This window comes from Jaculus jaculus, chromosome 1 (genome assembly GCF_020740685.1).
Source record: "Jaculus jaculus isolate mJacJac1 chromosome 1, mJacJac1.mat.Y.cur, whole genome shotgun sequence".
NCBI lineage: Eukaryota > Metazoa > Chordata > Mammalia > Rodentia > Dipodidae > Jaculus > Jaculus jaculus.
In genome coordinates this window covers 80,909,436-80,981,524 of record NC_059102.1, presented here as the reverse complement: position 1 = coordinate 80,981,524, position 72,089 = coordinate 80,909,436, and the positions used below count along the sequence as shown (strand labels likewise).

The 72,089-nt window shown below is 38.1% G+C and overlaps 1 protein-coding gene across 2 annotated transcripts; it reads right to left on the bottom strand.

Moving 5' to 3' along the window:
• Positions 1–20,917: 20,917 nt before the first annotated feature.
• Lurap1l (leucine rich adaptor protein 1 like) lies at positions 20,918–70,644 on the bottom strand. 2 transcript variants are annotated; one of them, XM_045131501.1, is made up of 3 exons: positions 70,314–70,644; positions 69,610–70,179; positions 20,918–21,658 (listed from the first exon to the last, which is right to left on the bottom strand). In XM_045131501.1, the coding sequence occupies exons 2-3, from the start codon at positions 69,895–69,897 to the stop codon at positions 21,284–21,286; spliced, it is 663 nt and encodes a 220-aa protein (XP_044987436.1). In that variant the 5' UTR covers positions 69,898–70,179; positions 70,314–70,644; the 3' UTR covers positions 20,918–21,283. The 2 variants fall into 2 exon arrangements, with proteins under 2 accessions (XP_044987436.1, XP_004658506.1); XM_004658449.3 differs by having other exon boundaries at positions 69,610–70,644.
• Between the last annotated feature and the right edge of the window lie 1,445 nt (positions 70,645–72,089).

Sequence of the window (72,089 nt, the reverse complement as noted above, 5' to 3'; positions counted from 1 at the left end):
TCTCTACATCCAATACAAAACAGTGAGTACTATTACAAAGGAGAGGACTATTTGAAGGTCACCAATAAACTACCTTAATCCAATGCTCCCCTCTGAAGGGCTATAGCCATTCACTGCACAATGTACATGGACCATTCACTAAGAGAAAACAGCTTCAGGCTGTTAGAACAATGCTGTTCAATCTGAGGCCCTCAGGCCACCTTCAGCTCAGGATAGGTATGGATGTGGCCCAGCATAAAATCATAGGCTTAAAAGAGAATTGTATTTTGTAACTCATTTGTATGGTTCTTCAGCATGAACTTTGTAGATATCACCTTGTAATATCATGCAAAGTGAATGTCCTCACTATTTGTATGCATCCAAAGGCTCACAAAAGGCAGAATGGTCTGGGAACTAAGGGTGGCTGCTTCCATGCTTTCTGATACAGGGTGGGGTAAGTCTAAAGTACACAAGTTGTTACCTCATATAGTGGAGAACATTGATGTTACAATGTCTCCATTTTGTACTTCAGATAATTAGAGCTGATATGACCAGCTCCAGGAAAAGATGCTTCATAGCTGAATAAGCTATTCATTTTTTTTTACTAATAGCACCTATGGTAGTTTTAATAGATGGCCCCCAATACATTCAGTGTTTTACTAGTTTGTAGCACCTAATAATATCATTCTGAATGTAAGCATACTAATATCATAGAAAATTGGCCCAGAGGTCCAGTTCTAAGGTTCTCAGATGGGTTGCATAGTCAGCCCATCTTCCTTAGTTAAAGAGAATGAACAGATGAGAGGCTCCATGCTTTAATGACTTCTATTCAATAGTAGAACTTCCTCACTTTTGTCAAAGAATTTTCTGAAAAACCCAAGGTAATATGACTAACCATGGTGAAAGACTGGATGCTACTTTTTAAGTTCAATAAAAAAGCAAGGATATTAGCTTTCATTATTTCTACTCAATATTGCACTTAAAATAGTAGTAATTATATTAAAGAGCAAGAAAAATAATAAACTCATATGGAAATAGAAGATGTATAACTAACAACAGAAGTCTAAATGTAGGAAATACAGAGTTCTATAAATGCCACCAAAACTAATATGCAAATTAAATAAAGTCACCCAATACATGTTCAATGTGCATAAATTAGTAAACATAAAGAAAATAAATTGTACCTGTCTACTTACAATAGCATCTAAAACATTAAACATTTAAAGATATGTTTTCCAAATTGTATCCAAGACCTTGTAAGATGGAACTAATATAAAGAGATGTATTATGTCATGATAATATAAATCATAACAGAATTTCTTTAGAGGACATGATAAAATAATTTTATAGTTTAAAAAGTTGTGTGAATATTGAAAAAGCCAAATCATTTAATAAAAACAAGTTGGGATAATTTATACTCCCCGATTACATTAAAGCTAAGTTATTTAATATACTGAGATAATAATAAAAAGATAACAATAGGTCAAACAAACATAATTTAGACTCAGAATTACTATATTTATTGTTATTTGGCTGATTTTCCGTAGTTGCCAATGTAGTTCAATGGCAAAGGAAAGATGCTGAAATTTTGGATATTTTGGGAATAGAAAATAGCCCTGACACTAACCTCATACCATACACAAAGGAGCTCAAAATAGACATAGACCTAAATGAAAAAGAAAAAATATAAAATATAAGAAAACCATTGATAGAGAAAAATAATAGGTGAAAACATAAAATAAAATACTTCAATAATCTATAGCAAAACCAGACAAATTTCAAAAAGTTAAAGCCAAAAAAGTGAAAAATTGATAAATTAGAATTTTTCAGAATTATCAAATTTTGTTCTCTGGATAATATTATCATGAAAATTAAAGGCCAATCCATGTAATTCATAAGTGGCATCAGCAATGGGATGGGCTGTGACTCAGAATAAAGAATTATTTAGATGGAGGTGATGGACGTGAACTGTGTGACGGTGGTGGCAGCTGCACAGAGCAGGCATTTGTTAGCACTCAGTATGCTGTGCACTGTGGCCGTTGTGTATGTACATTATCTTGCAAAGGCACTGGAATCTATGGTGATAGGCACAAGTCCCTAGGATGGGTGACTAGTACCCAGAGATCTTGCAGCTTTGTCGATTGGATCCAAAGGGTCCCAAAGTGAAAAGCCAGATGGTGTAGTATTAATGGTATGAGAGCAACTTTATGGAAGCCACTAGACTACTGAGAAGCAGCTATGTTTCTCTAGACACTTAACTGTAAAGGCAATTACCTCAAAGTTATAACTGTTGCAGTCAGGTTCACATTGCTGGCAGGAATCACCCAACCAAGAGCAACCTGTGGGAGAAAAGGTTTATTTTGGCTTACGGACTCGAGGGGAAGTTCCACAATGGCAGGGAAAGCAACGGCATAACCAGAGGGTGGACATCACCTCCTGGCCAACATCAGGTGGACAACAAGAACAGGAGAGTATGCCCAACACTGGCATGAGGAAACTGGCTATAAGACCCATGGGCCCACCCCCAACAATGCACTGCGTCCAGGAGGCTTTAATTTCTAATTGCTATCAGCTAGGGAACCTGCCATTCAGAATACCGATGTTGATGGGGGACACCTGAATCAAACCACCATAATAACTTAGATGGAAGACAGAAAAATAGGGAGATGATACTCCTCTTCAGAATGCCAATTTTGCAAAACACACAAGTTTCACTACGTGCTTTTTTAGACATCCTTTTATTTTTTTTTTTTATTTATTTTTCTTTTCTTTTTTTTTTTTTTATTTGAGAGTGACAGACGCAGAGAGAAAGACAGATAGAGGGAGAGAGAGAGAATGGGCGCGCCAGGGCTTCCAGCCTCTGCAAACGAACTCCAGACGCATGCGCCCCCTTGTGCATCTGGCTAACGTGGGACCTGGGGAATCAAGCCTCGAACCGGGGTCCTTAGGCTTCACAGGCAAGTGCTTAACCGCTAAGCCATCTCTCCAGCCCACATCCTTTTATTTTTGTACATAAAGATGAGACAAGTTACTTGCTATGTGGCAGTAGCTCACTAATGGTAAGGTTTTTGTTTTTCAGATACAGAGTTAAGAAAGTAGCAGGATCAATGGGTAAAGGCAATGTGCACTTTGCATTACAACAGGAGTATGTTATCCAACAGGATAATGTTAAAGTAGAATATGCTGGAAAGCACCACAACAGCATCTCAAGATGTATCAGTCTTTCTTGCTAAGCTTTCTTGAATCTCTTTCCAGCTCTATTGCCTACTGGCTGTGTCATTTTGGCTAATATTAGTATACCTTTTTTCCTTAATATTATCTCACTTGTAGAAATAGACCATGATACCTAACATGCATACACATGACAAGAATTAAATGAAATGGATGCAGTGGGTTTCATTAAGGCATAATTAGAATTATCTCAATAATGCTAGCTACTGAAAATATTTACAGTTATTTTCTTGGTAGAACATCAGGCTTAATACCACACGAGGCCCTATATTAGAAAATGTGCAGCAAGCACTTATCAACAATGAATGCTGTCCCAGGTCTGTACTTATTATATGTCAGTTTGTATCATACCTGCAGATAATACATATTCTATGCCTTAATAACTCATTTTAAAAATTATATTTAATTTTTATATGAACCATCCACTTTTAATTTTAAAGTTGCATGTTAATGTTTGTCCTAAGGAAGGGATAGCATTTTTTCCCCTTCTAACCATTTGTAGTATGTCTGTTTGTTTGGAGGAGACTGTTTGCTGTACACTGTTGCTATAGCAAATCCCAAACTATCTTAAGAAAGCCATACTTGTCATGTGTCAGAAACATTTTGTTTTATTTTTAAAATGGGCAAAACTTTTAAAAGTTGGCAAGTAATTCTGCTCCTCACTATTGACAGGTCCAATGTGTTAGAGGTATATTTTTGCTTTGTTTACTTAAAATAAAAGCATGCATCATGGAGCAAGACCTGATGGGTTGTCTTCAAGATTTCACTGATTTACATTTGCACATAAATTTCACTGTTTCTATATTATGGAAAACTATATTACATAATGTTTTGGCTTCTGCAGACCTTCCCTCAATTGCCTCTCATTTTCATATGAGTAGAGGGTAATGCTGAAGTCATTTCCTGTTTTTCTCAGCAAGAAAAAAGGCAAGTATCTGTGTGTTAGATTATGGCTCAGTGGTTAAAGGCAGTTTCTTGCAAAAGCCTGTCAACTCAGGTTCAATTTCCAAGCCACCTATGTAAGACAGACTTGAAAAGTACTGTAAGCATCTGATGTTCATAGGCAGTGACAAGGCTGTGGGGCCTTATGTGCGACACACACACACACACACACACACACACAGATGAAAAAAATCATTAAAAAAGAAAATATCAGACAGATTCTTTTGAAATGAAACTTGAACTACTCTCTAGCACTGTGATCCACTAGTTCATGTATTTATTAGTCCAGTGTAGGGGTTGAATTATTATTTATATAGCATTTTAGTATCAATACCTTCTCTATAAAAAGAGAAATTTTCAGTACATTTTTGTTCTTTTAATGTCTATTAGTCCTCATTGCAATGTTATTGTCATTTATTTTTAATCAATATATTAGTGTTTATTTTTTTTACTTTTCAATATTTTATTGCCTTACCATTTGTTTTCTTTGAGCTTACATATGAGTATATAAGTGTATGTTTTGTGATATGCTGAACAAAGATTCAACCAAAACCATCCTTCCTATGGATAACAATAAATTTGAGGTAAAAATAATTAAAATCACATGAAACTTTGTACATTAAATAAAAATAGGCAGGTGATAGAGATAATTTGACAATTAGAAAGAGGAAATAAAGCATGGTGATTCTGGTTTTTCATGACATTTAATCTCAAAGCACATTGAAGTATATTCTTAATTAGTGACTACAATTTTATCATTAAATTCAGACAAGAATACATATAAAAGACATTTGTGGTCATTAATGAGCGAGCTGTGATCCTAGGAAGGAGAGTTAGAGAGATCATCCAAATGTTGAGTACAGTATTGCCTGCTTCTTTGAACAAATCTCAGCCAAGAAAAATAAAACCACTGAAACAATATTTGAGCAGTCCAAAGGAAGATGTTTACCTTTAGAATCCAAACATATTTAGAGTCTGCCAAAACTAACAAACCAGTATTCTTCAAAGGAATATAACTGAATCTAGAATCTTTACTACATGAAAACATTGCTGAGGCTCGGTATTGGTTCCACCATTATTGAAATACAAAGAACTGGAATGCACATCATTCTCAACAGAAAAACAGCATCCTGGAATGCAACTCTGAGAAATAACAATAATGAGTAAATAAAATTCTAGAACTGTGATTTCTGAAAAGAAATAAGGGGCCTTTGATGTCTTCAATTTTCAGTTATTTCAAAAATTTAAAACAGCACAAAGGAAGAAAACATATGAGATCCATTTCTCCACTTCAAAAAAAGTGTCAATATTGACTAAAAATTTTCCACACATTTTCTGCCTTCAACATTTTTAAGTGAAGGAACTTGGAAATTGTAGGCAGATCCACACTGCTGGAATGCACCTCCAAATCAGACACAATTTATGGGAGGTATGGGATGTATTTTAGGCTTATACATCCAAGGGAAGTTCCATATGGAAGGAAAAGCTGGCCCCTTTGCAGAGATCCATGAGGAAAACTACCACCAGTATCACAAGCAAGAACATGAAACTGGCAGCAAAACAGCCAGGAATCCAGGTAGAATTCATTCTGCATACCTTAGCCTAGAATTCAAATCCACCCCCTAGTAGCAAGAATCTGCCTGCTAGGGGCAGAAGCTGCAAACTCAACTTTAATACTACCTGAGTCTATTGGAGGACATAGATTTCAACTACCACAGAAATAAATTGAAATCATATCATTTCACCCATTAGTAAATAGACCAGCATTATTCCAATAAGAACTTTAAAATATATCTATATTTATATTTAAAGAATTACCATCAATTTTCTAATATTTATCAATACCTATGATACACATATAGTCTCTTTAGATTTCCTTAATGTTGTCAAAGAAAATTCTCAGTTTTCCATTTGATTTTCTTCTATTATCACTAACAAAATCATGGTATTGTATTTATCTGTGGTGTCTTAACAGACTCTCTCTCTCTCTCTCTCTCTCTCTCTCTCTCTGTGTGTGTGTGTGTGTGTGTGTGTGTGTGTGTGTGTTAATCTCTTATAGTCTGTCTGTCTTTCTCTCTAGTTTTCCCTCTTCCTATTGTTTGGGGAAATCTGGCCATTTTTCTATCTTGATCTGAACGATTGCATTTTCATTCACGTAAATTTATCCATTTAGCCCATATTTTAAAAAATACAATAGTTTTTCCTAGTATAGAAATCTCATGAGAACACAATATCTCTTACTTTCATAGATACCAAAATTTAGATAATTATAAAAGTTAGATGTTACTTCCTATTATTGCATGCTGTCATCACACTTAGGATATCTAATTCTCCCAAATGTCTGACGCTTTGAAAAGAAACTTTTTAGTCTGCCTTTGGACTTGTGCTTCTCTTTTCTTAGCATCTTTAAATCATTGATTAGATGTGATATCATCCCCATAGTCTAGTAACTCATTTACAGAATAAGCATCTCTGTTCTATCTTTTCACATCACATCACACACAATTGGTAAGCAACTATTGTGGGTCATCTTGAGTCATTTAGCAAAGCCCAACCCCATATGTACATGAATTTGGAAGACACACTAATCCAGCTTAAAAGATAAGTGAAGAGCAGCCTTTATCTTTATTGAAGGGGTTCCAGCATTGTAATCTTGTACCACATGCAACCCAATGACTTCTAAATTGGAATTAGATTTCCTTTCTTCACAAGGATCTATCAGTTCCTCTTTATAATGTCTTCTCTCATAGTCTTTCAACTTTGCACTGAAAATTAACTATTCTTTGCTAACTCTTCGCTTTTGGTGATTGTCTTCAATCCTCAAATGTTTTCACTGGTTCTTAACCATTCTCTATAGGTACTTCTATCTTAACCTCAAAGCTACCCAGTCTCTTCTGGCTCACAGTTTCTGAAGGTCCAACCATGACTTTTCCAAGGAAAGAGTAACTGTTTAATCAGGATTTGAGTACAAATACACTCTGAAGAAGGTTGATAGAAAAACAAACTCATGAGTAATTTTTATTACTAATGTGACTTCTGTCATGGCCATTTTGATCAGTGAATTTACTTCCATGACTGAGTTATTTAAAATCAGGTTCAGCCTGTTCTGGTAATTTTAAGAAAGCAGCCACCTTAGTTAATAGCATAAATTTATTTTTTGACTAAATGAGCATGTAAACGCTGTGATTTATTTTTATAAAAATACTATTTGTCTTTTCATACACCCTATCAACTATTTCTTGTTTCTGGAACAAAATACCCAACCAGAAGCAGCTTATGGAAAGAAACAGTTTATTTTTTGGGTCACAGTTGAGAGGGGAAGTCCAACATGGCAGGGAGAGCATAGTGTGAGCAGGAAACCAATTCAAATCATCACATCACAGGGAGGAAATAGAGAGCAATGAATGTGGGTTCTCAGCTGGGGTTTCCTTTTTATACAATTCCAGAGGGAGTCATGCCACCTTAATTAATCTTACTTAGCAAATCCCTGACATGCCAAGAGGTTCGTTTCCATAGTGATTCTAATTTCTGTCAATTTGACAACTAATTAACTGTCAAACACACTATTCTTTCTAAGCTAGAAATGTGAATACAGAATACAGTAGCTATGTATTTGATATTTTCTCATGGGAAGATTAAAATAATGTAACACTTTAATTCATAAACAACCAGCTTCCTAGAGTTTCTTTTATCTGAATATAAATGCATTTTCTTCACAAATTCAAGACATTCTACTGGATTCTTATCATTAAAGTGATTTTTCTTGAGCATTTAACTCAGATTAAATCCAATCTTAAGTATACTTAAGTGGTAAATAATTTACACAGTTAAGCTAATAGAAGACAGTACCCTTGAATAATACTCAGACAAGAACATTCTCAAAACTGTGTTTGATAGTTATTGCACACAGATTCATTATGAAATCAGGCTGGGCCACATGTGCAATGTTTGAATAAAAAATCATTGTACATGTTTGAGATATTAAAAATACTACTCTAATACCAAGTGATGCCAATTAAAATGATACATTTTCATTGGAAACTAACCAAAAACACATTGAAGAATTTCTCAGATATTTTTCTGGTATTAGTCATAAAACATCTTTGTCCTATCTACAAGGTATTCAGGATTAGAATGAACAAATCCAATTATTCTTCATGCTGACAGCATTGAACTAATTTATATATTAAAAATAAACCTTTTCATGCATATTTATCAGGTATTCCTTATTGTCAAGTTCAGAATCTGAAACCAAAACACAACATGCTAATTTTCAACTACAGATATCAATCTTATCTGGAATTTTCACTGGAGTATTGCTTTATAGAATATTTCACTTGAAAGCCTTGTCAGTTACTTATGACTAAACATCACACTAAGTAAACAGTGATAAGTAATTACCAGGACCTTTCCTGTCGAGCAGCCTTCTGTGGAGGGTTGCAAACTAAGACATAAGAAAAGCAGGAGTTACCCTCTGAACATTCCTGCAGGGTTTTGCAGTTTAACAATGCTGTCTAATTTATTCCTCCCACAGTCTTCAAAGATATTCTGTCAGTTTTATCCTTGAGAAAACATGTTTACAGATGGTTATCAGGTTATAAGTAGAATCATCATATTTATTCCCAGGACTGTTAATTTTGAGGATAGAGAATTTCTCATCAGTTTGTATAAATCTTAAAATACATTTGGCTAGTGAGATGGCTTAATAGATTTGATCACTTGCAATGAAAACATGAGGAACTGGATTCAATCCCAGCATCCATACAAAATGCTGGGAATATGCTTATAACCTCAACAATGGAGAAGGAGGAAACAGGAGTATCATTAGGCTAGCCAGTCTAACAGAAAAATGGGAAAAGTTTCCTGTTCAGTAAGGCTGTTTCTGGGGAATAAAGCATAAGAACAATAAAGAAGGACATATGGTCTTCTGCTGCCCTTTGCACACATGTGTATGGGGTACCTACCTCAGCAAACACATGTGCATAAACTCCACACACACGTATACACCATGCATCCTGTGCATACACACACCCAAAAAGATACATTGGGAATTCCCAATAATAACTAAATGAAAATTTAATCAATTAAAAATTCACTATACAAAAATAAATTTAAATATTATAAGTAAAAAATGACTCTAAAGCAGTAGAGATATTCGTTTATATTCTTGAATCAGTGGTCAACATATTGACAGATAGTACTGAGTTATGATATTAACAATTAAAACAACATTTTAATGATACATGCTATTTTTGCCTGTTATACATAAATTTCTCTACATAGTCATAAGAAAAACAGCCACCAGACATAGCAAAAGATAAACAATATAGTCGTAGAAGAATGCTGACATATGGTATAAGGTGGTCCATTGTTCAATCTCACCAATTAGGCAAGAAAATATAAATGCAACCATAGTAATTATATTTAAATCCAACTAGTAAAGTTTAAAACAATACGTTTAGAAATTAGCATGCTAATAGGATCTTTGCTGAACATTGATAAATTGGAAAACAATACAATATGCATGCAGTTTCTTATTTTTATCGTACTTTCAAATATACTCTATACCTATCATTTTCTTAGTTATATCAATAAAATTTATTCCGATGCATGTTGTATAGTTAGGATTTTCCCCATTAGTAGATATTTTGGTTATTTCTGACTTGGTAATTTAATGTTATGATAAATATCTTTGCATATAGGGATTTTCATCACGTGGACTATTTCCAGTAGCTTTTGTTCTCAAAATTAAAAAAAAAAATGTCCTGTGACAATTTCATAGCATTTGATAATATAACACCCACCCTTATTGTCTCTTTAAACCTTCTCACACTCCCGCTGGATTGGTTCTCCTTACTGCCACTTACCAGTACCTATACTACTGAAGAGAATGACCCCTCCTCCCCCAGACTCCATTAACTGCCATTAGCACCTCAGGGAGGACCCCTCCCTATTGAAGATGGAATCCCGACATTCTATGCAGGTAACCAGAGCTGCCGTGAGCTCAAGTGTGCAATAGCCATGTGGTGTCCAGATGAGAGACTTCCACAGTACTCCTTCTCACTATTTAGTTTTTATGCTCTTTCCATCTCATCTCTACATTTTGCATATGTCTCAGAGGAGGATGATGTAGAGGTGCTGTATAGGGCTGAACATTCAACAGTCACTAATTTTCAACACTTTGACCAATTATGAGTCTTGGTATTAACTACTGCCCACGGATGAATAAAAAGAAAGCTTTCCTAACCAAGCCTGAGACTAGCATTAACCTATTTGACAACATCGTTTCAGTAAAACAAAAGTAATAGTTTCCACCCTAGGGCAACTTCCCCAGCCATGCGCTTTTGAATTCCATTTCTGGAGTAGACTTAAAATCCACATAGAAGTTGGTTACCCCCATAATAGCTATGCCACTATCCCACCAATGGGCACACAGTGGGCACCTTTTTCCTGGAAAGTCATTAGCATAGGATGCAGGGCCCAACACTGGCTGAGACTGTTGATAATTGTTCTCCCGCAGCAGCCTGCATGATACCTTCTAGCACTATGCAAGCTAGCCAACAGGCGGAATGCTTTCAGCCCAGCTCCAGCTTGATTTCTTTATGTCCTGCAGTTATAGAGTATGGTGTTTTCAGTAATATGGTCTTGCCAATCAGCTCTGGTGGGGAAACCAAAAGCAATGACTTAGCCGTATTGTTTTTGCAACCTCTGAGCTTCCCTAACAACTCATAGGGAGACATTCCACACCTGGCGCTAGTATAATTGTTTAAAGTCATCTGTATTCTGGAAGCAGGAGTACCTATACAGCATGACTCCATTCTCTTATGGCTTTTTAAATTATATTTTTACTTGGTGGTATGTCCCTGTACTTTTTTAAAGTCATATCTCTCAAGTTTGGTTAAACCTTACCTTACTCTCTCCTCTCCCATGCTCACCATCATCTCTCATTTCTGCTTAACTCTTTCCAGCTCTAATATCCCCCACACCACTATTCTTATATTTCTTGTGTTCTACTACTCTCTAATTTAAGGCCTCTTTTCCTTACCCCTTGTCCCTTTTATAACTTGCATACCTCTATCAACTCCAAGTTCAACATACAATTTCAAATATTTGAAGCTAGGATCTACATATGAGTAAGATTATGTAGCAGTTGACATTTTGAGCCCGAGTTACTTTAGTTAGCATAATATTTTCCAGTTCCATACATTTTCCTGAAAAGCACATCATTCTATTTTTCTTTAAAATTGAATAAAATGCCATTGTATAGATGTATATATTGTCTATATTTTCCTTATCAATTCATCATTTGTTAGGCATGCTGGTCGTTTCCTAGCTATTGTGAATACAGCAGCAATGGGATGTGTAAATATCCTTATATAAGGATATTGAATTATTTTGGCATAATCCCAGGAGTGGCATAGCTGAGTCATAAAGGGGAGTTCAAGTTTTAGTTTTTGAGAAACCCCCACACTGATTTTCATAGTGGCTCCACCAGTTTACGCTCTCACCATCAACAGATAAGTTCCACTTTTCCAACTACCTGGCCAGTACTGTTTTCTTGTCTTATTTTGATGATAGCCATTCTGACTTGGCTGTGATAAAATCTCGAAGTGGTTTTAATTTGCGCTTACCTTATGATTAAAGATGCTGAACACCTTTAAGAATATTTATTGACCATTTGTAATATTTCTTTGAGAACTCTTTGTCTGTTCCACAGCCCATTTTTTATTGAATTATTTGTTTTCTTGCTTTTTAATTTTTGGGCACTTTTTTATAGTGTTCATCGCTAGCCCTAATTGAGTTTTATGGGACAAAAAAGAATGGAAACATTTACATATGTATAGTAACAATGTGTCAAAGTTTGTTTAACATGTGTCTAAAATGCTTATAGTTTATTTAAAGGTTAAGTATGTTCATTTCTTAGTAATTACATGTTTTTTATTTGTTCTTGAGGCAGAGTCTTGCTGTTTTCCAAACTGGTCATAAACTAGTCATCTTCCTGCCTCAGCCTCCCAGTACCTGGGATTTCAGGGATGTTGCAACATACCATGCTTTATTATTGAGACTTTCCACAGTTCTACTTCTTGTGAAGTATCTCCTGTTTCATAGAATATTAGGATACTGTATCTAAAGAATACTGATTATTCATTCATTTAAACAATACTTTAATTAGTTTAACATTTATTAAATTTTTTACTAATATTTTTTAATATTAGTTAAACAAGTTTTTATTTAATTACCTCATGTTTATTTGATATTTTAATTCTGTTTTTATATTTTGCCATATTAGAAAAATTTTCCTTTAATCCCAGCACTTTGGAGGCAGAGGTAAGAGGATTGCCATGAGTTCGAGGCCAGCCTGAGAATAGAGTGAATTCCTGGTCAGCTTGTGCTAGAGTGAGACCCTACCTCAAAAAAAGACAAAAAATATTTTATTTTTTATTTATTTATTTGAGAGAGAGAAAGAGGAAGATATATATATAGAGAGAGAATGGTCATGCCAGGACCTCCAGTCACTGCAAACTAACTCCAGTGGCATGTGCCACCTTATGTTTTTGGTTACATGGGTCCTAGAGAATCAAACCTCAGTCCTTAGGTTTCATAGGCAAATGGCTTAACCACTAAGCCATCTCTCCATTCCCACTTGTGCTACATTAAATAATAGAAATATTTGTCTATGCTCCTCATCAAAATAAGAAAATCTTGGGCTGGAGAAATGCCTTAGTGGTTAAAGGCGCTTGTTTGCGAAGCCTGACAGCCTGGGTTCAGTTCTCCAGTGCCCACATACAGCCAGATACAAAGAGGCACATATATCTGGAGTTCTTTGCAATGGAAAGAGGCCATCGTGTACCCATTTTCTCTCTTTCTCTGCTTATGAATATAAATAAATACAAAATTGAAAGAATACCTAGTAGAAAAAATGATATTTTTGTCATGTTATTTTCATTTTTTCAAGATAGCACTTAATAGACCCAACTTTACAGATTCTGCAAATTCTCTGAGACTCGGTATTTAGCATTGCCTATTCAGTCAGCCATGTAGCATATACTTCATAAGAGCTTGGCCATTTTCCAGGTGCACTGGTATTTTGGAATGTGTAGGTATGCACATGACATCTGTCATGAACTCGTTCTAGTATTCAGTCTCTGAAGGCCCACACATAACTACTGGAAAGTATTGAGGTCCAGAATCATGTCAGTGAAATACATCAGGTTTTAATATTCCAGATTTCAGTGAGTTGTAAAAAGTTGGAAAGATGGCAGTCATGATAGATCTTGGTGAACTCATTTGGTGAACTTCTAAGACATAGTATGACTGTAAGAAATAGAATACTCTCACCATCACTTCACCTATTATTTTTTCACTGATTCATTGACAGTACTAGTAGAACAGAAAACAAACTCAATTCTTATTTTTATTAACTATATTTTGATTCTATAAGTCTTCAACATTTATCAGGTGTTATACCTATGAAATCTAAAAAATTGACATATGTAAATGTTTCTAAACATAAATCAGAATAAAATTTGATATAGAAAGCTGATTATACTTTAAAAACTCTGAATTATGTACTATAAGTGTAAATATTTGTTTGGTTATTTTTAAAAATATCATATATTTTATCCACATTATGGTGATCTCAAGGGTTGAAGAAAAACTACTGTGTTTAAGTTGTTATCACTATTATTCACCAGCACTGTCTCTAAAAGTTTTATAACTGCCACAGGGAATAAGGATGTGAAAATCTCAAAGTATTGAATTCAAGAACAGTTTATGTAAACAGTTCAAAGTCTGTGGAAGGTTTTCCAGAAGGCTCTGTCAGATTTCTGCCTACAACTTGCTGGCCAAGACTCGCTACAAGTGAAACTAACTTTGGTTTCTGCTAGGGTCATGGTCAGGAGAGAAGTTGGCTGGAAACAACTACTGGGTTGGGCAAATCTCAAGACATACTCCAAGTTCTATGCGTTATTATGAGCCAGTCACTCTTTGCTTCATTTTTCTTAAGTACAAATCAGATTATTTTATTTATTTATTTATTTATTTATTTATTTATTTATTTATTTATTTATTATAATGATAGTAACAACATTTATTAAGCATTTATGTATGCTAAAAGGTAGTATAAGTCATTAGTAAATATTAATTGTCCAGTCGTTCTATGAGCCAGGTCTTATTAGGATCATTTTACCAATAACAAACTTGACATGCCAAGAAGTGAAATTCCTTTCTCTGATATTCACAACGTATTGCTTAGAAGAACAGTCACATTTTGAATTTGAAGCCTTTATACCAACAACCTTCATTGTAAATTAATTCCTCTACCATTTAACCTCTTATATGTTTTCCTTTCCCCTGTCTATATTGCAATATTTGAATTTTAAATTGATTTAATTAGTTTTACTTGCTTGTTCTGTGTTAAAATACCTCAAGCCTATGTGGTAATATAGATGACACAATTTTCTCCAAGTGTAATTTAGAAAGATGACTTGGTCATAGTTTCCATCATATGCTACCAGTTATTCCTAAATGTGTCATTGTTCTTTGTTTGCAAAATGAAGTATTATTTCATATGTCCTCTAGCCACCTTTCTAGACTTATAGCATAATCTCAGAAAAATTATAAGGATCTAAGCATAGTATAGACAAACACTCTGTCCAACATTTTGTTATAGAAAGATATTTTTCAGACAATGAGGAAAGCATTGGTCATAATATTCATACAATCTTCAATAGAAATCACAACGAAAAGAAATTGAAGAAAAGACAAAGGGTCAAGACCCTGTAATGCACTTGGACTAAAGAAGAAAGATGTCTTTAGACTCCTCACACATATTCTTTTTCATCAGCAGGGAAAATGCAAAGCTATAGGTAGAAGTACATTTGATTTATAAATGGATTTGGCTGTTGTAAAAGTAATTATAGCAAATTTCTCTGAGAATGACCTGAAAATATCAAAGATTCATGCATTGCCCCATTGATACAGTATCTCTCATTAGTAAACTATGAAAAAAAAACCACAATCTCTGACAAATCTTCCTCTTGCACTGAATAAATGTGCCTTGTACATGATATTGAAGACTTGAAGGAATGGCAACTTTGGGAAATGTTTGGAATTTAGCAAGCAGTCAAATAAAGGTAGAGATGATTCCAGGACTGACTCTGGCTTGGCTCAGCCAGATGCTGGGTTAAGCATGCTACACAAAATAATTCACAGTGACAGGTAGGAATATTGGAATGTTGGTTAGTGTTTAATGGAAATGGCCTGCTAAATATTTAAACAATGATAACAGGGATTGCATGGAAATAGTGTATAAGTGTGAGATTAATGCATCAATCAACAAACTCCAGAAATACAAAATACTCTGTTATGCATTACTTGATTTGTTGCTACACAGCCAGCAGTATACCATTTAAAATCTCTATCTATCATCTATCTACTATCTACTATCTATCTATCTATCTATCTATCTATCTATCTATCTATCTATCTATCTATCTATCATCTATCATTCATTCATTCTCTCCCTCCCACCCTTCCTCCCAGATACCCAGCATCATTTTCTCAGCTTTTCATCTCAAAGTCCTTAGTTTCACAGTGTCTGCAATGTTACTTATCATGCAAGGGAACTCATTTTGAAGTTTTGCTGGTTAAGGATAGAACTGAGGGAATTATCTTTTATAACAAAGAAATATATTAGACAATTGAGCCTATTGAGAGCAGATTCATATATTCCTCATCTTTGTGTTACTGAAACATTACGTGTGTGTGTGTGTGTGTGTGTGTGTTGTATGTGTTACTTTCAGAAGATTCTTAGCAAATGTTTAATAATCACATAGTCCAAAATATTCATTTAAGCCAGTCATGGTGGTTCATAACTGTAATTCCAGTACCAGTAAAACTGAGGAAGGAGGATTGCTGTTTGAGTCCAGTCTGGATTACATGGTGAGACCTGTCTCAAAGAAATATTTATCTCATTCCTACTGTGTAAAAGATACTTTAGTAGGTGGTAGGAGAGATGACAGAGAGAAAACTTATTCCCATAGCCCTTACCTTTTAGCCTAACGCATCTGAAGAGTAACAAAACAGAGTAATGGATTTAGAGTGCCAGAGGTACCATGGAAGAATTCCTTTTAGAAAAGGTGTCACCTGGTTGGAGACCACAAAGAAAGATGAAACCATAAGAAAATTCATAAGAACATTTATGTGAGAAGAAATAAGAAGTATGAAGATTCTTAGGTTGAAAGAGACTTGGGATTTGAGAGTTTTTTAGAGAAGCATAGGGATGCAGATGAAATGAGAAAGGCGGGCCACAATATAGATATGGTTGGAGAGCAGAAGAATGTTAGATTGCACAGGATTTTGGATTATCTTTAAAGAGAAATAAAATAAAAAAATTGCTTTAATTTGCATTTCCCTAATGATCAGGGATGATGAACATTTTCTTCAGTGTGTGTTTTCCATTTGTATTTCTTCTTCTGAGAACTGCCTGTACAGCTCTTTGCCACATTTTTTGTTGTTGTTGTTTATTTTATTTATTTATTTATTTATTTATTTATTTATTTATTTATTTGAGAGATACAGACAGAGAAAGAAAAAGAGAGAGAGAGAGAGAGAGAGAGAGAGAGAGAGAGAGAGAGAGAGAGAGAGAGAGAGATTGAGAATGGGTGCTCCAGGGCTTCCAGCCCTGCAAACAAACTCCACACACATGCTCCCCCTTGTGCATCTGGCTAACGTGGGTCCTGGGGAATCAAGCCTCGAACCAGAGTCCTTAGGATTCACAGGCATGTGCTTAACCACTAAGCCATCTCTCTAGCCCCTTTGCCACATTATGTGAGTGGGTTGTTAAACTTCTTATTGTTTAGGTTTTTGAGTTCTTTGTAGATTCTAGAAATTAGGCCTATGTCCGTTGGAGAGCCAGCTAAAATTTTCTCCCATTCTGTGGATAATCTATTGCTTTTGCTTAATTATATCTTTTTCTGTGATGAAACTTTTCAGCTTCATAAGATCCCAATGGTTGGGTGATTGTTTAAGCTCCTGAGTTACTGGTGTTTTGTTCAGGATGTCTTTTCCCATTCCTATGTCATGGAAAGTTTCTACTATTCATTCTTCCAGGAGTAGCTGAGTTTCCAGTCTTATATTGAAGTCTTTGATCCATTTGGACTTGATTTTTGTGCATGGTGAGATGTGTGGATCACGTTTCATTTTCCTGCATATGATTGTCCAGTTTGCTCATCTAGTGCCAGAAAGTAATACATGAGCAACTACAGGAAAATGACCAACATCTGTCCAAGCAAGTCATGGTTTAAGCTACTCAGCAGCAACCAACCAGATGTGATGCTCACAAGTGCAATATTGTCACACAACCATGGTGGGAAACCAAGGTTTTGATTTGGCTAATTGATCCACTCAGTGGAACAGAACCCATAGCTGAGGCTATGAAACAAGTCAGAACTATGTCCAATAAACGAGCATGCTCTCTACTATTAAGCTCTCATCAATTATGGGCTACAAGAGGGCCTAGACCTACTAAATTCTCCCTAAAACAATAATGGTTATCCCATTCATCTGGTGTTGACTTCACTCTCTGTTGGAGAATGTGCTTCTCTTTTTCAGATGGATTCAGATCCTGAGGAGAGATTCAGCCCATCACACCTCAACAGGACTCCAGCTGAAACCAAGAGTAACTGGGTAAATGAGCAAGAGTGCTGCTTTCTTGGTGAACTGGTACCAACACAAGGGTGAAGGAGATAGACACAGAGAACACTTAGCTCCTACCAAACCAGAGACCCAGAGAGACCTCATCACTGAAGTAGACCCAAGACGAATTCAACATGGCTCAGGAAAATTTGTGGAAGAGGTTGCCAGAAAGATTATTAGAGCCATATGTTGGGTCATTATTCACAGAGACATTGCTTCTTCCTCATAACTGATGGATAACTCCCCAATGCATGACCCATATTCCCCCAAAAGGAGGGTTCCTGTGGAGGGTGGAGGACAGGGAGGGAGGCTAACAATGGTGCTTACATGACTGTATACACACTATGTACATAACTAATAAAAAATTAAAATTAAAAAATCCTAGGACGCTGTATTTGAAAAACAGAAAGCATGTATATCACACCTTAAACATGTAATAGGCAAAACTTAGCAATAGTACTGTTTTATTAATAATCCCAAATTAATTATTTGTTAAAGGCTTGAGTCTTAAAATAATAAATATTTAGAAAAAAACTTGGACTAAAGGCTGGCAAAATTTGACTTGTGTTTTGCACAATTATTCTTGCTGTGCTAAACACTTATTGTGAGAAGGTGTGGGAAAAGCAGGACAACAAGAAAAGCTATTACAGCAGTTCCAGGGAGAAGTGATGGTAACTGAGTGTGGTGGCAGTCATGATGAGAATTAGTAGCATCATGGATTTATTTCTAAGATGTTGCTAATATGATTTGGATACTGTGTTATTCAAAGAAAGTAATTAAAGATGACTCCAAGGATTGAAGTGAAGAATTTGATGAGAAAAGAGGCACTACTCAATAAAGTAGGAAGATTGTTAACAGCTTGAATATGCTCAGAATGAGTTGCTCAACAGATGTTGCATAGACATGCTACATGGGCAAATGGAATTGGGAGATCCAAGATCAAGATAGAGATCATGGCACACCGTGTTCATTTAGAAATCACAGCACACAGAAATCATGTAAAACTGTAACACTGGATGGGTTCCTATGTGGGAGCATTTAGAAGAGAATTGAATCTAGCATCTCCAAGAGCTTATAGGTCAAGAAATGAAGAAGAGACACCTAGAAAGGAGTTTGAAAAGCAGGCAGGGGAGAATGAGGAAATCTGAAATGACTTTCTGGATCCACACAAAAGTAGGCTTTTCCAGAGGAGTGATCACATGTCTACTGATGGCATCAGTAGGATGAGAATCCTAAACAACCATTATTTTATCACCATAGGTATAATTGTGTTTTGATGGAGTAGGGGAAACAAGTGATTGAAGTTTTCTACTGTCGTCTAAGTACCATTACAATCTCATCAAAAGGAAAAACCTCTGCTGCATTTCTAAGGGCTGAGAAATACTTAGAACCTTATGCACTGTAACTTGGAGCTGATTGCCATCTTCTTGAAGTAACTTTAAGTTGATTGGTCATTTAAAGTTCCTTTATTTTCAGAATACCAAAAGTGCAATAGCTTTCCTTGCCTGAATTCCTTTACTTCAATTATTTCCCTTCAATTGGAAGTCCAACAGGCCGGTAAAATAGATTAATGTAACCCAGGTACATTCCAATTTCTCTTAGAACCATAGTCTGTGCAGACAAAGAGTTTTAAAAACATTTTTGCTTTAACTTTTTTTGCCCTATTTCCTCATGGTGCTAATAAATATCAAATATAAAATGCTCTAGGTCAGAGAGTACTTCCAGGGATTTTTCATCAAAAATGAGGCAGTTCAGTGCCTTCTTCCCCTTGAGACCACTGGCTGTGCTAGCATTTGTCTTGCTTAACTGCACGTTCTCTTCTTCTTAGTAACTATGTAACTTAGTAACTATAAAAATATTGTTGTAGTATATGTGATATTAAGTCTAAATCATACAAACTTTACTTGCTATATTTTACAAAAATAATGGATAAGTATAAAATGCATACTCTTATTATTAACAGAGGGCCAAAAATCTCAAGCATTCTCCCTCAAGTAGTACTAACAGGCTTCTTAAAGCACATTCTTTAAATGTAAACTATCTCACATATTTCTCTCATATTATGCTTTTATGATTATTTTCATTTCTTTTCTAAAGAGGTGATATTTGTAGGCACTGGACAAATAGTGTAGACGCTGGTTGGGTGTAAAAGACATTTGCTAGATTGAGTTCATGTTCAGAAGCTGTGATCTGAGAACAGAAATGTTCTTGTGGTAGGGCATGGTGGTGCACCACACCTTTAATCCCAGCACTCGGGAGGCAGAAGTAGGAGGATCGTCGTGAGTTCAAAGCCACCCTGAGACTATCAAGTGAATTCCAGGTCAGCCTGGGCTAGAGTGAGGAGACCCTAACTTGAAAAACAAAACAAAAAAACCCAAAAAACAAAACAAAACAAACAAACAAAAAACAAAAATAAGGGAAAGAAATGTTCTTGTGCATTTTGCATTTTGTTCTAGGCAAACACTGGGTTCCAAAGGTGTTAGAATTTGTTCTTGTTGCCTCTTAAATTGCTACTTGCCCACTTACCTATTGGTAAAGATATTATCCTAAGAGTGTTATAGACATGTGGTTGTATATTGTATTACCTTCTCTTTGAAATTCACTGGTCTTGACTCTAAGATGTTTTCTCCATTGGGTCACAGTGTGTGCTGTTAAAATTTAATTTAACAAGCAATTTATGTGAAAAGTTACTTGATTTGATTCCCCATTAAAACTAAAGAAAACTACCAACCAATCATCATTTAGTAAGTTGAACATAAAGGTATACAAACAATGAGGAATATACTAAAAAAAATTGGTGTGTGATTAACTTTCAGAACACCTGACTCTGGGTTCATGATTTCAAGAAAGGTCTTAGTAGGCTCTGAATTGGGATACATGGATATACTCATTATAGTGAAAATAGTTGGTCACATTGCTTTTTTATTGTAGGCTAAAATTTGCTTGCTCATCTATCTTTTGTTACTAATGTGAAGTATTTTGTTCAACTGGATATACAGACCATAATACATCTCAATTACTTATGAAATATAACAGTAGAATCATTTAAAAACACAGGCAACATAAATAACTGTTACCAGACTTTGGTTTATTGTAAAATTTAGCGAAGTTTTTTTTTATAATCCCTGACCCCTTGCTCTGAAAACAAAAGCAAAAACAATTATTGCTTATTCTTTCCCCCTGCTTTGTCTGTGCTACTGTAAGAGAAGGGAGAAAGCTCATTATAATAAATAAAAATACAGATGTAACAGAGAAAAATAAATCAGTCTAGATGAGAAATATTAGGATCAACAGAAATATCATTAAGCAGTTTAAAAATAAGTTTCTTTAAAAAGGTTGCTGTATTAAAATAAATCACACCACAAATATAGCAGCAGAGAGGAAGGATGCATACATGTGAATTGCACACCAGTCCCATGCAAACAACAGGTCATTAGCCAAAGCAGTAGTATTCAGAATCCAACTTTGAATGCTTGTGTGGTGCCTGTGAGTCCTCTATAATGGAGCTGTCACTGAATTGGTCCAAATCTGATGGAGTCTGATGGCCTGGAACATCGTCTGCCAAAGTGTCCAGGTAGCTCCCCACAGAGATGCCATCCAGCCCATCACTGCTATCATGGAGGCTGTTATAACTGCCACGTAGGGAGGTACTCTGACTCTCCAGTAAACTGCACAGGCTGCCACTCAGACTGCTGCCTCGGCTGGTGATGGTGGCTTTCTCCTCAATCATCCACTTGATGGACTCAATGCTCTCGTTGATAACCAGCAACTGGCGCATGAGCCTCACGTCAGTGGCTCTGAGGTTAACCTAAGGCAGACAGGGAGAGGAAACATATGCAGTTTACTCTATCTTCTTGAAAAGATCTCAATTTCATTTTGATCTTATCTACTACAGTGCATACTTGTAAATTTATTAAAAAAATAAACAAACAATAAAATCTCTTAATTTCACAATTTCTTTAGTAACTGCTGGATCTTGGTAGGAGACCTAATCAAAGAACTCACTTCCTGCCAGATGCATCAGGCTCCGGAAAGGTCAAACTCCCTTGGCATTTCTAACTCTAATCAAGTTACTTGAACACATCACATCAAACAGTAGGAAGTTCTCTGTTCATAAATGTACTCTCTTTTTAGTTAGGTTAACAGTTTCTCTATGTTTATGCAGTACTATATGTGTGGATCTAGGAAGATAAGAATAGGAAGATGTAAAGCCGGGTGTGGTGGTGCATGCTTTTCATCCCAGCACTCGGGAGGTAGAGGTAGGGGGATCACCATGAGACTGAGGCCACCCTGAGATTAAAGAGTGAGTTCCAGGTCAGCCTGGGCTAGAGTGAGACCCTACCTCAGAAAACAAACAGAAAAAGAATATGAAGATGTAGAAAGGAGGGAGTCATCATCAGCTTCATAGACACTTCTATTAAGAAATGATAATATACCAGGGAACATTGTGAGCACACAACTTTCATTAGAATAGTCTGACAATGCTGAGCTACAAGCACTATTTTGCTTTACAAAGAACTGAAGTCTACAGAACGAAGTACAGAAAAGATATACATGCAATACTGTAAGACTGCATGAAGAATTCTGAGTAACACTTCTGCTTTACAGAAGAACCAAACTGCCTGTTTCCTGATCTGAAAGCATACTTATGTACTAGGACAACCCGATGTACAGAAGAAGTGTACAACAACTTCTGATTATTTGTTTCAGATGTATCAGGGACATCTTTCATGACTGTGAAATTAGATGGCTTTCCCTAAAAGTCACCTAAGTGTGTGGTACTTCTGATAATTCTTATTTACTTCAGCGAAATCTGTCACTAATGCCACCAGGAAGAATATGTTGTGAAAGTTTAATGGGAGCATTTGCGAACATCACAGGTGTAATGTCTTAGGGAAACAGGTTGTAAGAACTCTCACAATTACCTCTTTCTCGGAATTGAAGAGACCTCAAGAGCTCCGATTAAGAATAAGGATACGTGCAGAAGGACACGGGCTAAAGACACTTGCAGAAGGATACATACAGAAAGACATATGCAGAAGGACACTTGTAGAAGGACACTTGCAGAAGGACACGTGAAGAAGGACACATGCAGAAGGACACATGCAGGAGAACATGTGCAGAAGAACACATGCATAAGCATTTGTCATCAGTAGCCTGGGATATGCACATCTTGTTTCAGAGTTGACTCGGAGCATTTGGACTTTGAAGAGCTGAGGATTTTGCCTACACTTTTAAGGGTACTGACACTAAGACAGCTCTTACTACCAAGAGAATCTCAGCCAAATGTGAGTGATAATGGCCTGGGAACATGGGTTCAGATTACCCCAACAGCATGTTTCAATGTGGAAGATCTTATACAAACATTTTATACAAAGCCATGGGATAGAAGCAAAGTCTGAGTCAAGGCATTTACTAATGCATTGGTAAGTCAGGCTGGCAAATTGTTCATGGTGGGGAAAACTTTATTGGTTTTGCATGCTCTCTGATGACATTCTTAGTCTTGGAATTGCTAGAAGTCAGTGGTATGCTAAGCTAATACATTTCCAAGGTTTACCTGATAACCAAAAGGATGTTAGGTCAGAAACAGAAGTGGGCCACGAATGGCCATTAAAGGCAGCCCCAGATAATTTTTTTCTGGCTCTGCAACATTTCCAGTCTCTGCAATCATGAAGTTCTAATCTTTGATGTGTTTTCATAGTGTTCAACGCAGGTGTCACATTTTCGGGTACCTTCTGCCTACAGGGGACAACTGTAAGCTTGCACAGCGTTGTCAAACACTACACATGTGACTATATTTATGATTAAGAAAGGGAAGGATGATGCCTTCTTTCTTCTCTTCTTCCCTGTGGTGGTTTGAATTAGGTGTCCCCCCATAAACTTATGTGTTCTGAATGCTTAGTCTCCAGCTGAGGGCAGTTGGGAAGGTAAAGTCTTGCTGGAGGATGTATGTTGTTGTGGGTATGTTTAGGGGCATGATAGCCAGCACCCCCTTGCTAGAGTTCAATTCACTTTCTTGCTGCTGTTGTCCACCTGCTGTGGCAGAGGTGATGTCTAGCCTCTGCATGTGCCATGCATTTGCCATCATGGCTCTTCCCCTGGAAACTGTAATAATAAATAAAAATTTTCCTTCCATCAGCAAAAAAATAGAATAAGTGACTGGACTGTAAGGCAGGGCCATGTCTGGCCACTAGAGGTCCTACTCACATTCATTATGGCTGGAAAATGGATTTACCCTTCCTCCACGTGGGATAGTAACGCACAAGGTTGGGCCATGTTAATTCTATCTTTAAGACCTAGGGATAATGCAGATATGGACATGTGGGTTTCTAGAATTATCAAAGTCATTCATTCTTCAGTGACTCAAGCCATAAGAGAAAAAAGAGCCCATTGTTTTCAGAAGTATGTATTATATAAAACTATTTCCTGATGAGGAGTTAACCCATAACTAAGGTGAACTTTGGATGGAGTAACATGATGAACAAATAAATATAAGGACAGATAAAATTTACGCTAAAGAGGAGGCTGGGAATGTCGCTTGGGGACTGAGCACTTGCCTTGTGCTCCAGTACTGCAGTAGTAGAGAGAGAGAGAGGGAGGGATTCCAGAGTCTAATACATGTAAGAATACAGGCTTCAAAAAGACTTAAAATATAGGCATAACTACAAGAACAAAGTACTCATAAAAGTCTTGAACATGTTTGGATATTAAAGTGACTTCTTCATCTTAGAGAAAAACATAAAAGAAAAATTACAGATAGTACCAGTTAAAATTATTTCTCTGAAGTGCTCTTGAATGGAAGGATTTGAACACAGTAAATCTTGATCTGCTTACTTATGTACTAAGGTGTTCCAGTGACCTGGGAATGACTGTGCTAGGGAAGGAGATGTCCTAAAAGTCTTTGTATTCAAATTCACTCCAGAGATGCACTTCAAAAGTTCCCAAGATACAGTTCAAATGACAAATAAGTATTTACAAATAGTAGAAATGCATCTTTGTCCACTGAGGTGCACAGATAATCAATATGACTCAAAATCTTACAAAATTCTTAAGAGGTACTCTGCAGTTGCTAACACCTACTTTGCCTGTGATGGACATAGGGTATTAAGAATCTGACCATTTCCCAGCATTACTCTAAAAGTATAACAGATGCTGGATTAATTATATTTTCATTGCTGGGACAAAATACCAGACAAGAGACAGCTTACAGATGAAAAAAGTTTTACTTCAGTATACATTTCAAGGGGAAGTTGTTATCACAGCAGAGAAAGCATGTTGGGAGGAGACAGCAGGCATCCTATCTTCACATCAGCATAGAGGAAGCAAAAACACAAAAGCACACCAAGTGAGGCTGAACTACAGCACCTCACGGTCAGAAAGCACTTCCTCCAGCAAGATTCCACCTCCCAAAGGCTCCACAAACTTCCCAAACACCACCAAAACTAGGGACCAAGTATTCAAACACAGTTTATATGGGAGTTTACAGGGGAGATATTCCACCATAAATGCTTGTTTTTACAACCTCACCTTGTCTCATAGAACATGCCAGCTGGGTCCAGCTCAAAGCACGCAGCACTGTTAGTCTCCTTACTTACAGTACTTCACCCTCCTTCCATCCAAATCACACACAGTTTTCCTGGGTCCTGGAACAAGCACTGCTTGCTGGGCCCAACCTCCTCTAACAACTCCCATGGCCTCTATAGTCCTTTAACTCACATCACTGAATGTTGTCCTGTCAGATACTGATACTAATAATGGTGTCTGTCAGCCTTTTCACCCAAGTAATATGTCCCTACATCCTATATTTCTTCCAGTCTTATGGTTGTTGCCAAGCATTGCTTCAATTTAGAAACATTTCTACCTTCTAGAAAAAGATCATCTATTAAGACAATAACCAATTCACTTTCCTAACAAACTGTCACTTAAGGGTTAGCATGTACTAAGAATAAATTTTCTGTCAGCATTTTCTGTCTTCTACAGTGGTTACATCTAATACACATTTTAAAAAAATTATTGAGCAATAGTAATAGAAGAGGAGTAGACTATAAAGAAAAAAAAGCTTCTTCAGGCCATGGAATGATTTATTTAAACAAGAAAATCTTTGGTATTTGAAGGCAAAGCACTACCAGGCAATTGAAACAGTATTAGGGGAAAATAATGCAACTAAATTGGTTGGAATGTGTTGACCTGGCTGGCAATTATTAGATATTCAGCGTGGGACCTTGTGTCCTTGAGGACAGTCAAGAGCTTCACTCCGTGGATCTGCTGGATGCACTGAATCATGGCTGGCAGTGTGCTATTCCAGATCCCTGCGGGCAGAGGTCTCACCTGTTGCACAGAGCTTTCTCTAAGGACTGAGGTTAGTTACAGGACTGATGAAGCTTAAAATTATGAGTAAGTCACCAAAAAACAGAATCACAATGTTGCCTGTCTCCTGTGCTGCCCCACCTTTCTACACTGTGATTCACTCATCTTTGCGGTATCTACCCATCAACTAAGAACAGAGTAGCTTTGTTGTGATATCATGCAACCTTGGGGTTTGTTTACCTTGGGTCTTATAAGGTCCTGTCACTTTACTCTGAGGATACTGAGAAATGGGGTCCTCTATTGTGTCTGAACTTGAATGTCATTTCCTTGGGGAGCCCATTCCTGATTCAATCTTCAGGCCCAGCTGCAGATTTTGCCTAATGTCTGCTGTTTGTTGCCTAACATTTATGATGAAATCAACTTACTTCTTGCTCGTTTACTTGTGAATGAAGGAGTTATAGAGTGCAGGGGCCTTGATCTACCTTGTCATATGTGCCAAGATCTAGACACATAGTAGCTACTCAATCAGGAACTGTCCAATAGATGAAGTTCCAACATTTCTGATTGGATCACCTGTCGGGAACTTGGGGGTTTGCTGTGGGTCAGTACTATGTGACTCAAAGGGAAAGACAGTGGTAGTTCCAGAATAAACAGTCTCAAGCACACAATTCTAGTTCTATTCATTCTTGGGAGTTAGACAATAACCAGTATAGATTCTTCCCAGCTTAAATTAACAAAGTATAAGATAATATCTTTAAAAGGAAGTGGACTTTAAGGTCTGAGTCATACTCTAAACAATGTTCTGTTTGCTCAGGGATGACTGGTCTAGCACAGTAAAGGTGTTCTGTCAACACATCAGGGATGAACTGAACAAAAAGAACAAACAGGATGTGTCTCCTCTCCCAATAAAATGTTTGGGCTCATTGATTCAAAGTGATGTCCTCTCCTCTTCCTCTTCCCATCCCCGTCCTTAACCTGATCTCCACAATCTCTGTAGCATCCCTCATCTTTATATTGCCAAGAATGCTTTAGGATTATGACAAACAGATCTTTTTACTACAGGGAAAATGTTAAAATTGGATGTCATTTACTGACAAATGCTGGGTGGGGCTTACAGAATATTTTGAAATGAAGCATCTTTGAAGAAAAAGTATTTTTCTCCAAATTATCCTTCTCATATGGAAAGTCAGTAAGAATTACAAACCTGCGGGGATAGATTCCAAGGAATCCAAGGAAGCATGTGGTTAAATTTTCAATTAAGCCAAGATTTGTTAATCAGGATTTTTATTTTATTTTATTATATTGGTGGGGGTGTTGTACAAGGACTATGGTACAAGGTCCAAGTCTGCCTCTGAGTACCAGTGTCTTGTGTGGCCTTGGATCAAAGAAGCTTGTTGGTGTATAAGAAGTCAGTTTCTCCAAGTCAAAGAAAATCATGGAGTTCTGTTCTGTGTTCTATGAACTACAGGGTTTAATAAATCAATAAGGAAAGTCCTGCAAACAATGATACATTCTGCTCAGTGAAAGCTGAATTTAGCTCAATAACTCCCTAATATTTTTGGCTCGGTTTTATATTAAGGTTTCATTTCAGACATGACTTTACAAGAAAATTCTATAGATCAGATAATCTCAGGGTTTTCTTCCATTCTGACATAGTCTTCCTTGTAACATTTTTATTACTATATCTTTCTTGCTATGAGACAATAATACAGGCTGGAGAGGAGACAGTTTTGCTGTGCAATAGTTTCAACATAAAATACAGCAGGCAGAGAAGTTTGAGTTCTATGAGAATTTTAATTACCTAGTCAGAAACTGTGTGGTAATAATAATGCTAATTTAAATAAAAATCACATTTGTATTCCCAGACAAGCACATATACCTTCCTTTTTAATGTCTATAAAATAACTGAAATGTGCACACGAGCTGCTGAATGTATCTTCCAAATAGGGAGCGTCTCACTCATCATGCCATGCTGGAGGAACGTGTAATCATAAATCTCATAAAGTCCTCCCTACCTCCCTATTTTAACTTTTACTTACTAACATCAAGTTGAGTAAACAAATACAAGTAGCTAGCTCTTAACTTAATATTTCCAGTGTAAAATTTGCATTTTACATTTATATTAATTTATATCCATGACATAAATCCCTAATGTTCTTAAGCTATAACATGAAATAGAATGAGGGAAGATTTCTTTGCAAGGTCATAATTAAGTTCATGGAGAAGGAATAAAACAAAGATCAGACTTGCCTTTTAATGTTATGTTCTAAGCATAGTTTCCAATTAGGAGAAACCAATGGCCATTTTACTTTCCAGTTTGTACTTGAAGGACAAGTATCTGATTCTGAGAAAGCCTCTATTATAACCACATTTATTTCTAACTTTACTTGCCACACCTTGTTGTGAATATACTTAAATGCATCTGTATGAAGCCAAGGGCTATTATAAATGCTTGGAATATTGCTTTACTACTGCAACTCAACTCAGTTTATGCACATTCTCTTTGTGAACCTTCTCCCTTCTAAATCTGCTCCCTGTCTGAATTCACTATACATCCATTTGCACAACACATATTTTCAGCCTCCTTTTCCATAAATTTTCCAGCAGTTTATTGTGATGCTGAGAAAGCACTCCTCTGTTTCCTGAGAGGGTCCACAAGGATATTATGGTTTCTGAACAGTCTGGGAAGACACTGTGTAACAATTCTACCTGTTGGATTTGATTTTGAATCTTTAGGAGAAAACCCCACAACCATATACAAATCAATGTTGAACCTTTGGCAACCTTTCCTTTGCTTCGAGTCAGTTCAAAATTAGTTTCTAACTGGGCAATGGAGGATAATATTTTTATATCAGACAACTTTATTCATGTCATTGGTGGAATTGAACAATCACTAAAACTATTCACTCTTTATAGAATGTTAATTTCCCCAAAGATCAAATTACAGATATAAAAATACTATCATCAGTACAGCTCATTCATGGAAGATTTTTGATTACAGAGAAAGCCTTACCTGGTTATTTGAAATGAGCACATGAATTTCCCATGTTAAACATAGATCCTACCACCAGGCCAGCTCATGGGAAGCATTCAGTTCCTCCTGGTGAGCCCTCCAATTACTAAAGTAAATGCCACAGTTTCTCTTCTGAGCATAAAAATCTTTTGCCTTCTATCAATTACAAACAGTAAAAATACAGTTGTTTAATTTTATTCCATCAGATTCCAGATCAAACTGATGTAAAAACCTTATGATGTCAACTACTTTTCCATATACTAATAGACTGAAAATTCATCCCCTGAATATAAAGCATAATTATGGCCCAAACAGGTTAAAAATGACTTGAACCAAGATTATTTAGAATGATTTAATAAAGCATGCCCTACATTCATAGCAGAACAGCCGAGACAGATAGAATATAGACTGGAGAAGTGCATCCATTACTATATAATAGTCCACATAACTAATTTTCCAGTTTAGATCTGAAAGTAGTAGTTCTACGTGGTAGCCTGGGCCACTGTATTAAGCTTCTGTGTGACCTGTAGTGGGCATGCTTCCACCATAAGGTAAGAATGCAGGATAGGCTAGCGTTAAGTGTTCAGTATTCACCTCCCTAGGAAAATATGCATGTGCATACATACTTATGCACTGTGACAAAATACCTGAGATAATCAATTTATAAGGAGGAAAGATTGATTTTGGCTCCTGTTTCACACACCACACTTTGGGCATGCAGTAGAGCAATAACATCATGATGGAAGTACATTGTAGCAGAGGCCTGCTTACTTTATAGTATCTAAGAAACAAAGAGAAAGGGTTAGGATATCCCCAATGACCTAACTTACTTCCCAAAGTCCCCAGGTCTTAAATGGCCCACCACTTCTCAATAGTGTCATAGGTTAGGTATCCAGCCTTTAATACATGGACCTTTAGGGATCAGTGAACATTTCAAACTCTACATACATAAATGTAATACACAGTGTGCTGATATCAAATATGTGATAGATTTTATAAGTAAAATATAAAACATTTATTATAAATTCCTTATGACCAATGATTCTCAAAGTGTCTTTGGTTCATTCTTACTGAACTCTTACATGTCTGACAACCTATGCTTTCAGTTTGTTTTAATTTCAGAAACAGGAGTGGTTCCACTTTATGAATTCTTTCTCTGTAAGGTTTTATCTTGATTATGACCTGCTAGCCACCATTCATCTATCTACTTTTCACCATGTACAAATTATATTCATTAAAGTGAAACCCGTTTCAGCCTTACCACTAGTTACATTGGAACTTTTCTGGTTCCTTAATGATGTCAGTAACTTCTTTGATGAATTGGATAATAGGTTTCAAATACAGGGAGATTACCATTTTCACTATTACCCAAATAACAGGGCCATTTAAAAATTTTAATATTTAGTATTAAAATTTTTACCATTACGTTTTAATTTTTTTAATATATTTATTTGTTTGTAAGCAGAGAGAAGAGTGAATAGGTATGCCTGGGTCTCCAGCTGCTACAAGAAAACTGCAGATGCTTGCCCCACTGTGCTTTACATGGGTACTGAGGAATTGAACTTGGATTGTGAGGAGTTGAGGCTTTACATGTGTACTGGGGAATTGAACTTGGATTGTGTGGTGTTAAGACTTTACATGGGTACTGGGGAATGGAAATTGGATTGTGAGGTGTTGAGGCTTTGCATGTGTACTGGAGAATCAAATTTGGATTGTGAGGCTTTGAGGCAAACACCTTAGCCCCTCAGCTACCTCTCCAGCTCTTCTTTACATCTTAGGTCTAGAGTAATTGAAACAAACTCAAGCCTTTATTTATGTTATTTCCTAACTACTGTGGCATAAATACTCTTTGTGTTGCCATTTTCAACTAGCAATGTGATTTTGCCAAACATGAGGTTGATAGGATGCTCAGTTCTTCAGCACATATAATATTTTCACCCCATATACAACATAAATTATTAATTACTTTGAAAATAATTGACAGGAAAAGGTAAAATAATTAGGAAATGATTTGAACATGTGTTATCTTTGCTTTAAATATAACATTAAGTTATAGGTTAGTACATAGGCATCTGAAGTTTTAGTGATGACCCTGATTAACAACTAGTTCTCAAAGCCCATGGAAATTTGAGATAAACAGCTCACTCATCCCTGATGGTACTTGTTCCAGAGTTACTGAGATGATATGCAGGAAGGAAGGCTTTACCTGCTGTACTGTGTGGTATGTGACAAGGACATTTAAGGACTTTCACTTTACACCTTAAGGCTTTTACTTTTTGTTACATATAATTAAAAATAGAATACAAATTTATTTTTTCCACTAAATAAAATTCGAGATAAATTTAAAACACTTATGGGAAAATTATTAATGTCAAGCTGAGTATGGTGGTATGCAATCCTAGCCTTTGGGGGGCTGAGTCAGGAGGTTGGAGACTGCCTGGGTTACATAGCAAGACGTTGTCTCAAAAGATTGTGTTTTCTGGAAAAAATTTGAATTCCACATCTAGATTATTCTTTCAGTAACAGTAAGACACAAAAGGTATTGAGAAAGGGAGGATGTAAGGAGCCACATCTGGAACTTGGTTGAGCATTTACATTTTTGTACTTCTATAATGATAATGAATATATATACTTTTATTTTTAAAATATTGTATTTCTTTTTATTGGAAATAGAGGGAGAGAGAAGAAGAGGCATATTTAAGTGTGGAGGAAATAAGACTATAATCCACATTTTTTATAGTTATTCTCTGTAATTTCTCGAGGCTATCTATCATTACATAGTGGTCTTAGTCCTCACATACCTACATCTTCCTTATTCCATCAATACTGCATTCAATCTGATATCTGCAGCCCAGTTGAGGTAGGCAGCCTTGACACTCCATGTCTTGGGCAATATACACACTGTTCTCATAACAATGCACCTAGCAACCTGTTGGCAGCCTGCCCCCGCCCAGATCAACTTAGTGTACAACCTGCTCTAAACATGTGCAGTAGAGAAAAGGTGATATAGCTCAAGCCTGTCAAAGACCTGTCCAGATACACCCCTAGTAGCAAACTCCTTCCTCTTTTAGACGCCAGGGAAAGAAACCTGACATCACTTACTGCTCTTGAGTGATCTAACTCAAGGCACCGGCTGGTCCCTTTCAGTGTCCCACAACCCATGCCTGTTTGCACTATGGATTTACTTGCTAATAGAATTTCATTTGCATTTCTATTCATTGACAATTTTTATACATGCATATAATGTATTTTACTCATAATCTTCTCCCATTGCCTTTTGCACTTCTTTAATTCCTTGATTATAATGATGCAACCTAGAAACACCCAGAGACCACAGGTGACAGTTCTGCTTTAGGAACCTGAAATTTTTACCTTATTTAAACAGAGCAAAAGGAAACAGCAAGAAAACTGATCTTCACATGTAATAGAAAAATAACCAATAAATGTGTTAAAGTAATTAAGGAAGCACTTTCACAGCAGGATAAAATGCTGCATGGGTCTGCTCATAGCATTTGCACTCTCCCACCATGGATGTCCATAAGGATGGCCTGAGAATCTTGCTGAAATACAGCTTACTTACTACTTCCATTATTTTTCATTTCTAACTAATTCTCAGCTTATAGCCTTGAGTAGGAAGCCAATTAGATATCCCTGCTATCCCTTCTCATGGGATTTATGTCCTTTGCTAGTTTGGTCTTCAGCATTCACTGTAGACGAGGCCTGCTGACTGGTTTCAAGAGAACATAACAGAGAAGATGTGAGACACTCCTGAAGAAAGATGGCAGAATGTAGTTTCTGGTAAATAAAGTCTCCTCCAAGCTGTGACCTGCCTTCTTGTGAGATCCATGTGGTAAGTAGTTCTGACCCTCCAGGCACCAGCTAGCACAGAGATGACTTCCCATTGCCCCCAGAAACCTCAGTGAGCCCAGAATAGTCTGTCCTCAAAGCAAGCCTTGAGATAACTGAAGTCTCATTGGCACCTGCTTATCTGTTTTTTTTTTTTTTTTTTTTTGTTAGTTTGTTTTGTTTTGTTTTTTAAGGTAGGGTCTCACTCTAGCCCAGGCTGACCTGGAATTCACTATGTAGTCTCTGGCTGCCCTTGAACTCACAGTAAATCTCCTACCTCTGCCTCCCTTGAATGCCAGGATTAAAGGCATGCCATGCCCACCTCCTATTGGTACCTTGATGACAGTCTAGTGAGAATTCCCAATCCCCAGACAGTTAATCTGTGCCCAGACTCCTGACTCACAGAATCTGTGAAATAACATGTTTGCTATTTGAAGTTGCTGAGTTTGGGGCATTTTCTCTGGGCAAGGAATCACTAGTACACCAGTGGTGTATTATACTGGCCACGTTTTGATAAGATATGGCCTGCCTGGAAGCCTTTCTACCTATGGACAATTTAGAAAGGTGAATGCTAATCCACCATGTCCATGGAATACTATTCTTCTAGAATCGTATGTTGTTTGAAAAAGAGTATTTAAATATTTATTGGTGGAAACAAAGAAGTTTCAGGATAAGTCATAGTTGATGTTAAAAGGCCACATGGATCTCCCACAAGGCAAACCTTCCTCCAGGACAGAAGGTTGTTTCTTATAGTGAAGGAGAAATGATAGATAATATGACTGGTAATTAGTAATACAACAGATGCTTTCACTTATAAATTATATCCTTTATAATTTGTGGGTGAGTAAAAAGTAATTATACTGATTAGCCAAGTTAACCTTATCTAACATTCAGATAAATTTGAAGTGATTAGGATACCGTAATATTGAAATGTCAATATTTAAAACTTTCTTCAAAGGTTAATTTTCTTTTCATAATTGCCCCCTTGAAGCTGAAAATTCACCATAACTTGTCCTCCATAGGGGAAAAATGAGCGGAAGCTAGGAAGTGGATAAGAGTTGCATATTGAATGCATTACCATGAACCAGAATTGAATTACACATTAACTGTCTTTTCTTAGAATGGTATTTTTTTCATAGGAAATAGAACTGAAGCATTGGCATCATGCTCCACTGATTTTACCCATCGTTCATAATCTAGTTAGTTTTGAAATCCTTCACTTTGTGATGTCCTGCATCAGTCTTGTCTTGTTTTTCATCTGATTCCTAAATTCTGACGAAGCGCATGTATTTGGGAACTTCAGGTGGGATCCTCCAGATGGGAGCCATGGCCTCATTCTCATTATCTGGAAGCTGTGGTCCAAAGAGCAGCCAACAAGGAGCACCTACAACATTCCAGTACTCACTCACCACACAGGGGTTTCTAGTCCAGTAATTCACTTAGTCGCAGCTTTTATATCAGGCTGTGGAAATATTAAAAACTTATCTTTATTTATCACATGCCTCTTATGAGTCATATTGTAACTATGCTGGCAGGAGCAAAGATTTTCTAAGGAGACACTTGCACATCTCCCTTAGGTTATCAGACTATTGAAAGAATGGTGCTAAGGAATTGGAATTCCCCAAGGGATCTCATGCCAGAAGGAAAAGGCTAACGCCTGGTGGCAGCCAGATGGGAAACTTGCCTCCCAGGAAGACAGTTAATACAGTTCTGACAGCTTGTCAGACCACTCTGCAGGAGAGAGTGGTGCTGTGGTAATGAAGATGGGTGGAACCCCACCTTGACCGGGACTGCTTAGCTCTGCACACCTCTTGCCCTCTGCTTAAACCTCAGCCTCATATCAGGACTCTGGATTCTGATGATGGACTGGAGGTGTCAGTGCACTTCTTTGTTTCTTTGCCCAATGTGGCCACATTGAATAAATCTCTTTTCTGTGTGTAGTGGTTTGATTCAGGTGTCCCCCATAAACTTAGGTAGTCTGAATGCTAGGTAGTCAGCTGATGGCAATTTGGGAATTAAATCCTCCTGGAGGAAGTGTATTGTTGGGGGTAGGACTATGAGTGTTATAACTAACTTCCTCTTGCCAGTGTTTGGCACACTCTCCTGTTGCTGTTGTCCACCTGATGTTGTCCAGGTGATGTCCACCCTCTGCTCATGCCATCATTTTCTCCTGTCATCATGGAGCTTCCCCTCAAGTCTATAATCCCAAATAAACTCTTTTTTCCCCACAAGCTGATCTTGGTCATGTGTTTACTGCCTGTAATGCAAACCTGACTATAGCACTCTACTTCTCACTATTATTTGTCTGTTTTTCTAATTGGCATGTGGAGAAGAGTGGTGAAGACTTGCTTACCAGGGGTGCCAAAGTCAGGTTCTGACCCTCACAACCCCAGAAACAATATACTTAGGTAGCTATCTTAAATGTTAATTTATCTAATAAATTTGTCATTATTGTGACAAAGCTATGATGAAGCTGCTGATGACTTTCACTATGACTCTTGTCTGACAAGTAGCAATAGGGAAGACCTTGGGTTGGAGAGATGGTTTAGCGGTTAACGTGCTTGTCCACAAAGCCAAAGGACTCAGGTTCAATTCTCCAGTACCCATGTAAAGCCACATTCACAAGGTGGCACATGCATCTGGAGTTCACTTATAGTGGCTGGAAGCTCTGGCACACCCATTCTCTCTCTCTCTCTCTCTCTCTCTCTCTCTCTCTCTCTCTCTCTCCATATTCACACACACACACACACACACACACACACACACACACACATATATACATACATATATACATACATACATACATATATATATGTGTATATATATATATATATATATATATATATATATATATATATATATCTCCACCTCTTTCTCTCAAAAAGTAAATAAATAAACAAAATTGAAAAAAAGAAAAAGCTGAAAAGCTGAACAAACTGCAAATAGGATCATTCATAGAACAATCAGAATTGGGGTCGGAGGACACACTGAAACCCGGGATACAGGTCAATATGGAGAGTCACTGCTTAAAGAGACAGCTCACAGTCAGAGGGCTCAGCCGTACCAACAATGTAAACTTCAATAGGAGACTTGATGGAGGTTTACTGGACACCAGCTTGGGAGTTAGAAACTCTAAAAGTGCAGACTCAGGACCACCACACTTCATAATTTCACCTCCAGGAACTCTGCTGAATTCTCATCTTCTCTTGTGCTTCTGGCAGGGGTGGAAAGCTTTGAACTACACCCAGACCCAATGTCGTCCTTATAGGCATGCCCTTGAAAGAAAATGAATTTACCAGAGACTGAAAGAATTAGATTTTCCTAAAGCTTAACCATCTTAAAAAATGGAAAATTTCAACGTACTCATCTCAGGCTCTCTGAAAGCCTGGACCTAATCATGGACTACAGAACATCAGCCCTTCCCCTACACCTTACCACCAGATCCACAACTACTACGTGTTGTCAAAGAGGGACTACGTAAATGGAGATATAATAGGCCAAAACAAAAGTCCTAGAGGAAATTTTAGTCACTGTCATCTATGCAAACAAAAATGTGAGAGGCTTACCTTAGTTACTTCTGCAAGCTGAGCAGCCTGTAGAACATCAAAGTGGAGATCATTGTAAAATAAGTGGGGGTGGGGTGAAATCTTACTTATAGGACAAGTTACTTATTTTCAAACTATACAAGAAGATGAGGAAAAATTTTAAACTCCTTAACATAAGGAAAAAAATCTGTATACATAAAATTAACCTTCAAAACTAAAAAGTGTAGGAAAATAAAAATGTTTGGAAATGGACAGTGTTTACAACTGTATCAACATGAATGTACCTATGGCACTGAACCAATAAGTGGCTATATATTAATTGTATGCTATACACATATTATAACTAAAAACGTGGGGCAGAAATACAGAGTTTCTTAAAATTTGATTGTGTTCACAGCAAAACTATTTTGCACCAAAAATTTCTCAGAGAAAGGGAAAATTATACATATCAGGAATTCAGAAATACCTAAGGGATGGAGCAGGAGCAGAGGTGTTGGTACACAGCTATAATCCTAGACATTCTCCTGGACATTAGAAAGGTTCCTTTCTAAAATGGGAATTTCATTTCATATTAATTTCCTGAGAAAATATGTAGGTTCTCCAAATTCTTTCTTTAACCAACTATAATTCCTTACTGGCTTTCTTGATAATTGAGCTGTATCAATCTTTCACATGATCACCAGGTTTCAACTGTACACTGTGACAGAATTAGAGATTGCCCTAGAGAAGCACTGTGTACTCACCAGCAGAATGATTAAACCCAGTTGCTAAGAACTTTCTGGTGTATGTCAAAAATTGCAAATAGAATACAACTTTGCCTTCCCTACTCTGTGTTTCTTCTTGTGGCTCAGTGTTTCTTGTTTTGGTTTGCTTGCTCTGTTGTTTCAGACCTTGGGCACATAGTTTCATGTTTTCTTTAATTTACTGGCTAGATCTTCTCCATCTTTACAACTAGATAATGGCTAGTTTCAATTGCATAGTCAAGAGCCATGTATAAAATAGCCATTTCCAGTAGGTACTGAACACCAAGGCCAGAAATCATCATATAATCTATAAGTCATCTGGGATAGGTACAGTTAGCAATCTGGTTTTAAGATGGAAATCTCTGTTACATGAGAGGCAATGGAGAATATGTTTTCTTGGTCTCTATTGTTTGTGTCTTTTTGCTCAAATCCATAAAGAAAATATCTATTTGCACTGTCTTGGAGGTTGGCCTTTGAAATTATATGGCCTGCATTTTCTAGTTCAGTCATGGAAATGTAGAACTAAAGTTTAAAGACCTGTGGGTATCTGTGCATTTAATTTTAAAAATTCCTTTAGTATTCATTGTCAGCTATATTCTCATTGCTGAGATGAAATACCCAGCCAGAAACACCTCGTGGAAGGAAATCAATTTATAGTTTCAGAGCTCAAAGTCCATTGTGGTGGGAAAAGCATGGCAGAAGCAAGGAGCTTGCTCACATTTAACATCAGCAGAGAGGAAGGAATGCTCAATGCTCAGCTAGCTTTCTCTTTCTTATACATTCCAGGAATACAGCCCATTAGATGGCACTCCCCACATTTAGGGTAGTCCTGTAAATGAGGAATTTTCCAGATTAGATTACAAACACATTTACATAAGAAGCAAAGTGAATCTTCTGACATGTGTTGGCTTAGTGATTTTAGTTTATATTATCTAAACTAGCCAGACATGGGCATACATGTCCCAGTACTCTGGAGGCCTAGGCAAGCATGTGGTAATTTGAGGAAAATGAGCAATTTTTACTCAATTATCTTGAATTACAAATTTATGTCTTTATTATTCAACTGCAATTATACTCTGCATTGTATCAGCTTAAACATGATTTTCAAAATACTCAAGTTTTAAGCTTCAGATATATATGTAATCAATTCAGTAAATAAAATCAGTGAATATTTGTATAGTTCCTATCCTATTTCTTTTTGCTTCTTAACAGGTAAAAAAGTGTTTCTATTTTTACTGACTTGATTTAATGAGCAGGTCATTTTGGTTATTTGTTTTTATTGCTGTTCTTTGTTTGTGTATGCTTTTTTATTAGACAGGGTCTCATGTCCACCCAACCAGGCCTGAACTCATGATCCTCCTGCCCCTGCTCCCTGGCCCTACAAGTGCTAGGCATGATCCACAATGCCCATACCTTAATTTGTTCTTAAACAACAAAGTAAAGGTACTTCTGTGTAAAATGGCCAGAGAGCAAATTCCTGTCTAACCTGAATTATTTCCTGAGATTCTGACAAGTTCTTGAATTTTTGTTTGTTTCTCAACTTCAAACTATAGTTATTTATTGTTTTCAGGTTCATGTGGTAGTTTTTAAATCAACTATTTAAATCTAGTCAGAAAATACTTTTAATTTTCCCTTCCAGATAAGACCCAAAATTCAAGAGGTAAGAATTAGCATGTCCTTTTTTAGACTTTTTTGTAGTCAAACTGTATTTGCCAAAATCCAGTGGTCTGAGGAAGAGATTGAGTAAAGGAAAGGTGGAGGGAGGGCTAATCAAAATCTAAGAGTATATAAATAAATCATGTGGAAACCTAATGTTTTTGGACAATGGAAAACTCAAGAGCTGTAGATTGTTACTAGAAAATTTTGAGTGTCAGGGATGGGATACCTTCCAGTGAGTAGGCCAGGAAGGTCCCTGATGCCCCCAAAACACTACAGGCCATTGTCGAGGCCCTTGGTTTCCCACCAGGAATAGATGGTAAGACCCTATTGCTGAAGACTCTACATACTTGGGCTGCAAGGCCACTGAGAAATCCTGCTGGAACTGAGCTGATAACCGCTTCCATGTAGACCAGCTGACAGAAAGTTGAAAGAAGCCATTGTGCATGCAGTTCAATGGGAGAGAGAGAAATCCCCACTGAATATACTCAATAATGGAGACTGCAAGCCTTATATTTAGCCAACCAGGCCAAATGAGCCAACAGGTGCAACAGTGGCATGTCTAATGGTGGAAACCAACTGCCCTCTAATTGGACTGGAGGTCCACTCCATGGGAGGGAATACATCCTTGATACTGGAAACTTAAAACAGGGGTAGTCATGAGCCCTAGGGGTGTGACGTCTACTGCTGTCTGGCTAAATGTATATACTATGCTCAGTAAGCACTTCTCTTAATGTTCATACCTTTATATTAATGCTACTCTCACTTTTGGTAGAGAATCTTCTCTTTTCAGATGGTGGTGACCTTGGGATGAATCATAAGGTATCATTGTGGGGAAAGAAGTGACAGGAGTATTCAGCACTGCAATATCTTTATCACACTTTCCAAGGCTCAGAGTCCATTGAGGAAGAGGTGGCAGAATGAATGTAAGGGCCAAAGTAAGTGTAGAACTCCTTATGGGCTTCCCCAGGCACAAAATGGCCTGGATATCCATGACCTCACAGTGCCTGACACTACCTACACAAGACCATCATAATAGGAGGAAAAGATTATGACATCAAAATAAAACAGAGACTGATTTAGACGGGGAGGGGATATGATGGAGATGGAGTTTCAAAGGGGAAATTGGGGGAGGGAGGGCATTACCATGGGATAATGTTTACAATTATGGAAGCTGTTAACAACAACAAAAAAATACCAGTAGTATGGATTTAAGCAGTAAGTAGTCCAAATTCCCACAGCAAGGCATTAGAAAAGAAAACAGGAAAAAGTTAAAAAGTACTTCCTGAACTCAATGTACTTTTTCTAATGACTATTTGACCTTTGTCCTTCTATGTGTTCCTTTGAAAACACTTTCCATCTGCATGGTCATTCTCATTGAGTTAAATATATTAGCACATGATTGTCATGTGTTTCTATGTTTGTGGTAGTGCATACCTTTAATCCCAGCACTTGGAAGGCAGGGATAGGAGGATTACTATGAGTTTGAAGCCAGCCTAAGACTACACAGTCCAGGTCAGTCATGCCTTAAAGTGAGAGCCTACCTTAAAAAGAAAGAAAGAAAGAGAAAAGGAAGGAAAGGAAAAAGTGTACCTTAGGGTTGGCAGAGATGGCTCAGTGATTAAAGGCACTTGCTTGCAATACCTACAAGCCAGGTTTGATTCCTCAGCACCATATAAAGCCAAATGCACAATGTGGCACATGTATCTGTAGTATGTTTGGAGCTGCAAGAAGGCCTGACATGCCCATACTGTGTCCCTCTCTTATACCTCCATCTCTGTCTCTCCTTCTCAAATAAATACATAAATTAACTTTGATGAAATAAGCTAATAGTCACAGAGAGAAGTCTTTTTTTTTTTTTTTTTTTTTTTTTTTTAGTTTAGTTTAGAGAGTCTTTACTAAAACAAGAGAAGGAAAAAAAGAAAGATTATGAAGAGCTCCTGCCCATGATAAGGCAAGTAGGGAATAAAGCCCAAAGTCCTGAGAATTCCTGCCCATGAGAAGGCAGGAAGGGATAAAACCTACCTAGAGGCCCAAATTGCTATCATGGATAAGTTCTGAATGGAGGCTGAGCTAACAAGCCACAATACCAGAATCAAATTTAATCCTTCTAGGAATTTTAATTCCAGGAAAGGGGAACTCCTGCCTAGGGAAGGACTCAGGTTGTTTATGGAACTGACAATGCTTCCTACAGTGCAGAGGAGACCATGCAGAGGAGACCGTGCAGAGGAAACCATGGGACCTTAAAATATGTAGCAGCACTACCATGACAAGTGTCCATTAAATGTCTGTCTCCAAGTCTTCATCTCTCTCATTCAGTTCTTATCTGTCCTTCCTTCCTTAGAAATAGTAACCCTAGCTGCCGAACAGAGTTGCACACTGAATTTATTACACCAAGTATGTCTAAATGGTGTGTTTTAAGTGGGAGCCACAGTAAATTCCATGAGGAAAAAGTAGACTTGATTTCTATTTCAAATGTATTTGTCTGTAACAGTACATCTTTAAAAATATAGGGAAAAGGCTAAGCCCAAAACGTGTTTTCTATTTCCATTCACCTACCAACATTGAAGAATACTGTAACAAGAAATATGAATTTTGAGTTTTTTCACTGTTATGCCAAGAAAGCTAAGGATTCTTCAGCTGTGTGTCTTTATTGCAATTCAATTTTGCCCATCATGTTTTATTCTATTCCATTCCATTCCATCCTACTCTACTCCATGTCACAACATGCCATGCCACTCCATGCCTTACCATGCCAAGCCAGGTCACTCCAGTCCAGTCCAGTCCACTCCATGCCATTTTTGCATTCCTTTCTATCCCACTCCACTCCATTTTTACATTCCATTCTATTCCATTCCACTTCACTCTGCTCCACCTCATTTTTGCATTCCATTCTATCCCACTCCACTCCACTCCACTCCATTCCCATACTGTCTTTCTGGAGATACTGTCAGATCCCACAGATTGAGGATTCAGTCCAATTTCTATTCAGTCCAACTCAAGGTTGTTTGACTTGTGCTTCTGAGTAACAAGCTATAAATCAGGCTCCCACAATTTTCTCCCTGGGTTGAATTAATTTGCTAGAGGCTCCTATTGTGCAAGATATGGGAGACAATACATATAACTTCCATCCCTTTCCCTCTCACCCCAGGAACCTTCACACATGCAGCTCATCTAACAGCTGCAAAATACATCCTTTGTCTTTTAATGGAGACTTCAATAGCTGGACATGACTGCTTATATCTCTGACCAACTTGACCTTTCATTCCTCTCCTCTCCTCTGAAGTTGAGGGTTGGACTGAAAGTAACAGTTCTACAGCCATACTGAAGCTGCTATGACCTGCTAGCCATTAGTGAATGCACTAGCATACAAAAAACATATGTTGCTTTGCAGATTTCAAGGGTTTTAGGAGTTGTATGACAGAACACAGGGAGGAAGACCAAATACATATTTCACAATATCATACTGTGATTCGTCATATACCAAATATCAAATGTTGGGATGACGCAACACCAATAACCTTACTTAGCTGCTTAGATTTTATTTCTACAAACATTTTAATGATATCTCTAGCACCAATGATTCTCAGTGACTAAATCTATATACTTTTACCTCAGCGTCTGGAAATTGAAGTGTTTCTACACAAGACCTACAAATGAGTGAAAAAAAAAAAATGATGGCATCTTTAATCCCAGCGCTCGGGAGGTAGAGATAGGACAATCGCCAAAAGTTCAAGGTCAGCCTGAGACTACACAGTGAATCCAGGTCAGCCTGAGCTAGAGTGAGACACTACCTCAAAAATCCAAAATAATAAAAAATAAAACAGAATAGGAACTAGTTGGAAAGAAGAGGGGCCCAGCAGGGGAAAATAGGGAAGTGGGGACAAAGGTGGGTGGTAGGATAGATTATGAGCAGGGTATATTATGTACATGTATGAAAATAGTCAATACAAAGTTAAAATAGGGCTGGGCATGATGGCACATGCTTTCAATCCCAGCACTTGGGAAACAGCGGTAGGAGGATCATTGTGAGTTCAGTGAAACCCTACCTCAAAGAAAAAAAAAAGTTAAAATAGGGCTGGAGAGATAGCTTATCAGTTAATGTGCTGAGAGATGGCTTAGAGGTTAAGACACTTGCCTGCAAAGCCTAAGGACCCATGTTCAACTCTCCAGATGCCACATAAGACAGATGCACAAAGGTGAGACAAGTGCAAGGTTGCACATGCCCACTAGGTGGCACAAACATCTGGAGTTCAATTAGAGTGGCTGAGGTCCTTGTGCACCAATTCTCTCTCTGTATCTCTTGATCTCTCTAAAAAAGACATTTTAAAGGTTTTAAAAGAAAGAAATTGAAGCATTTAAGCTTTCCTTCTGGTTCTATTAAAGTTATGTTTATTTTGAATGAAACTGAATTCATTGAGATAGTGTCCCAAACATTATATACCTTCTTTCTGTTTTAGTATCGTAGAATTTCATTTTAGTTAGTGCAAGCAATTTTACCAGAACATGTAAGTGTTTCATTATATGAGATATAAATTGTCATGTGTATATCTACACAGATCCACTTCCAGCATAAACAATATTGAAGACCTTGTTGATAATTCATTCTGGCCTTAAAAATTAGCCTTGGCCCTTTCCAGCATATCAAAAAGTACATGGTCAGTGTCAAGTTTGCAGAGTAAAATGATAGTTTTCCACATGCCCAATAAGATAGCATGAAGATGTTCATAGCTTAAAGAAACTGCACTGATACAAAGACCTTATGCCTAAATAACAACTTACCAAGGTAAATAACTTTTCAGACATGAGATAAATTTATAAATATTCATGACACTCTTACAGGAAGGTATTAACCCCTCCAGTTCAGGGATTCTATACTACCCACAAGTCCCAATGTGGTACACACAGAACAGGTCAATTAAAGAAATGGATGAGAGAGGAAGAGCAGATGCAGAAAGTATATGTTAATATAATGGAGTAGTAGATTTAAGAAGTCATTCATCAGTGAGATGGCTCTGGGAGGCCCATGCCAAGAAGAACATTATTATTTCAGTATGGAATGAAGAAAATAATTAGGAGCTCAGAGATGTAAAGTTCATTTACTGCTTAAAGGTGGCAAGACAACTGAAAGAGCTGGTGAAGGGTGAAAGGGAAGGGCAATTGGTGATATTTCATCTAGGTTCTAAACTCTTGAGCCAGGGCTCCCTGTGAAATGTTGTAACATGTCCACGGGAACACCAGCTACACTGTCCTCATAGGAGTTCTTGATTAGCTCTTCAATTCATGGCTGTGCGTGCTGCAGGTTATTAACTGAGCTCCCTTGCAAAAGTATGGAAATAAATATGCACTAATAACAAAGGGTATTACAGAGAAATCCTTTGGTTATAAAGGAAAATGACATAAGGACTTTGACTGATGCTGACAGAGGCCACAGTTATCCTATGCCTCTTTCAGGAGGTGCCCAGTAGTAAGTGCAATAAGCGGAGAAGCTGTACCGATGCATTCTCCTCAGCATAGCAACAGGAGGAACTACGCTGGGGATGAAAATGGGGTGAACTGGTCTATGTGAGGCCTGGCTGCTTCCCACTGCTCAGACAGAGGCAAAGGGCTTTCAAGTATATGGCACAGAAAGATCCACAAAGCTTGACCCCAGATGCTTATTCTGACCTCCATTTCCTCCCCCATAGGCCCAAATTTTACTGTCCTTAAATCTTCATGGGAAGTATGTTCTTCCTCTTGGGTTCTGAGCTGTTATCCCCTTTGGGGGACATTCTCAAATTTCTCTAAAGTCTATTTATGTCTTTCAAAAAAATGGACACAGGGCTGGAGAGATGGCTTAGTGGTTAAGCGCTTGCCTGTAAAGCATAAGGACCCCGGTTCGAGGCTCGGTTCCCCAGGTCCCACGTTAGCCAGATGCACAAGGGGGCGCACGCTGGAGTTCGTTTGCAGAGGCTGGAAGCCCTGGCGCGCCCATTCTCTCTCTCTCCCTCCATCTGTCTTTCTCTCTGTCTGTCGCTCTCAAATAAATAAAAAAAATAAATAAATAAAAAAAATGGACACAAAGAAAGTTGTCCCATGACATTTAAAGACTCATTGTTTTCAATTTTAATGATGGGTGGGGTAGGTAGTGAGGGAGGGAGGTCAGGGGAGGGTGTGGCAGACACAAATCTAGACCCAAATGGCAATGGTACCATAAAATTCTACTTCCTAAAAGACAGACCAAATGGTTGAAGCTTCACCAAGCCCTTAGAGGGAACACCTGAGTCACAAGGCACTGGAGAGGGTACAATGAAGACTGACCTTAATCTTCTACAGCTCTTCTCTCTTTCTCTCTCTCTCTCTCTCTTCCTCTCTCTTCCTCTCTCTCTCTCTCTCTCTGTCTCTCTCTCTCTCTCTCTCTCCTCTTTCTCTCTCTCTCTCCTCTCTAGCTCTTGTATATTAGTTTTCTTTTTCTTCCTTCTCTTAATGGGCACTAACCTATAACTTCCAGTACCAGCCTGTGGCTATCATCCACAATGAGGCTTTTGATCAGAGAGACCTACAAGGTTTCCTACAAGAAAGACAGATTTTTGTCAGAGTACTTGATGACCCACCATCGGTTAGTAGTAAGACCCTACTGCTGAAGACAACATATGCGGTTGACACATAACATGGAGTGACATGGCTAGAAGAACGTCAGTCCCCAGACAGTCAGCCCGTCTAGTGCCAGAAGGTGCTATACGGGCAACTGGGGAAAATGACCAACATCTGTGCAAGCAACTCATGGTCTAACCTACTTAACAACAAACAACCTGTTGTGATGCTCATACAAGTGCAATAGTGGAACACAACCATGGGAAACCAGCTGTTCTTAATTTGGCTAACTGATCTGCTCAGTGGAACAGGACCCATAGCTGGAGCTGAGAAACAAGTCAGAACCATATCCAAATATTAGTCCGCTCTCTATTATCAAGCTACCACCAATCGTGGGCTACCAGAGGACCTCCACCTATTAAATTCTCTATTAAAAAAAAATAAGCGTTATCCCATTTATCTGGTGCTAACTTTACTCTCCATCAGACAATCTGCTTCTCTTTTTCAGATAGATGCAGATCCTAAGGAGAGAAACACCCCATCATACCTCAAAAGGGCCCCAGCTGAAACGAAGAATAACTGGCAAAACAAGCAAGGGTGATGTTTTCTTGGTGAACCTGGTACCAGCACAAGGGTGAAAGAGATCGTCACAGAGAACAATCAATTCTACCATATCAGATACCCAGAGACACAGAGGCTCCCAACACCTTATCACTGAAGCAGACCCCAAATGAACCCAACATGGCTCAGAGAAATTTTGAGGAAGAGGGAGCATAAAGAATGTCAGAGCTACATGTTGGGTCATGATACACAGAGACATTTCCTCCTACCCATAACTGTAAGCTAACTCCACATGCATGACCCATATACCTCAACAAGGATGGGCCAGGGGGAGGGGTTAGACATGGAAGAGTACCAACTTGACTGTATTCACTGAGTACAAATCTAATTAATAAAATAAAGTTTAAAAAATATATAAATGTAAAAAAAATTTCTATTTTCTCAACTTGGTTGAGCATGCTTGTAATCCCAGTTACTCAAGACACTGAAGCAAGAAGTATGTTAATTTAAAGCCAGCCTAGGCAATTAAACAAAACACCATTTCAAAAGAGAGCTTTGTTTTAATATATATATATTTTTTGAGGTAGGGGCCCACTCTAGCCCAAGCTGATCTGGAATGCACTATGTAGTCTCAGAGTGGCCTTGAATGCATGGTGATCCTCCTACCTCTACTTCCCAAATGCTGTGATTAAAGGTGTATACCACCACACCCCGCATCCACTTCAAAAGAGAAAAGTTCTGCAAATAAAATTTATTTCTAAAATTGTTACCTTATAGTAGTTTAATGGAATTTATTAGAAGTAGAAAAATATATTATAGATGATAGGTGATTTGAGAAACACATTTTTGTTTAGAAAAGAAGAGATGTACTGGTACCCCAATATAAGCAACAGGCTACTGATTCCTAAGGTAAACTTTAGTTACTGCTAAATAACAGATTCCCATAAGCAAGTTTCCTAACATATTTAACCACATTTCAATTATATCCTGATGCAAGGCTACTTCAGAGAAATGTAGATAGACTAGGTGCTTGTGCAGTGGTTAGGTGGTATTGGATGATTGGGTGGTGGAGATTTCAGTGTAATTACTATAATTAAGAGACCACATTCTCTACTTACACAACTCACTGGAAAAATGTTTTGGTATTAATGGTAAGAATTCTGCTCTTTATCATGATGTAAAAGCTATAAATATTTCTGGTGCTTTTATACATTAGGAATCACAATTAATATTACACCAGAAAAAAATTAAAATAATAGTTCTTAGAGGTCTTAGCTTCTGTTTAAACTTGAAAATAATACTACCATGTAGACATTATTTCATTTCCATTGTGGAAAACATTAAATATCAAATATTGAGATAATTTTACTCAGGCACAGATTATTCTACTTTTTATTTTTATTTGGGGGGGGATTTCAAAATAGGGTTTCACTTTATCCCAGGCTGACATGGAATTCACTATGTAGTCTCATGGTGGTCTCGAATTCATGGCCATCCTCCTGCCTCTGTCTCCTGAGTGCTGTAGGCTGGATATGCTTGAGCCTGAAAGTTGCATGCTGATTAAAAAAATGGTAACTAGGAATACAAATATATTTTATATTACCACTATTTTTCTCGAATATTGCTAATTTCTGAAAATTCCTGTTGACAGATTAAATGGTTTGCAAATAGCACTACAAATTGGCATGTGTTCAATGTTAATTCATCACTTCTAGCTTTGAAGGGCCACAAATGAGGGTGATAAAAGCAGATGTCTGGCATATGGCAACAGATGGGTCAACACATTTCAAAAGAGCTACTGGGAATAGCATGATTCACTTTTCTCAATTCTTATGAAACAAGGTAAAGGGATGGATAAGGGGACCATCTAAGCAGATTTCATTGGCTCCCAATTTCTCCAGTTTTATGTATCCTATAAGGTTATGAGACTTAAGAGTTGGCTAGCATGTTTCATGTCAGAGTATTATTTATAGCCAGGTAGAAAAATACATGAACAAAGAGTTACAGATAGGTCCTATGATAATATGGCAGTTGGTGGCAAGAATGACTGGAGCAGATGGTGTCTGATGGATTCATCAGGACATGTACAGACACTATGCTGCTAACACCAAGTTTACTATGCGTGCACATATGACTCCCTGTCCTAATGGTACGCTAAAAATCCCTCCTAGGAAGCATTTGCAACTTGATAATTACAGGTACCTTTTATTACAAATTAGACAGATGCATATGTTAAACTTTGACTCGACATCCATAAAACACTATAGACACCTCCACATAGGTGCCTGCCCAGAGAACTAACATTGAAATTGCTGTTCACTTTTAAGGAATATTGATTATCATTTGGAGGTAGTTCTATATATATGTACATATTATGCATATGCTCAGAAAATAAAAACAAAAATAAAAATTACTCATAATAACACAGCTGAAAAATTAATAGCTTCATTTCATTAGCTATAATTGTTTATCACATAGTTAGCTATGGTTATTTGAAATTATATGCATTCTCTTGGCATGGATTTTCTAAATAAGGCACCATCAGCTTGTTTTATTTCTCGCTAGTAGGCAATATATAACTCTTACAGAAATATAATCCTTACAGAATTTGCTGTATTAAATCACTACCCCAAAGCTTAAAGTTTAACATGGGGAAAAAGGAGAAGTTACATTAACAAAAGCTCACTCTTTTGCACAAGCTATTGCTAGAATATAAAATAATATTATGGCACTTAAAATCCTGGGGGATACAAGTTCAAAAATCTCACATTGATTGCACCTAGACTCCTCTTTCAGGAGTCAAAAGGCCTCTTTTCTTTGTGCCATGTCTTTCTCTTTTCTGGTTCAGGAAAATGATTTTTGCAAACAATTCAAACATGGAGTTGACTCTCTTAGTATCTGCATGTGCTACTTCTATAGTCAGTAGAAATACGACTCACATTGTCATGCTTTCAACCCCAGCAGGATGATCTTCCTAGGCTGGGTTTGCCATGATCGGAGTTCACTGCTCATGCCATAGGTTAAAGGAGTAGCTGACAATGCTGTGTGGAAAATTAGTAGTTTCCACAAGCAAAGCCCATTGGGAAGAGTGCCGGTAACACTAAACTGTAGTAGACTAAGTAGGCTAGACTTGCCTTTCTCTCCCTTACTCTGGGATTACATATGGACCAACATGCCTACCTGTTTTAGATTAGTCTGGGCAACTTAGCTCAGGTCCTCATGCTTCCATAGCAAGCACTTTACTGACTGAGCTAGCTCCTTAGCCCATATGTATTGTTTTCTTATTGTATTTTTCATAATCCCAAACAGATAATTTTACAACCCATGGTGGCAGATAGTCCAATAATAATAATAATAATAATAATAATAACACCTGAGTACAAGTAATAAGAGCTAGCTTTTAGATAAGCCTTTAGACACTGTAATGCTTTAATATATTTTCTTTCACCTGTTCTTAATAAAATCCCTAAATAGTAGATATTAATTCAAATTGCAATTCAGAGAAATCACACTACAGGAAGTGGTAGTGCTGAGGGTCAGGTCTAGATTTCTGTAGCTCTGAGGCACTCATGCTTAACCTATTTCCATGTCCCATAAAAGAGCTAAGAGAACAGCACACACACACACATTCTTCATGCAAACTACTAAAATAGCCAGTCTGACTAAAGAAAAATTCACCAAGAATTTTAGGGCAACCATATAAAAACAGTTACATTTGGTGCTGGAGAGATGGTTGAGTGGTTAAGGCACTTGCCTGCAAAGCCTAGTTAATTACTGGGGTATGATTCCCAGTGCCCACATTAAGCAAGATTCAGTGACACATACATCTGGAGTTCATTTGCAGTGGCTGGAGGCCTTGGCATCCTCATTCTCTCTCTCTCTCTCTCTCTCTCTCTCTCTCTCTCTCTCTCTCTCCCCCCCCCAATCTCTCTCTTGTTCCTTGCAAATACTAAATAAAAATACTTTAATAGAGTTACATTTTCCCCTAGGCTAGCAATTATTTGAAAAATAATTTTACATGTGGCAAATAGCCATCAAATAAATATATAGGAAATAAATTAAATATACAGTATTAAGGAAATGCACATGCAATAAAATAATTTCTAGATAACAAAGTTATACTTAGGAAAATCACATAGAAAAGGATTATAATATTTTGGGCAAAAAAGTAAGCTTTGTAGAAGAAAAAAGAAACAAAAAGTAATTAAATAATCATTAATAGGAAATTTTATAATGGGGAGATATGAATGTCATTAGGGTAATTGAAACATTTATTTTTTCTGTAGAAATATTCAACATGACAGTAAAAGATACTTTAGTGGCAAGATATTGTGAAAACCATAAAGTCTGTGTAAATAGTGGAATTATAGTCAACCAAAAAAACCCTTTTTTGAAATATTTACATTCTTTTCTATTCTGGTTCCAACAATATGTTCTCATCTTTCTTTATTCTACATACTTTCATTCCTCAAATAACCAACAGTATGTTTTCTTGTTTATGACCAGTTCAAAAGTGCAACATCAATTAAAGATACTATAATATAAAACACATGGAAATTGTTTGGTTCTCATGAAAAGAGTTGTAAGAAAATAACAGATTAAGTATGGACAAACATCCCTACTTACATCATATAGCTTCCCTAAATAACAATTGTGGTTAGTCCTTACTAATTGATTATTAAATCACATTCACATTTTTAGCTTGATATATTTTCTTGCTTAGGAGACATCCACTCTTTTTATTAATCTTGTTTTCATCACCCCTAACACAGCCTTTCCATTTGTCTCAATCATTCTTATTAAGTTTACTTAGTTAATTCAGGCTGATCACTACCTCAAATTTTCTAAGGCTAGCTGAACAAATTACTCTTCACTCAAATCATATCTGACCATTACTCTTCTAATCACTCTTCAAAGGGCACATCTAGCATATTCATTATTTTATTCTTAATTCTTTCCCCTAGTACTGGATTATTTTACTGGTTTAGGTGTGATAGAGTTTATACTGTGGTGAGAGATCCAAAACAAGGAATAAAGACTTCAACAGACTTGATTCATGATACCAATAAAGGAAGATGGTTATGCTATGATTAGTAATTAATTAATTTATTTATTTTCTTGGTTTTTCAAGGTAGGGTTTCGCTTTAGCCCAGGCTGACCTAAAATTCACTATGTAGTGTCAGGGCGGCCTTGAACTCATTCATGGCCATTTTCCTGCCTCTGCCTCCCAAGTGCTGGGGTTAAAGATGTGTACCATCATACCCACCTTATAATTACTTAAGTGTTTAACACAGAAACATTTCTGGGTTTAGACTTGCTTAGTTATTCACTAACAGCAACCATATTCAGCACTTGTACTATGAACCTAAATCATAGCAATGCAGACATTTGAGAAAAAATAGCTCTTTTTTGTATTAAGCACTCTGGTGGTATGTCTAAATTTTATTTCGCTGTCATATAGGATTAGCCAGCAGTAGGTTACATGTTGGTAGACATGGTAGTAAGTTCATTATTGCCCATGCTCCTGAAGAATAAATAGTGGGGGGAAGGGATGAGATAGATGTCAGGACATTAAAAAGTATTATTACTAGTTATTTGTTTCTCAGTAATTTGGGCTGATGAGTTTGAGTCCAATGTCTACCAAAATAGTACTTGTCACATTCTTATTCACTTTACCCATGCAAAACCACACACACCAGATCATAAACCTCTGCTTATATTGCTTTTTTCCTCATATTTATTATGGTTCTTCAAATTAATTTTTAGAAAATTTCCAAACAAGAAATAATTAAAACACATAAAGCATGACTAGGCATGCAAAAACAATTTTTTAAACTAAAGTAGTAATATTAAATTTGAAAGGAAAAATATAAAAGTCATATTTTAATTTTCATTTACTATTTTATTTATTTATAAGCAAAGAGATATAGAGAGAAAGACACAGAGAGAAAATGGCTGCATAGGGCCTCTTGCTACTAAAAAAGAACTGAAGATGCAAGAACCATTTTGTGCATCTGGCTTTATATGGATACTGGGGAATCACCCAGGCCATCAGACTTTTCAAGCAAGAGACTTTAACCACTGAGCAAACTTTCCATCCTTAAAAGTTAAATTTTCATTGCATTGCAAGGGTTTTCAGGACTATAACTTCTAGAAATCACATATTGTAGCCAGATTAAAGAAAAGTAAGTAGACAGTTTTCAAGTTAATCTAATATGTAGATTTTATTATAAAATGATACCCCTCAAACAGCATCTATTTGAATATTGTGAGCTAAATTTAATGCAGCTTTTGGTGATGGTGATAGTACTGCTTGCTTCATTACTTCCTTGCCGAAGCAACTACCGTATCAGGCAAGATTATTGTTAATAGCCACATTTATTGAACAAATATTATGTGCAAATATATAATCATGTGTTGAAATATATGCTGTAGATGTCATATTCATTGTCTAGTACTAATTATATAGCCTCAAGACTGATGAAAAATGAGATAAATGAAAGCACTTTGAGAACAATGAAAAATACACACAATACAAAATAATAACTCACAGTAGAAATAATTTTGTGACAAGTGTTAATAAGTTGCTCCTTTTACCTGTGCCCTTTTCTCTCTTTTTTTTTTACTTATCCAACAAACAAGTGCTCAGAACACTTGTTCTGCTTAAATACAAGACTATCGTGTTGTTACTGCATCCATTTCTCAAGTTACGTTTATGGAATGCCTGTATGAAACAAAATCTTCCCATTAGTAGTCATGATTGGATATAGAACAAATGATTTAGGGGAGCAGGGAAAATTGCTTAAGGGGCAAGACCATTTACTACACAAGACAGGGTCTGAGATTGTCTGAGTTCAATTCTCCAGTACACATGAAAATAGCTAACCATGGCCACACATTCCTGTTACCCCAGTCCTGTGGTAAGCAGAGTGTTGAGAACTCATGAAAACTGCAGCTTCAGGATCAGAGAGATGATCTTAAGGAATTATGTAGGTAAGCAGTAAAGGAGGACATCTGCCTTTCTCCTCTGGCCTCCACATGCACACACACACACAAAGTCCCCACATCTCCACTCATATGTGCATATACCACACACATACCACACCACACCTACTATACACATGTGTGTAAAAACAAACGATTTAGGTGAAAACATGATTTCTTAGGTCAGGATTTATGACATTATGCCATAGTTAAAAGTCTTATTATGCTTTAGGCAGGGCCATTGGTATCATCTGCTCACCTCTAGCAGTGTTCTGTTGAAAAACCTTCCGAACACAAGTCTGAACTAAGCAGAAGAGGGTGATATAAGTCATTAATTGTGTGACAACAGATACAGGAGGGTTAAAAGACTCCCAATAAATATCCAACTTGTGGGAGTATTCATGGAGCTTTTTAGAGTTACAGCAATGTCAGATCTATACTTTTTAAGAGATCTGAAGAATGTCTATGTGTGGTTTGTGCATGCATGCATATGTGCATGTCTGTGTAGACAGGAGAAACAAATTGTGGTCAAATGCAAAAAATAAATTCTTATGAGAATTTTGGTTAAGGCTATATAGTGATTTTGATCCTGTTTTTCAGTTTTTATGGAAAGCCTAAGATATTTAAAAATAAGTAATCTTTAGACATCTGCCACATATTTGGAGTTTTGCAGTAGAGAATATAAATAAGACTGAGATTACAAACTGCAAAATTCCAAGTAGTGAAGCTTCTTAGAAGGTGATAAGACTGCTTTTGTGGGTGTGAGTATTGAAAAAGCTCATGTACAGGAAAACCATCCTGAATGGAACACTTGTAGCTGCTGACTTAGTTTCAACACTAGATGATTTGATAACTACTTGTAATATTGTTACATTAGTTCCCAATATGCACACCCACACATGGATTGATTCACTGAAATGCCTATCAATTTCATAATCCTATCATGCACATTCAACAAACCCAGTCTTCCTCATTCTAACAACTAAGCTTACCCACCTGACATTGCTTATGTGATGCTCCTTCAGACACCTCATATACAATGTGCCCAAGTCACAGCCATCATAACCTCCACATCTGAGCTGAAAGCTGTACCTAGTCAGAGAATGCATGCCCTGGTGGTATCCAGCTCCGAAGTGAAGTTGTCGAGTTAATTGATCACTTATTTTCAGCCCAAACCATACAAACTGCACTATGTATCCATTTCTCTACATATAACTGTATTAGGCAACTTCTCATTACTTTGAAAAATATCTGAAAATACTCAGTTAAAGGGCGGAAAGGTTTATTTCAGTTCCAGGTTACAGTCAATCAAGTCAGGGAAGGCATAGGGGCAGAAGTTTGAGGCCGCAGTTCACATTCAGTAAAGTGATGATGCAGAGAGTGACAAATGCTGCTGCTCATCCCGCCCTCTCCATTTCATGTAGCCTAGGACCTTAGCCTATGGCATGGTGTTGTTGCTCACAGTCAAAGTGGTTTATCCGATATTAATTAACTTCATCATGATATCCCCTCAAAAAATGCACATAGACTAATTAGTATATACAATCCCTTGCAGGTGATTCTAGGTCATGCCAAATTAAACCACAACAATAATATATACTATAAAAAATATATATATATAATATATACTATAAAATTCTTTTGGGGTTAAGGTGACTGCCTGAGAAGCCTGAGGATTCAGTTTCAATTATCCATGTCCCATGTAAGCCAGATGCCTGGAGGCCCTGATGTGTCCATTCTCAGTCTCTCTCCTTCTATCCCTCTCTCTGTTGCAAATAAATAAATAAATAAATAGAAAGTAGATAGATAAATAAATAAATAAATCTTTTAAAAAGGAAAAAAAATCCTTTTTTTTTCTTTTAAGTTCCCTTTTTACCCTGAAACCTCTAAATCTCACCCCAGAGCCAGAAAGTTGGATTGCAAAACCCATATGTGTATGTTCTTTGTGCAGTTATGAGTGAAGTGGAATGACCTTTCCAGCCCCTACTCTGTCAACATTCCTGGGAACCATAGTTCCTGAGACTGGCAGTATCTGAGGACAGAGTAGGTCCTACAATCAAGAAGAAATTTTCTGACACTATTTATTTTCATAAGTCAATTGCCACACTCTCGGGAAGCAGAAAGACACTGAAGTCTCTCTTTAGTTAAGAACTTAATTCTAAGTGATTGGATTTGCTGGTGGGAGGCTGAAGAGGCACTGGGTTCACTGTTCCTCTCCAAAAGAGGAGTGTTGTTACAGCACTCCAAACATGGACCTTGGAAGCAGGATTAAGGTGTACTTCAATTCACATATTATGCAAACAGTCACTTAAGTAAATGGTCAGGCTTTATAGAAGTACAGCATACTTTTCAAAGCTATGACCAAAAGGTGATTATACTGTGGGAGAAAAAACTAGTGAGGCATATTATCTACCATGGTTGAAATACCGAATCTAAAATTGGCCACAAAAAACAAGACAAATGGAAGAATGGAGATGACTGAGCAGTTAAGTGAACCATCCCTATAAGAATGAGAGGGTCAGGGTCTGAGGGGGTTGAGGCTACCTGGATTTAATTTCTCTAGCACCTATGTAATCCACTGGGTGTGGCCACATACCTCTGTAACCCTAGTCCTGTGAAGAGAAAAGTCTGGAGAATGGGTGGGCTAGGAAAAACATGACCAGCTCTAAAATCAGTAAGAGACACTGTCTCAAGGAAAAACAGAAGACTGGTGGAGGGAGCACCTTATGTTCTCCTCTGGCTTCTGCAGGTATGTGCATGAGACTCCACATCATCACATACACATGCGTACAGCACACACACGTAACACCACCAAACACATGATGGACACACACACATAAATACACATATAACACCACCACACCTATGGCGTACATACACACAAAAATAAAGTGATGAATAAGTCACATATATACAATTTTGTCAGACTTGCACTCTGGAAACCTTTACCCCAGAGGCTTATTAATTCCTTTTAAGTGAGAATATGATTGAACTGCAGAAATACTGCTGCCAGTGTATAGTATTTAGTCTGCAAATAACTCCTATTATGACTAAGATCACTGATATCAATAAAACTAAGATTATGGGGCTTCTTTGTGCATTATCTTTGTAACACTACTTTGTAATTACATACTGTAAAATGCTAGTAGATAAAGTACAATTTCATATTCTTATCTATGATTCATGTATAATCCTAAAAAGAAACCTTCTCTGTTATCTGAACTATTTTTAATTCTTTTCTGATCTCATCAAGGACTAATTTTCTCTCTAAAATCCTGTATGAACATTTATCTGATACCTAATATTTTCTATTCAACTACTTCTAGCAAGCAGCAATAAGGCTCTCACAAGCTACTATGGAGAGACTCTAGAATTTTTTTTAAGTATTTAAAAGTCCCTGTCAACCCCATTAGCTGTTCATGATTACCATCAACCATTTTGACTCAAACCCTGAGGGTCAGTTGTTAATTATTTCACCTTAATCTCCAGAGATGAGTGTCCACAGGTGAAATGGACAGGTGTACTTGCATACCTCTGTGCAGAGTGTACAATAACCAATTTAATGACTGTGTAATGTGTGCAGGAAATAAGTTACTATGTTGAGACACACCCCTTCCATGAAATCGAATACTAGGAGAAAGAAAAGAAAGCTTCTAGTCTTATCTCTCCAAAGACAGTGATGGAGTTAAGCCAATAAACAACTGAGGATAAATGGTTTATGATCATTTATTATTTAATAGACACAAGAATCATAGCTATAGTACAAGTTTTAATCTCATTTAAAAATATTTTATTTATTTATTTGCATGCAAAGAAAGATAGAGAGGAGACATAGAGAATGGATATGCTAGGGCCTTCAGTTGCTATAAATGAACTTCAGATATATGTGCCACTCTGTGCATCTGGCTTTATGTGGGTACTGGGAAGTTGAACTTGGGTTGTTAGGTTTTGTGGGCAAGCACCTTAACCACTGGGCCATCTCTACAGTCCTTAATCTCATTTTTAATATTTATTTATTTGAGGGAGAGAGAAACAGAAAGAGGCCAAATTGGTAAGCTCTAAGATCTGTGATACTCCATTAATAATAATAATAATAATAATAATAATAATAATAATAATAATAATGTAGAGAGCAATTGAGAAGAATGCCTGACCTCAATTTCTGCCATATACACACACTTGCATATAAATATGGACCAACCACACATATGCGCATGCAGATATACCACACACACATATATGCAGGATATACACATGTGTTTGTGTACCTACATACTCACATACTCACACATATAATCAAATTTACTTTTTAAGGTACTTTTAAACACACACTGCCTACCAGACAGCTAAAGAATGCCTATTTCCTCCATTTTCCCTATGTAGCCTATTGTCATGCTCTTCTCAGTTTTTAAACAATCAAGAGGTCTTTTTTAAAATGTTACTCACATTCATACAGGCTATGAGAAACACAATGAGCTTTCTTTGTATTTCACACTGAGCAGAACGCCCATCTTCAGTTGGGAAGCCAGGACTTGCAAGCTCATGCTGAAGCATGGCATTGCCCCATAGTGAATGATGACAGATTTTGTCTCCATGAACAAATGGAATTGCCATTTAGCAAATCTAACAAATGGAATTCCTACCGTGGGAATCAGTGAATGCCCACCACTGAACACATTCAAGAAAAGAATGCAGTCAACTGCCTAAGATTGCAGTGCAAAATTGGCCTACATGACTGTAGGGCTCTGGGATGCTCTTTGGAATAGTCTTTTCTATCTCTCGAGATTATTGACTTTGAGTCTCTTAACTGTAATGGCATTTTTATTTGTTTATGTGTCTGTGGGCCAGGAGGGTGTGTATGCACTAGAGTCTTTTGTGACTACAAATGAACACCAAATGTTTGCACCACTTTTTGCATCCAGCTCTGAGTAGATGGTGAACTGAATCCAGGCTAGCAGAAATCACAAACAAGCAACTTTAACTGCTAAGCTTTCTGCCCAGGCCCAGTATTTATTGATGCAAATAAAGTCAGTCTCTTGCTCACTCACTCCTCTCTTTTCCTCCTCTCACCCTCTAATGTATCCGTTGTGACAACAACAAAATGTGTATAAGCATCATATGTATATGAAGTAAAAGATTATTTGTTGTTGAGACTAGAGGCATGGCATAGTGGTTATGGTGCTGGCCTGCAAATCCAAACGACCCAGGTTCAATTCCCCAGTACCCACAAAAAGTCAGATGCACAGAGAGGCACATGTATCTGCAGTTCTTTGCAGTGGTTGGAGGCCCTGGCCTACCCATTCTCTCTATCTGACTCTTTCTCTTTCCTTTTCTTTCTCATAAATAAATAAATATAAAAATTATTTTTCTAAACCTAATCTTAGAAAAAGATTATTTTGCTGAACCTAGAAAAATAGTTATATTTCAACATGAATATACTCTACACATGCAAAACAGACAACTGTAAGTAACAAGTTAGGTGACTTGAAACTTTTCATATATCAGAAATTTCTAGGAAGACATATAAAATGATTTTCATAGCTGTTTTCTTTAAGTAATGGAAGCTGGGGAAAGGGTGCAGGAAAATTTCATTTTCAACTTTTAATAGTTTATGCTGTATTCATGCTTTAGCAACAGAGTGCATCTCTCAATGTCTCAAGAGGTTTTTATTTTATTTTTATTTATTTACTTGTTTATTTGAGAAAGGGAGATAGAGAGAAAGAGAGAGTTGGGTATGCCAGAGCCTCTAGCCATTCCAACAAACTCCAGACATATGCCCCACTTTGTGCATCTGGCTTACGTGGGTACTGGGGAATAGAACCTGGGTCCTTAGGCTTCACAGGCAAGTGCCTTAACTGCTAGGCCATCTCTCTAGCCCTCAAAAGTTTTATGGAGACAAAACTTAGGAAAAAATTTCACTTCATACCAACTGTCAATAGCAGCTACTTATGTATCAACACTCTTCAAGGGAATTGTAGATGGTTCTGTCAACTTATTTATTTTGAGAGAATAAGTGAATTTTCTCCTTAAGCCTTGCTTGACACCAAAACAAGTTGATACAGAAAATTCAGTTGCATGTTATTTGTCAAAATATCAAATTATTAGGCTAATAGCCTTTGATAAGTGATCACAAGTTTTACCAGTTAAAAACTTTCTATGAGTTTACTGAGCTGGGTTTTCCCACAGTAAACATTTCATTCTGCCCACCAATCACTTGGTAGATTAGATGACTCAAATGGTGTTCATTTCAGAAGCATGATATAGAATATACAAAAAGATATATAATGTGAATCATAAAGAGATAGATCTGCACATCTTTAGTTCACATAGAAATATGCCACATTGTCCAGGAAACGATTTTTTAAGTTAATAAGTATTCAACAAAAACAATGCGTGGCTGACAGTACAGGGCACATGGAGGTCAGTGTGAGAAATGAGGGAATGATTGTCCTCTTGATATCTGAAATCAATCATAGTGCATAAGAAATGATGAACTCACTCCTGAAAGATGGTTCAGCATAGCAAAATCCTGATTAATGAAATCCACATTTTAAATTACAAAAATAAAAGTGTCAGAATATTAGCAGGATTGAGTAAACTTGCTGGCAGGCTTAACCTAGGCATTTCCTGGGAAAGGCCACCCTAGTTCTGACAAATAAGGTAGTATGTTCGATAATGTCAGGAAATAATTAAATTCTTCCTTCTGTACAACCCTCATTCTACACTTTCAGCATAACTTTCTCTGAGATAGGCCTTCGAGGTAGAGGGCCAACTAGTCCATTATATATTTCCATTTTTATACTTCATTACTTTCCTGTAAGAACCCTTTTGAAGGATATTATTTCTGTAGTTGATGAGTTAAATGCTTTGGTAATTTCTAATGTGTAGTAAAACAGACCACTTTGTTATTACAAGCACCCCAAAGTCTGAAGCCATACCAAATCTCTGCTTGGATATTCTGCCATTTCTGTGTGACAAATATTACCTTAAGCCTGGTTGGTAGCCTTTGTTTTACTAATGCTATTAGTGTGAGAAACAAAGTCCAACATGATTGTGTTAAATAGCATATGATTGAAGAAAAGCACATTTTTAACTTGAAGGCTTTTAATTATTTTTTTTCTATTGAAGAGTGAAATGTTTTAAGTTTCTTATGATTTCTATGAACAAAATCTACTATTAAAGCAACTTTGAAATGTGTTGATCACTATTTCTTATTAAAAGTGAATAATCATCTTTTATTTACAATTAATGACTAGGTAGAGTTTATATAGGAAAAAATAACAGGATAATATGAAATCTGATTAGATAAGTTTTTAACATAGATATACTTATGTTACTTATCACCTATAGTGGTTTGAGTCAGGTGACCCGGATAAACCTAGGTGTTCTGGATGCTAGGTTCCCCAGCTAATGGCAATTGGAAATTAACACTTCCTGGAGGCAGTGTATTGTTGGAGGTGGGCTTATTAGTGTTATAGCCAGTTTCCCCAAGTCAGTGTTTGGTACACTCTCCTGTTACTATGGTCCACCTTATGTTGGCCAGGGGGTTATGTCCACCTCTACTCATGACATTGCTTTCCCTGCCATCATGGAGCTTCCCCCTCAAGCCTGTAAGCTAAAATAATCCTCTTTTTTCCCACAAGCTGCTCTTGGTTGAGTGATTTCTACCAGCAATGCAGACCTGACTGCAACATCACCCTACAGTACTTACCTCTTAAGTGGCCAGGGAATGAGAATGGAGTGGTTTAATATGTGAAAAGTATTTAGACTATTCAACCAGCCTATTGGAATTACTCCTCAAAAGCCACGTTATTTGAGGAAAATATATTATGTAATATGGAAACAATGAAATTCAAATACAATAGCATTATTAAAGGGTATATGACTGAAAATGACCTATGAAGATTTACTCCAAACTGTCAGCACAATTCCTTTGAGACACAAACTAAGAATCACAGTATTGCGTGACTAGAACTGCTTTCCCATTATGTGAATCATGTTTGTAGGTATGGAAGATTTACAATGAAAATACACTGATTTACAGAAACAATTTTAATTTTTTTAAAGTAAGCTCCTTAAGTGGATTTCTTTTAAAAAAATGTTTATTGTTATTTATTTATTTGAAAGTGACAGACAGAGGGAGAAAGAGGCAGAGAGAGAGAGAGACAGAAAGAGAATGGACGATCCAGGGTCTCCAGCCACTGCAAACAAACTCCAGACATGTGTGCCCCTTTGTGTATCTGGCTAACTTGGGTCCTAGGGAATCGAGCCTCAAACCAGGGTCCTTAGGCTTCACAGGCAAGCATTTAACCACTAAGCCATCTCTCCAGCCCAAAACAATTTTATTTTTAAAAGAATACCAGCAGATCTATTGGTAAATGTGTGGCAAAATTACTGTAAAAATGTTTATTTGCCAGACATGGTGGCACACACCTTTAATCCCAGCACTTGGGAGGAAGAGGTAGGAGGATCGCCATGAGTTTGAGGTCACCCTAAGAGTACATAGTGAATTCCAGGCTAGCCTGGGCCAGAGTGAGACCTTACCTCAACAAAAAGAAAGTTTATTCACAACAAATGCACACAGAATGTGGTGCATGTATATAGTTATGGCTGGAAGTAATCTGTGTCCAGTATGTAGTTGGGGGTTTGAACAAACAGCTAGCAATCAAAAATCTTCAATTTCTATTGACTTTGTCTTCTCAACCTCTGTAAGCCATAGCTTCCTCATTTATGAAATTTATGATATTAAATAGTTTATATACAATACAAAGCATTGCCCCTTTTGGTGAAAAATTATTCAGGTTTAATTATGCATCTATGAGAGACTTCTGAAATGTGTGCTTAAAAAGATAACTTTATTTTTCCCTGTAAATTTTAATTATTTATTTATTTATTTGAGAGCGACAGACACAGAGAGAAAGACAGATAGAGGGAGAGAGAGAGAATGGGCGCGCCAGGGCTTCCAGCCTCTGCAAACGAACTCCAGATGCGTGCGCCCCCTTGTGCATCTGGCTAACGTGGGACCTGGGGATCTGAGCCTCGAACCGGGGTCCTTAGGCTTCACAGGCAAGCGCTTAACCGCTAAGCCATCTCTCCAGCCCTTCCCTGTAAATTTTAAAAATGAAGTATGCACTGAGAGTAACTAGGTTCAGTCTCATTCAATTATACATTTGGAAAGCTATAACTTAGACAACTAAATTATTTCAGAGAAACAGGACAATTAAGCTCATGTTGAAGAACAGTAGTTTGAATTTGTGACTGAAACTAGCAAAAGATGGTGTAAGCATTCCCAGGTTCTTGGTTTTTTGTTTTTTGTTTTTTTTTTTCTACTGAGTAACCTAAGGTCCAAATTATACCCCAGGCAGAGACTCTCAGGGACCTGAAGTGGAGAGTCTTGAAATTCTAAAGTCTTGCACTCTTATCTCATTACTATTCTCTGAGCTTTGAGCTGGTTAGGATAGCGAGTCCTCAGCTCTATAAAATGCAAAGTATTTGTAGACATTTTAGTGACACTGATAGAAAAGGAAGGGTACAAAGCTGGGTCTGGTGGCTCCCACCTTTCGTCCCTGCACTCAGGAGGATTTCTGAGTTGTATACCAACCTGGTCTAGAGTGAGGTTCTGCCAGGAAGGAAGGAAGGAAGGAAGAAAGAAGAGAGAGAGAGAGTAAGAGACAGAAAAGAGAGGAGGAGAAAAGGGAAGGGAAGGGAAGGGAAGGGAAGGGAAGGGAAGGGAAGGGAAGGGAAGGGAAGGGAAGGGAAGGGAAGGGAAGGGAAGGGAAGGGAAGGGAAGGGAAGGGAAGGGAAGGGAAGGGAAGGGAAGGGAAGGGAAGGGAAGGGAAGGGAAGGGAAGGGAGAAACAATCATATTTCTAAAATGTGATGTCCCATCCCTATACCTAGAAGTGATATCATAATTAAGACTGGTGTTCCTGGCAGCTGTTGGAGTCTTGGGTTTGTATCCTCACCTGCTCTACTTTGTCTGAAGCCCTACTTTGTGTCTCTCTGAAATCTACAAAGGGCCACTATTTGAGTAGTGAAGGAAGGGGACTGGAAAATGAAAGACAGTAACAAATTCACAGGGACCAAGCAATAGTCTGGCCATGAATTCTAGTTTCAGTTTTGCCTTTAAAACTAAAGTCTTAATACCTGAAACAGATTTAATTGTGACATCAATACGATGGAAGGTAACATGTATACTTTTGTGTCATCACAGAAATGAACTTCAGGAGTTTTAAAACTCCCAGAGCTTGTACCCTCTTCAAACAAGGGACACTGACAGGAAAAGAATTCTCCATGGGTGCATCCATCACTCCAACATACATTCCTACCTCCAGGGTAGATGCAAATTTGGGGCATGTGATTGCTTTCATATTGTATATTTATCCTCTCTGAGCTTCTAGCAAAGGGCCATTATAGGTTTTTATGGGCTGCTGTCAATCTGGGAGCAAATGACTAAAGAAGTATATCTCAACAAGATTCATTTATTACATTAGGAATGTTAATATTCCATGGCACAATGACAGAAGAAACCAGTATGAGGAACTGGACTTCATATTCCTGTGTCTTTATCCCTAATAGTAAGCCCTTAATCTTCACACTTAATTCCTCCCACAAGTGCATCTTGTGAGCAGAGCTGTTTTCTCAGTGCAGGTATCTGATCTCCACAGTGGCATCAGGGGCCTGCTGACATGTTGGTTTGCATCTTCCTTCGATTAAATTATATTTCCATGTTATCTGCCCAGCAACTCTGAAAACTCATCAAGGAAAATGCTTTCCCATTTCTGTCTTTTACCTAAGGGGATCTAATTGATAAAATCTCCTTGGTTTGAAGCATGCCCAAAGCAAGTGTGAAGTCAATTTAATTTAATTAACATCTGTGTTTTAGAGAATCTTAAATGGTTTTCATTTTATTAATTACAAAAGTAAGCCAATTAAAATGGGGGGGGGGTCATGGGAAAATCCGAAAAAGTGTAATTACAACCAAGTATAAGTCAGCCCTGTCCATGAATTGTTACATGTTGACTTGTGTTCTTCTAGCAACATTTGTGCAACTCTTCTGCATGCGGGTGTGCTTATGTAGTCCAAGATACCTCTCTGTCATCTTGTTTAAAGAGAAGGCGAGAAGTTGGTTGAGGTAGTTGAGCTAAGTAACTAACTCGATTTCATACTCTCCTGGTTGGTGAACTGTTTTACAAAGTATTAGCAAAACTATGGAAATAAAGATACATTATGCCAATCCATTTTCAAAAAGCATTGCACAGCCTAAAGGCAAGAGACTGCCTCCAGCTGATGCAATCTTGACTGGAATCCAGACTGGGCAGCTTCAGGTAGTGTGCCTTCTTCTCCAAATAGAAATGGAAACTGAGGAAGCTCCATGAGACCCCTTTGAACTTCAATTTTCTATTCTTTTGTGGCTGTCCTCTTTGTCTTTTGAATTTCAAATATCTTCCAGAACAAACTGATGAAAATAACTTTCACTCTCAAGCCAGAAGTATGATATATTTTGAAATATCAGCACAATCTGATAAGCTACTTATAAAGGAAGAGTACAGTATAAGATGTATTACTGAACACTGAAGCAGGATTTGGCACAGATTACATTTACTGGAAAAAGTTTTTGTCTATTATGAGACATTTCAAATCATAGAGTGACATCAAATAAACACATAGCTACCTATAGAATCTATTCTTAACAAAGTTCTTTAAGGGGGTGGAAAGAATGTCAGAGCCACATGTTGGGTCATGATATGCAGAGACTTTTATTGTATCAATAACTGTGGGCTAACTCCACATTGCACGACCCATATACCTCAACAAGGTGGGGTCAGGGGGAGGGGGTAGGTCACGGATGAGCCAAATAATGGTACCAAACTGCCTGTATTTGCTGAATAGAAAACTAATTTAAAAAATTTTAAAAAAATCCTGACTTACAGAATTGATGCTATGAAAAAAAAAGCAATTTAATCATTAAAACTCACTTTTTAAAATTGTGTAAAAAGAAAAAAAAAGAAAGTTCTTCAAGGTGGCTTTTCAAATGTATAGTGAATAAAAGTTCCAAAGATGGCCTCTGTAGACTGACGTTTTAAAGAAGCTATTTATTTTGTACCCGTGGGGTCAGAGGCAGGGTTCACACTTACTCAGAACTTGGACACTGTTTGTTGACTGTTGATTGAGTCCACATTGATAACCTCTGCTACACATCCTGATGGCTTGTTTTTTTGGTTCCTATACCACATCACTAGGTTCTGAGATAGCACAGGTTTACAAGAGTTGGACTGTACTGCAAAGAGAAATGACTAGAACACAGAGTACAATGGAGAGAAATACAGTGATATGGAATCAGACAGGGTGGGTTCAACTTGTGACTCTGTTCATTAGTTAGCTGTGTGACCTGGCCTGCTTCTAGACCCACCTTAAGCACATTTTTCAAAATGTAGATAGAAATACCTCTCTTTTTTTAATTTAATCTTAGACTCAAATGATATGACAAGCATCAAAATATTCTGTGCACTAAAGAATAGTGAACACATAAATGTGAGTATGAGAAGCCCAATACCTATTACAGCTTCAAAATACATTTGAATGTGTATCACTACTGTCCTGTGCTGTGTTGTAAAATTTTGTTATCTTTAAGTTCAAAATAAAAACCCTTCATATTGGAAAAAAATTCCCCTCTCACAACATCCTGAAATTATCCAAAATTGGCCTATTGTATTACATATATGCATATGAATTTATCAATATTTTCCTCCCACACATTTATTATATAAAGTGCTATTTTTGTATTGCTAACAAGGCTTTCATATTAAGCAGTGCGACCACAGAAGTTTCTGACTCCTCTTACCAAGTTATCTGCTTTACAAGTTATCTCACAGATCTCCAAAAGCAGTGACTGCGCCATTTAGACAGTGAGATAGGAGTTGGCTTCCCACAGGCAGTAAGGGCAAGGGCCCATGGTAAATTACTAGCCAGTCATGTAGCCCAGGGACAGAAAAGAAAGTGACTCAGCCAACAGCATTCAGAAGAGAACGAGTAAAACCAGTTGGGAGAGGGAGTGGATGAAGGTGACCATGATGCAGGACTACACCCTTGCTTGGGTCAGCTAGTCACATGTATGATCAGCCCCCCACCCCCATGGGGATGAGGTTCCATGCAGTGTTTGTGGACCTGTCACTGGTTTGGCCCATGCTGCACAAAGAATAACCAGAATCAGTAAAGACCGCTTCCATTTCCATCCAGTTCACCCAACAAGTCCCATAAAGGGCCCCCAGTCAAGGCAGCTCAGTGACAACCCGACCTTCCAACTCCCCAGGCTTTCTCTTTCCATAAACTTTCACTTTGCTCATTTGTTCTTTTGTCTGTGATTTTTAATTCCTCTTCAGCAGCCCCTGGCTTAGTGTGGCCCTGCTGAAGGTGACCTTCCAAACACCTTAGCCCACTGAGTTAAGCCCTCCAGAGCAGAGAAAAGCTCTGCCATTCACAAACTCCTGAAAAACAGAAATGAAGAAATCATGAATGCATAAAAGATGACGAGACAATGATGAAATCACCCAGGATTCAGTGCTGAGATGGACAGCACATGTATGCTGTACTATGTGCTTGGGATTACTCACCCATTCAAACAGGAGTAAAAGAGAAGCCTAATTTCAGACATCTCTAGGAAGGCTTGTGCATAGCTAAGGTGTTCTAAGGAAGAAACTCTGAGGCCAAGCTGAATACCTGATACTTCCAGACCATCCAGAGAAAAACTCTGTCAATAGCTCTCAGTAACTGGTTGTGGGATCCAGCATTGGATCATGAGGTTGACTCAGTGCGCCCATACTTCAGGAAAGAATTCAGATGTGACTAAAAGGCCACTGAGCCCCCTCTAAGGCTGTGATTTCTCTCCTTTGGGATACTAGACAGAGGAAGAGCACGCACTCACAACAAAACTGCTCACTCTAAATAAGAGTAAATTTACCGCTTTGCCATTATGCAGAAGCTAGAATTTTGAGCACCCACAGGAGTTATGTAAATGGGGACATGGTCTTGTCAAAGACATAGACATATATGTGTTTCTATCATAGCCTTCTAAGGTTCCATAGCTAATGTGTGAGACATTTCTCAGTGGAGACCTTTAGTGGAACACAAAGTTGAGTATAAGCCATCTGTGCTAACATAGATTCTTTTAAAATATTTTATTTATTTATTTGAGAGAGAGAGAGAGAGAGGCAGACAGAGAAATGGATGCACCAGGGTCTCCAGACATTGCAAACGAACTCCAGATGCATGTGCCACCTTGTACATCTGGCTTATGTGGGTCCTGGGAAATTGAACGTGGGTCGTTAGGCTTCTCAGCCAAGCGCCTTAACCACTGAACAATCTCCCAAGCTCTGTCATAAATTCTAAGTCTACAGACATTGAGGCAAATCACACAGAAAATATAATAGTTTCAGCAATTTGCTGCTACTGTACATTTGCTTTTTCAAAAATTACTAATGTAACATGAACATGATAGATGCAAGATATAGTTCAAATACAAAGATTTTAATCACTCCATAATTTTCATTAGGAAAAAGAGATGTCTAAAAGTTATTCTTAGTTGGAAACAATAAAGTTTTAAAGTTTTTATCTTTACCCAACAGAGTTCAATCCATTTCCCTGAAATACCATAAGTAAAAGACAAATGAAAGCAAGAGATTTGAGAACCTTCACAGGCAAGTCCAACATTTTCATCTTGTATTTCCAATACCTGTTAACAAACAGTATATTGTAAACACTTCATAAGTACCTGCTGAGTGATTGCTTTTGTGTGTGTGTACTTAAACAGTGAAAGATGAATAATAATAAAGTCATTTGCAGTCAACATAGTGTTTCAATGTATAGGCAACATGTATTCACTTAAAGATGCATGCAGAAATAAATAATGTACACACACATATGTATATGTGTATATGTGTGTGTGTGTGTGTGTGTGTATATATATATATTAATCCTTACACTTGGAAGGTATAGGTAGGATCACTGTGAGTTCAAGGCCAGCTTGGCACTACAGTGTGAGTTCCAGGTTTGTCCGGGTTAAGAATAAGACCTTACCTAAAAACAACAACAACAACAAAGTCTTGGGCTGGAGGGATGGCTTAGCCATTAAGGCACTTGCCTGCAAAGCCAAAGGGCCCAGTTTCATTTCCCTAGGACCCACAGAAGCCACATGCACAAGGTAGTGCATGTGTCAAGTTCATTTGCAGTGGCTGGAGGCCCTGCCATGCCATTCCCCCTCTCTGTATATAAGCCTCTTTCTCTTTTCCTTTCTCTCGAATAAGTAAAATAAATTCCAAAGAGAAAGTCTTTAGGTAGAGAAGACTTAAACATTTAGGAAGAGTGGCAGTCTAGTGTTCTAACATAGATCATGACCTCTGAAGACTGACCTTTTGCACAAATACTCATTTGCCAAGATAGCTTTCTGCTTGGAATTTATTCCTTCCTGCAGTCTTCCCATTACAAAAAGTGAGAAGCTAGGGAGATTTCTTGTACATGTAAATCCACGATGAAGTAGGTTGTTTTGTGGGAAGCCCTTCTCATTCCCTGGGACACTGAAGCTTCCCGCCTCTGCAAGCTGCTAGAAAATGCTATTGATTTCTGGCTATTGCCTTCAGTGGGTTACAAAGATGTAATTTCTTCCAATCAGCAACTCGCTGTAAAAATAAACTGAGGTCTGGAGAAGCAAAGACTCGTTCAAGAGCTCAAGGCAAGTCAATAAATGTCTTAGTTTAAGCGCATCCTGAAGAACAAGTCTTGCTTGGGTCTTCTAACTTGTCCCATTGTCCTATTCTGAGGTGACCAGAGAAAGGACAGAGGAAACAAGTGCAGATTGAGGACTGACGGAGAAGGGTGGGGGGGAGGCCTTTAACAAATCCTTGGGCCTGCAATCACCTACTCTCCTGGATCAAAACAGCCACACAGGCCATTCATCAGGACATCAAGGGCAGGGCGAGGGGCCATTGTTTTCAGAAGCAGCTGGAGAAGCTGCGCCACGGTGGCCTGCAACAGCTGCAGCTGCTGCGTCAAGGGGGAGGGGGAGGGGAGGCGGAGGCGTGGGACGGAAGGCTCGGGACCCCGCCGCGCCACCTCCCGGCGCACCAGGACGCGTTTCCGCAGTGAGTGCCTGCGACTAAGCCACCTTGTGAACCAACGAGAATCACACACCGCGCGCGGCAGGCCCGCACCCGTATGGTCGTCGCGAGCCTCCAGCCGACTACGGGAGGCTGTGGCTGGCATCTAAACTGAGTTAGGCGCCGAGATAGGTACGATCAGAAAAAGTATCAAGAGTCCAGCTGACTGAGGTCGCGGGGTTTTGAACCGGTCACCGAGCCAAGCCGGAGGTAAACGTGCGACCCCGCGGCTGCCTCTCGGAGGGCTCGCGGATCCCGCCTCCTTTCCCACGCGCCCCGCAGCGCTGCCCCGCCACCCTCTCCGACCCCGGCTCCGGGGGGTGCCGGGGGTCCCGGGCTCTCCGCCCAGATCCCCAGCCCGGGCAGGCGCATCACACTCACCATCTCTTGCCGGAGGACGTGAAGCTTGGTCTCCAGCCTCTCTAGGGCGCTGGAGTGGCTCTGTCGTGGAGAGCCTGAGGCTGGGGAGGACGACGAGGAGGACGGAAGGGAGGGAGGCGAGCTGCTGCAGGAGCCGCCGGCGCCGCCGCAGATCCCCCCGCAGAGGTCCCCGACCCCGGCCCGAGGAGCGGGCTCCTCCCCACGGAGCGAGCGCGCCAGGCTCTCGGGGACTTTGCGCCCCAGCTTCAGCTCGATGTCTCTGAGGTCCGGAAGCGGGCCGTCTTCCATGACTTTTGGCGGCGGGTGAGAAGGATGGAGAGGCGCGGCGCAGAGGTGGCCCCGGCCTGGAAGGCTGCGGCGAGCTCTGCAGACCCCTCCCGGCGCCGGGCTCTACCGGCGGGCGCCGTGCGCCGTCCACTCCATGCCCGCGGGCGCCGTACCAGCCGCGGTCGGTGCAGGACGCCCGCCCGGGGCCTGCCGCACGTCCCGGCCTCTGCGACTCCGTCGACCCTGAGATTACCGAGGTCGCTCCATCCTGTGCTTTAAGGCCACTCCACTCCGTTGAGTGGACTGAAAAACAAGAAAAGCAAGGACTTTGCACCAAAAGGAAAGAGAGCGAAATGGAACCAGTTTTAGCTTAATAATAAAGGACAGAAATCACATTTTAAAATTCAGCATTCACAACCCTGCGCCAGAGTACCCACCATCTGGTACCAGACCACAGAAAAGAACGATGTGGCCACTCTTCTGGGTCATTTCATTTTTCACCCATAGGTCTGGAATATCTCCGAGTGTCAGAAATAACCTCTGATCACTGGCAAAAACAAACAAACAAACAAAACACACACACACACACAACTCGGTTCGCAGTGTTTTTAACGGGTTATGGAGAGAGAAGGGGGAAGAGAGGGGGAGAGAGAGCCAGCGAGCGAGAGCGCTTAGCAGAAGTTTAGCGGCTTCCGGGATAGAGCAGCAATGTCCCTCTTCCCATTTTCCAAGTCACTGTGTTCATTCCAGCCTCAGAAACTTTAAACTCCGCTGGCAGGTGGACCAAGCCAGGGCCAACCCTTGTACCGTATGTCACAGACAAGAAGAGCAGCAGAAATCTTCACAACATTGCAGCTAGTAACAGAGTTTAAAGTCCTGCTTTCTCTGAGAGTGCCCATAGTAAATTGTGAGGTTTCCAACTAAAATAGCTTGATAGCTACAACCTTTAAAACAATTTTTAAAAATTAAAAAAAACGTTAAAGGCAGAAGGATGACTAAATTTGCTGCCATTTCCCATCTCTCAGACCTACTTAAAAACATTTAACACTACACAACTTTCTGAATAATTTCACAAAGAATCCTGAAATGTTTTAATCAACAGTTGAATGAAACTGTTATCGAATGAATCAAACTACAGTATGCCTCCACAAGCTGAAATGAAGAATTTAGTAGCCAGAACTTTATATATGAAAACAGATGGTACTAGAATTTCAAAAAGAGACAGGCCAGCGTGGTGTTGCAGCCTTTCATCCCAGCATTCAGGAAACTGAAGTAGGATGACTGAGTTCTAGGCCTGCCTGAGACTACATAGCTTGAGCTAGAGTGAGACCCTACCTAAAAAACAAACAGAAGAAGAAGACAGTTGGTGAGATTTCTGTTGTTATTGTTTTTGTTTCTTGAGGTAGGGTTTCACTCTAGCTCAGGCTGACCTGGAATTCAGTAAGTCATCCCAAGGTGGCCTTGAGCTCCCAGCAAGCTTCCTACAACTGTCTCCCATGGTGCTGGGATTAAAGGCATGAGCCACCATACCTGGCCTGATAATTTCTATTTAAAAAATATTTTTTTATTTATCTGCAAGGAAAAAGAGATAGAAAAGAGACAGAGAGCATGGGTGTTTCCAGGGCTTTCTACAACTTCAAACAAACTCCAGATGCATGCAACACCTTATGCATTTGGCTTTGTGTGGGTACTGGAGAATCTAAACAGGGTTGTTATATTTTGGAGGAAAGTGCCTTAACCTCTGAGTCATTTCTCCAGCCCCAGAATACTTTCTTTTTAATTATTGAAGAAAAATGTATTGAAGGTAACTACTGAAAATGTCATCTTCTTTGATAATGTATCAAAAGTTTCAGCTTGCCAGGCATGGTGGCACATGCCTTTAATCCCAGCACTCAGGAGGTAGAGGTGGGATTGCTGTGAGTTCAAGGCCACCCTGAGACTCCATAGTGAATTACAGGTCAGCCTGGGCTAGAGTGAGACCCTCCCTCAAAAAAAAAAAAAAAAAAGTTTCAGCTATACAGGAAAAAATACAATTTTCTGAATAATTAAATATGAGATATTTGTACCGGTTAATTATGCAGACTTCATAGGTTGTACAACTAACTGAACATTGTATTTGTGTTAATGATAACATAGGAGACTATTTTCAACCCAGTGAGCTATAATTTTTGGTTTCCATTGACATATTTCAAAATTGAATGCTCTCTATTTCT

What these genes read in the sequence shown, in the direction of transcription:
- Lurap1l (XM_004658449.3), bottom strand. Translation starts at nt 69,897, where the DNA reads ATGGAAGACGGCCCGCTTCCGGACCTCAGAGACATCGAGCTGAAGCTG. An exon ending in ACGTCCTCCGGCAAGAGATG is followed by an intron (nt 21,659 to 69,609) that starts GTGAGTGTGATG and finishes TGTCTGCCTTAG; the next exon opens with GTTAACCTCAGAGCCACTGA.